This window comes from Coregonus clupeaformis, chromosome 30, assembly GCF_020615455.1.
Source record: "Coregonus clupeaformis isolate EN_2021a chromosome 30, ASM2061545v1, whole genome shotgun sequence".
In the NCBI taxonomy this organism is placed as follows: Eukaryota; Metazoa; Chordata; class Actinopteri; order Salmoniformes; family Salmonidae; genus Coregonus; species Coregonus clupeaformis.
The window spans coordinates 19,007,718-19,068,665 of NC_059221.1; the positions used below are offsets into that span (position 1 = coordinate 19,007,718).

The 60,948-nt window shown below is 42.8% G+C and overlaps 4 protein-coding genes across 7 annotated transcripts; 1 reads left to right on the top strand and 3 right to left on the bottom strand.

The window, feature by feature from the left end:
- The first annotated feature begins 3,000 nt into the window (after window positions 1-3,000).
- Window positions 3,001-7,168, top strand: LOC121546724 (transmembrane and death domain protein 1). The gene is made up of 5 exons (XM_041857963.1): window positions 3,001-3,089; window positions 3,434-3,613; window positions 3,995-4,120; window positions 5,622-5,771; window positions 6,566-7,168. The coding sequence occupies exons 1-5, from the start codon at window positions 3,020-3,022 to the stop codon at window positions 7,000-7,002; spliced, it is 963 nt and encodes a 320-aa protein (XP_041713897.1). The 5' UTR covers window positions 3,001-3,019; the 3' UTR covers window positions 7,003-7,168.
- A 28,162-nt stretch (window positions 7,169-35,330) lies between these two features.
- LOC121546723 (acidic mammalian chitinase) lies at window positions 35,331-38,835 on the bottom strand. 4 transcript variants are annotated; one of them, XM_041857960.1, is made up of 10 exons: window positions 38,755-38,835; window positions 38,076-38,187; window positions 37,691-37,940; window positions 37,562-37,618; window positions 37,299-37,464; window positions 37,098-37,222; window positions 36,744-36,864; window positions 36,365-36,556; window positions 36,137-36,256; window positions 35,331-35,842 (listed from the first exon to the last, which is right to left on the bottom strand). In XM_041857960.1, exons 2-10 carry the CDS (start codon window positions 38,089-38,091, stop codon window positions 35,567-35,569), a joined length of 1,323 nt encoding a protein of 440 aa, XP_041713894.1. In that variant the 5' UTR covers window positions 38,092-38,187; window positions 38,755-38,835; the 3' UTR covers window positions 35,331-35,566. The 4 variants fall into 4 exon arrangements, with proteins under 4 accessions (XP_041713894.1, XP_041713896.1, XP_041713895.1 ...); XM_041857962.1 differs by having other exon boundaries at window positions 36,365-36,472; window positions 38,682-38,829; XM_041857961.1 differs by having other exon boundaries at window positions 36,137-36,247; window positions 38,682-38,829.
- A 1,361-nt stretch (window positions 38,836-40,196) lies between these two features.
- Window positions 40,197-49,510, bottom strand: LOC121546722 (solute carrier family 26 member 9-like). Its single transcript, XM_041857957.1, has 21 exons — window positions 49,371-49,510; window positions 48,334-48,518; window positions 47,959-48,098; window positions 47,661-47,771; window positions 47,383-47,558; window positions 47,079-47,243; window positions 46,819-46,971; window positions 46,625-46,707; window positions 46,365-46,512; window positions 46,038-46,151; window positions 45,695-45,772; window positions 45,301-45,396; window positions 45,099-45,205; window positions 44,911-44,980; window positions 44,710-44,802; window positions 44,476-44,607; window positions 44,100-44,351; window positions 43,803-43,857; window positions 43,120-43,256; window positions 42,128-42,193; window positions 40,197-40,299 (listed from the first exon to the last, which is right to left on the bottom strand). The coding sequence occupies exons 2-21, from the start codon at window positions 48,456-48,458 to the stop codon at window positions 40,288-40,290; spliced, it is 2,313 nt and encodes a 770-aa protein (XP_041713891.1). The 5' UTR covers window positions 48,459-48,518; window positions 49,371-49,510; the 3' UTR covers window positions 40,197-40,287.
- Window positions 49,511-50,798: 1,288 nt separating this feature from the next.
- On the bottom strand, window positions 50,799-54,682 carry LOC121545736 (heme transporter hrg1-B). Its single transcript, XM_041856523.1, has 3 exons — window positions 54,195-54,682; window positions 51,446-51,613; window positions 50,799-51,170 (listed from the first exon to the last, which is right to left on the bottom strand). The coding sequence occupies exons 1-3, from the start codon at window positions 54,322-54,324 to the stop codon at window positions 51,034-51,036; spliced, it is 435 nt and encodes a 144-aa protein (XP_041712457.1). The 5' UTR covers window positions 54,325-54,682; the 3' UTR covers window positions 50,799-51,033.
- Window positions 54,683-60,948: the final 6,266 nt, after the last annotated feature.

Below are 60,948 nucleotides of genomic sequence, written 5' to 3' on the forward strand. Positions count from 1 at the left end.
GCTTGGCCTGGGCGGCACATCTCTTACCAGTAATACATTATAGAGAGTGTGTGTCCCAAATGGCACCCTATGCCTTACATAGTGCACTATATAGGGGATAGGGTGCCATTTGGGATATAACCAGAGAATTTAAGTAGAACACAACCGTTTAACGTCCTATGACCCCCTGGTGTATTGTGGGTAGCAGCATTTCTCCCTGTTGCTGTTTGTCTTTTGATTATTCTATTTCAAACCCAATCAAAATGTGTCTTTATATACTGAACTAGAGAGGAACAAGTTTAATATGTCACCTTTTGTCTTTCAAAGAGTAATGTGTTCTCTAACATCGAAGCTCAACGTCACTGCTGCAGGTTTTACCAGGCCTGGTCAGGTTAAAGCTTTTATGTTCAATAGTATTCTGGATGAAGCAAAGCAAAGCATTACAATCTGTTTTTTTTTACCCTGTGCACTTTGCTAGTGGCATTTGCTTGTTTTGGTTGCCCTTTAACCAATTCCCCTTTGGAGAGGTTTTAAAAGGTCCAATGCAGCCGTTTTTTAAAATCTCAATATCAAGTCATTTCTGGGTCACAATTAAATACCTTACTATGATTGTTTTCAATTAAAATGGTCAAAAAGAAACCAAAATTGCTTCTTAGCAAAGAGCAATTTCTCATGCAATAATTTTGCTAGGACTGTCTGGGAGTGGTCTGAGTGGGGAGGGGGGAACTGAAAACTAGCTGTTATTGGCAGAGAGGTTTGAAACTCTTTCTTATTGGTCTATTAACTAATTCATTTAACTTCAGGCGGTCTTTTGAAACAGCTCTTACACTAAAAGGGTATTATCATCATTTTCACAATTTCACAGTATTTTTCAACCTCATAGTGTGGAAATATATATAAAACACAGGAAAATCACATTTTTGACTGCACTGGGCCTTTAAAGTAAAAAACGAAACAACGAATCCAAAAAGCAAAGGGTTATGCCTGTGGCTCCTCTTATATACAGTGCATTCAGAAACTCCTTGACTTATTCCACATTTTGTTACGTTACAGCCTTATTCAAAAATGGATTAAATTGTGTTTTTTTCCTCATCAATTTACACACAATACCCCATAATTACAAAGCAAAACCAGGTATTTAGAAATGTGTGCAAATTTTTTACAATATATAAAATATCGGAAGTATCACATTTACATAAGTATTCAGACCCTTTACTCAGTACTTTGTTGAAGCACCTTTGGCAGCGATTACAGCCTCGAGTCTTCTTAGGTATGACGCTACAAGCTTGGCACACCTGTATTTGGGGAGTTTCTCCCATTCTTCTCTGCAGATCCTCTCAAGCTCTGTCAGGTTGGATGGGGAGCGTCGCTGCACAGCTATTTTCAGGTCTCTCCAGAGATGTTCGATCGGGTTCAAGTCCGGGCTCTGGCTGGGCCACTCAAGGACATTCAGAGACCTTTCCTAAAGCCACTCTGCATTGTCTTGGCTATGTGCTTAGGGTCATTATCCTGTTGGAAGGTGAACCTTTGCCCCAGTCAGAGGTCCTGAGCGCTCTGGAGCAGGTTTTCATCAAGGATCTCTGTGTACTTTGCTCCGCTCATCTTTCCCTCGATCATGACTAGTCTCCCAGTACCTGCCGCTGAAATACATCCCCACAGCATGATGCTGCCACCACCACGCTTCACCGTAGGGATGGTGCCAGGTTTCCTCCAGACGTGACGCTTGGCATTCAGACCAAAGAGTTAAATCTTGGTTTCATCAGACCAGATAATCTTTAGGTGCCTTTTGGCAAACTCCAAGCAGGCTGTTAGGTGCCTTTTACTGAGGAGTGACTTCCGTCTGGCCACTACCATAAAGGCCTGATTGGTAGAGTGCTGCAGAGATGGTTGTCCTTCTGGAAGGTTCTACAATCTCCACAGAGGAACTCTGGAGCTCTTTCAGAGTGACCATCGGGTTCTTGGTCACCTCCCTGACCAAGGCCCTTCTCCCCCGATTGTTCAGTTTGATCGGGCGGCCAGCTCTAGGAAGAGTCTTGGTGGTTCCACTGTGTTCTTGGGGACCTTCAATGCTGCAGACATTTTTTGGTACCCTTCCCCAGATCTGTGATGCGACACAATCCTGTCTCGGAACTCTACGGACAATTCCTTCGACCTCATGGCTTGGTTTTTGCTCTAACATGCACTGTCAACTGTGGGAACTTAAATAGACAGGTGTGTGCCTTTCCAAATCATGTCCAATCAATTGAATTTACCACAGGTGGACTCCAATCAAGTTGTAGAAACATCTCAAGGATGATCCATGGAAACAGGATGCACCTGAGCTCAATTTCGAGTCTCATTACAAAGGGTCTGAATTCTTATGTAAATAAGGTATTTCTGTTCTTTATTTGTAATACATTCGCAAAAATTTATAAAAACCTGTGTAGATTGATGAGGGAAAAAATTAAATCTTCCATTTTTGAATAAGGCTGTAACGTAAGAAAGTGTGGAAAAAGTCAAGGGGTCTGAATTCTTTCTGAATGCACTGTATAACCATAAATGCACCCTCCTGCTTCCATTAGCATGGAAGCATTTTCTGCAGGCCTCAAACAGTGTTTAAGCAACAAAACGACGACAGGTTTTCATGTACAATGTTATTGTACACAGAGACAGCAACGCTAGGCTGTCAAACACACAAAAACCCACAGAAGAGGAGGAGAGTCCTGGCATTGCTGAAGCAGGGAGGGATATGATTGGTAAAGTAATCTACTGCCTGTCTTCCTGTCTAATGCGGAGGTGGACACCAAACCACAACAAAACATGAATAGCCTATTGTCAGTGTTGTAAACCAAATGCCAATAACCACTGACATACTTAAAGACATCTTTCTCTCATACAGTGTTGAACAGTTCCAACATAGAACAGAGAATGTTACTCACTGTTCCGTTGTCTTATGACTCTATTTGTTCCGGAGCACTGCAGTGTTTTGAAAATTACTTCTACTGTAGCTAGGGAGCACCTCCTGCAGAGTGGACTGGACACTGGTACTGCTACAGTAGTCATGCCAGTCATGGGAGCTCCCTCACTTCTGTTTCTGCTCCTTCTGAGCCCGAGCCTGGGGGAAGACACAGGTGAGAACCTAAATGTTCCACACAGCTGATACCGTGCTAATCTGTTGGAAAACTCATCTTCACGTATAATGGATCTGGGGTTTGCAGGTTTCTCCACCTGTTGTGTGAAATGAGTTATTTGAGTTTATTGTCAAAGAAAGGAAAATGGTTCTCATCACACATACAGTACTTACTAATAACTAGATCATGTGATACCCCTTCCTGGGATGCTTTAGCACTAGTCACCTTACTCATACCTCTTCCTGTAATGACAGCCATAAGCTTTGCCACAGTGATTACAATCATAGCATAGCGTATTAATGCTAACACTGTGCCCTCCTATCCACTCCTATGCACCTCCACAGTGGCGGAGGACATGGGTGTTCACCAGCTAGGTCGTCTGGTGGAGCTGCTGACCTCCAGGGAGTGTGAGGACCTCCTCTCTGCCCTGTCCCACCCAGAGGAGAACATCTTCCAGCAGCTGGACCATCTCTCACTGGAGAACAACCAACTGGACCTCCAGAAGAGAGTCAAGAGAGACACTGGTACTGCAACGCTGACAGTACATCACGACCAATAGCTCATTCATTACACTGTGCAAACTCAGCTGGGTCTGCACCATACATTTACTGTACTTCTACACATATGTTGATGTATAGAGAGCAATGCAACAATCAATCAAAAGGGCCTAGCTAGCTGTCCTAGCTATCTGAATATACAAAATGCTCTGCTTTAACTAAACACTATATAATGGATATATTATAGTGAGGCATTCAATGTGATTGTTTATTATCCCAGTCTGTGAGGACTCAGAGGAGAGTGAGCGGTCTGTTCCCACATGTCATGTTCTGTTTGCCTCTCCCTAGTTAGCTGCAGCAGCGTGGCTGGGCCTGCTGTCTGAGGGCCATATGCTGTATGTTTATCAGACAGGAACAGCGAGGCTCAGTGCCGGACAGCTCTGACAGACTGGCTGCTGAAGCATGGAGAACAGACATACTACGACAGGCTGTCTCGCGCCCTGCAACACATCGGAAGGACAGACATTGCCATAGGTCAGACAGAGAGATACAGTGCATACATACACACACACTCACACACACACATACTCCCGCAAACACGCACACACACAGCACTGGTGACGTCTCATTGAACGTAGTCATCAAAAATATGGGATTCAGCTGCCAGGGAACAACACGATAAGTTAACTTGAACACATTTTATTTGGACATTATTTCAGTGCACAAGGCTACTACACAAGGCTTCAATAGCATTGTCTACATAATTACCTCATTACAACAAGATCCATTTTAATTGGAATTTCAAAAATGGCATATTTTGCGCAATGCCTGTCTCTGGCATGTGGTGGGGTCTAGTGTAGAAGAGACTCCACAGTTGAGTGGCGATGGATCTGAGGTGTAAATGATCTGACAGAGGACTCAGTGGAGCTCACACCACATTCACTACAAACCATCTGGTCCTTTCATCATCAGAGATGGAGAAAAAGGGGGGGTAGAGAGAGTGGGGGGAGAGAGAGATATGGGTAGAGAGACAGAGATAGAGAGGGGGGGTAGAGAGAGAAAGAGTGAGAGAGAGGGGCAGGAAGAGACAGACAGAGAGAAATGACAAAAGAGTGACAACACAAGAACATCCCTTCAGTCAATACTGTGTATGAAAGCTATTTATTTTTGGATCAGAATGAATGTGTGGAATATGTGGATACAAAACACCAATTATTCAGGACCTGATTGCAATTAGGAATAAATCCACTTTTACACAACAACTTAGTCTGTTTACTTTATTTGTTTAAGTAAAAGTGAGAGCAGTTGCTGTACTGCTTAGTTCAAGTCCATTAACTTATGGAGGGTACCCAAGACGTTATCCAGTGTCTCTCGGTCTCTCTTTCCCAATGCATAAACTGTAGATGGGTCGCTCCACGAAAAGAGTGTATTTTGCATCCCTTTGATATTTTAAGTAGAAAGTGGGTACCAATATTAAATGTTAAAAGCCTGTGCCAAAATTCCGCATGACATGTCCCTTTGTGCACCCTCCGTCTTATAGGAAGAATTTAACCCACTTAACCCCAAAATGTCTCCAAGTTTTCATTTTCTGGTGTTTTGTGGTGGAAAACTGAGAGGGTCAAGCATAACACGTCAACCATGTTACCCAAAGATAGACAGGCTAGAAATGTTTTAACAATAGTTAAAATAAATGTTGTGAAGCTTACATTCAATTGTCCCTCCCTGTTGCACACAACAAGCTTCCATTCCCCCTGTCACAAGGGGATTTATGGCTGATTTAAGATGAAATCTTCAACCCTGTTGAGGTCAACACTGGCACTTAGTAATTTTTTTATTTAACCTCTTGAGATGGAAAAACGTGTTTTTATGAAGTTCAACTCATTATGACAGAATGTTCAAGTTAGGTGAAATCAAAAGCTTTTTTTGACCAAGTTACACTTCTGAAAAGGAAGTGGTGGAACGACCCAGATAGTCCTATAGGTATAGACCATTTTGAGTAGCCATTCACAGTACCAATGTTCTGATGTTCTTCCAGAGGTGGGGAAAAATATCAACCAGGACAAAACCCTGAGTATGAAGAAGTATGTGGAGGAGTACCACCAGAGAGTCAGCTCCATAGAGTCTCCACTGGTCCAGTCAGAGACAGAGGAACATCATGTAGATACAAAGCCCCAAGCAAGACATGGTAAAGTATAGAGCCCCAGGCTAGATAATGGACACATAATTAAGCAATAAGGCCTGAGGGGGTGTGGTATATGGCCAATATACCAATTACATTGGTAACCAGTTTCTAATAGCAATAAGGCACCTCGTGGGTTTGTGGTGTATGGCCAATATATCACAGCTAAGGGCTGTTCTCCGCAATGCGGAGTGCCTGGATACAGCCCTAAGCCGTGGTATATTGGCCATATACCACAAACCTACAAGGTGCCTTATTGCTATTAGAAACTGGTTACCAACGTAATTAGAGCAGTAAAAATAAATGTTTTATCATACCCGTGGTATGATAAAACATATATACCACGGCTGTCAGCCAATCAGAATTCAGTGCTCGAACCACCCAGTTTATAATGTATTCTAAAGATAATGTGATGGTGCACGTAATCTCTACACTGTACTGTGAAGGAAAGCCATTGAAAGAAAGATTTGGTTGCACTAGCTGGGCAGTGAGCCATCGAATGTATTACTAACCATCAGCATCAACTCGTCACTTTGAGGAACTATTTTTCCCAGGACAACTGAAAATTCAAAGATGCAATTATCACCTGTCAAAAAGCCACGTTTTCTCATGGGCACGGAGACCAAGTATTAAAAAAAAGAAAACAGGTGTCTGATTCTCCTCTGATTTGGCTGGACTCTCCTTCTGTCCTTTTGTTGAGTGGTTGTTTGTCTCTGTCAGTAAAGGAATCTGTTGTTGTGCTTTTGTTGAATGTTGGCAGTAAGAGATCTGCTGTTGTGCTGTTGTTAATTGGTTGACAGTAAGGAATATACCAGTGAAGGAGCTGATATGGAGTGACCTGGAGCTTGTGGTGGAGAGAGATCCTGTCCAGCCGTACCAACGACGCCTACTGGACGGGGCGTGGCCCCTGGTCTACGGAGTCATGCTAGGCTTTGCCGGGACCTTCCTCATGGGGGTGCCCATCCTCCTCTTCCTCCTGTACATCTCCCGGGGCGACCAGAAGAAGCTACTCCGCCGCTCCTACAAAACCAGGGGTCCGTCATCATCATCACATGGTCGCTACCGTCGCTCCAGACAGAAACCCATTGCTGGGGCTGGAGATGTGGCATCAGCAGAAATGGCTCCTCAAAACCCATTACGTCACATGGAAAGGTCAAGGGATTCAAGCCAGGGGCTGTATTCCCTCTCTCCAAGTCAAGACAGTGATCCACTGGGGGTACACATAAAGAACAAATGAGAATATGTGAAAAATACTCACACTAGATTCCTAAAGATAGTCTACAACATTTTGTCCCCTCTGTGCTCTGATGGCTTCATTTCTCATCTATACACTATGCTGCATATTCAATTAACAGGCTCAATGTTCAGGTTAATGCTGTAGGGCCACAGTGTTTATTAAAGCAACTCTGACTCAACAGCAATGACATTTCATTATTTAATTACGCCATTGACAATAAGTAATGTAATCCAAGCACTGCTATCCCCTGTATCCAGCCAGCCCCTCGCCCTCCAACCTTCCCAATGCAGCTGGAAATGGGCTTTGTAATAGACCACTCCTAATTATGATACAAGACGATAGTAATAATACCCTTTCTGATAAACTAATAATAATCCATGCTGTGTTTGGTGGGGTAATAAGCATTACCATTTTGCCAGTGGCTAGATGAGATGAGTGGTGTGACTGTGACAGATGCGTTGGAACCGTTGGAACCCAGCCCTCACACCAAAGGTTGTTCCAGTGTTCCTATGACAGACACGCCACTTCCCATCTCCCTCCCGATGACTGCACTGTGCCCGTCTCTACCTCCCGGTGGTGGTGACGGCGGTGTGCCCGTCTGGCGATGAGGAGCAACTAATTACCCAGCCTGCCGCCTGCTCCCTGGAGCCTGGAGCCTGTCTGCATGCCCATACCTCCACAGGCAGTCCCATCCCACACTAATAACAATGCTGCTAGTAGACAATGAGACACAGGCTTGGCAGTGACAACGGCATGTCATCCTCAGACAGAGAGACAGAGTCCAAATGGAAAATAAGAAACTAGCCACTAGGCCAACAGAAAGAACAATTGTATGTGTAGGTGTCTAAACTGTACAGTAGCTGGGACCTAGATGTTGCAAAGCTGAGCATGACATGGACTATTTCATAGAAATGTCTCGTAAAGTAGTGATGACGTAAACTCATACTCCATGGCAGTATGCTATTATCTTGAAGCAACAATTCTAATTCATTACATGCAATGTAACATGCTTGCACCTTTCACATACAGAACATTGATGAGACAAACACTATCAAATAGCCCAGCAGGACCCTCGCAGCACTGAAGTACTTTAGTGCTCTCCATCTTTCTTTACTCTCCTTTCCCTCTTATCCCTACTTTCTAGTTCTTCTATAATTTAGCTAATTACTTCAATATACAAATGTGTCCTAATGTGCTTCAGGAAGCACGCAGCTCAGATTAATACTGCTGCTAAGCAGCAATTAGAGTCAATTAGATTATAAATCAACATCTAAACAAATTATAGCGCCGAGCTACAGTGGGAGTTGCGTGTGTGTGCAGAGAGAGGCCAAGAGGGTATGAAAGTTGAACATATTGCAGAAGTCAAAGGGAGAACGTTGAAGTCTGACAACAGTTATCACAAGTAGTTTAACTGTACGTGAGGAGACTCCATTTTAAACACGTTTTCGTATTTTGGGAATCTAAATAATAATCAAGTTCTTTTGATTAACTAAAAAGGAATTGCATTTTCCACATATTTCCAAACATTTGTACACTAACTTTACTTTCAAACAAAAAGATGGAACACTAGACCCCTAGGAGGCAAAATTCCTGACAAAAGTAGGCTACACTTCTTCTTCTCTCTATTCCCCTGAAGAATGGTAAGACCCTGGTACTGTTGACTATGACAGGCTCAGTGCCCGCTGTGGGCTCACCTGTGTTGCAGTAACCATGGGAGAGGAGAGCTGGTGTTCTCTATGCCTGAGTGACCCACACATAAAAGACAACATCCCACCTGGGGCCTGTCTCTCACAGTAAAAGACACCCAGACAGTACAGACAGTGTGTTGTTGTCACACCAGGGTACAATAGCTCTCAGGTGGTGGCGGAGCTGTGTGATATGAAAACCATGGCTGGGCCCGCTGACACATGCCAAATGGCCTGAGAGATGGAGATTTGAAGATTGTTCAATGCATTTTACCATGACATTTCAGCAAGCTCAAATGTTTCGATTGCAGTTCGGTCAATTGTACAGTATAGATTGGTATTTGGACATTTGGCTGCATTCCCTCTCTCCAAGTTCAGGCCTTGTTCCATGATGAAGTAGGCCTTACCTACATTTCTAAGTTCTCTCATTCAAAGAAGCCATAACAGAAGTCACAGTTGAAAAGAAAGGAAAATCTGACATCAAATTGACATTTACTGCTCAAGCACAGCAAAATGAGCAAGACAACGCTTTTCAGGCACATCCATCCATTCTTATGTAGATCAAATGTATTTAACAATGGTTTCTTGTGGTTATTTAACAGTCTGCAGAGCAGAGGGCTTATCAAACAGAATCCTCTATTCTCTGAGGAGAGCACATCTGTCTTCTGTCATCGGCTCTGCTCAGCAGAAGGAGTCAGAAGTGCTTGTCTGGAATAAAACTAAAGCTCGACGGGATGTGTAGCATGCGAGAGGATGCTCAGGCTGGGGCTCAGACAGAGGAGGCTGGGGTGCCCTTGATATGCTGAGTGTGGAGAGCGCCGGGTGTAGCTAGGCCTCTGGGGTGTGCTTAGTGTCATTAAAAGCTTTATCTTCCTCTCCCTTCATTTGCATCTCCAGTCATCCGCGGGCCAATGAGGTGATGCAGCACCCACTGGCCCAATCCCCCTGCTCAGCCATCAGCTGCCTGTCACTTGGCGAGTCCTTCCCCACCCCTACTACCTCCCTCCCCCTGGCTCAATACATATGGATCACAGGAAAGAAAGATCACATCTCTATGCTGTTTTAAATCGCCTCAACCTCCACTTCTGTGATTTTCTCTCTATATCGCTTACTGGTTTCCTTTGGGGGAATGAGACACTTCATCAAAGTTTCTATCCCTGATCAGACCAGCTGGTTGAGTTTACAGATAAAGCCACAGTGCCCTCCTGTGGTGATGTTTAGTCACTGCAACAGCTGAGAGAGGAGCGAAAGTTACACTGAAACTGCGTCCTTTCTGATTCTGGAGCCATCAACAAAATATCCCATATATATCCCCTCATATTTTGATTAATCCTGAACAACAGTAAAACTCCCCAGACTAGTGTGTTGTTATCAACAACAGAGAGGTGTAAACAGAGGGAGCGGAGTGTTGGGCATTGATGAACACACACCAGTCTTGGCACTGTCTGCATGGTGCTGACTGAGCTTTGGGCCAGTAACCAAAAGGTTGCTGGCTCACAGTGGCGTGTATTCATGTCTCTGTATGTGTAGGCCATCTATCCGATGCTGTCTGGTCAAAAGGAGTATGACATTGTTGCCGCCCGTAGAATCGAATGCAAGGGAAGCCAGCGAGCACTTCACCTCCCTTGATTTAAAAAAAAGTGTAAAATAATAGCCAATCAGCGTTGAGCTAAACTGAGTGAGCTCAACTGTCTGTGAATGGTCCTGGCACACACAAAAAAAAAAAATGTCAAGGGAAGCCAGTTTGGATTTGGCTTCACTCCTATCATATTGAGAGCATACGTCATTGACATAAATAACTTTAATTGTTGCATCTCGTTGTGTTATCTTCGGTGGCTAGCTAGCTAGCTAAAACTGTCCCTTTCCTAAATTAGCCATGGATAGAGATAGGGATTTGGACTTGTGGTTTTACTTAATTCTCCGTACTGGCCAATGACTATAATGGTGATTCTGATCCAACCATAAATGTATACATTGTGCCCTTCAACATGTAGCTAGATGTAGAAGGCTAATGTTCTTAGGCCCTGTATGAAAATGTATGCACTCACTAACTGAAAGTCGCTCTGGATAAGAGTGTCTGCTAAATGAAAAATAAAATAATAATAATATATTTTTTTTTATATCACGGTCGCAAGGCATGTGAACTAAAAGGTTATAGAACAAACAATGCAATTATCACAACACATAGGTTGTAATATGGCATTTTCTTCTGGCTTGGCTTCCCCAGTGATTTTACCCATGCACCTCTACTGGTGGTTCAAATACCCAAGCCGACAAGGTAAAAAATCTGTTGATGTGCCCTTGAGCAAGGCACGTAAACCTAGGGGCGCCGTACTACTATGGCTGACCCTGTAAAACACATTTCCCTGCACCTATCTGGTGTATGTGACAATAAAACAGAAAAAATATATACACAAATCTGAGTACACAGGGGATGCAGGGGACAATTACCAATCTAGCCCCATATACAAGCTGAAACTCAAGAGGAATGTAGGACTGAGGCACTCAGTCTCTCACATGTCAGTCCAGACATACTGAAGATGAAGAACCAGGCCATGATTTATGATAGAGATCAGACTGATGTTATAGATCTATAGACTCCTAATATGTTATCATTAAACAGAAACAGAACAAGCTTCAATTAATGCCAGAGTATAAGTTCAGTGAAGCAGTCAAATATAATGCTTTCGGAGAGTATTCAGACCCCTTGACTTTTTCCACATTTTGATACGTAACAGCCTTATTCTAAAATGGATTAAATAAAATACAATCCTCATCAATCTACACACAATACCCTATAATTACAAACAAAAACAGGTTTATAGAAATTTTTGCAAATGTATTAAATAAAAAACAGAAATACCTAATTTACATAAGTATTCAGACCCTTTGCTATGAGACTCGAAATTGAGCTCCGGTGCATCCTGTTTCCATTGATCATCCTTGAGATGTTTCTACAACTTGATTGGAGTCCACCTGTGGTAAATTCAATTGATTGGATATCATCACATTTCTACCAGCATGTTAAATGTGCAACCAGAGGAAAGAAAACTCTAGGCCACCTTTACTCCACACAGAGACGCATACAAAGTTCCACCTCGCCCTCCATTTGGCAAATCTGACCATAATTCTATCCTCCTGATTCCTGCTTATAAGCAAAAACTAAAGCTGCCGCTTTCAAGGAGCGGGACTCTAACCCGGACGCTTATAAGAAATCCCGCTATGCCCTCCGACGAACCATCAAACAGGCAAAGAGTCAATACAGGACTAAGATTGAATCGTATTACACCGGCTCCAACGATCGTCGGATGTGGCAGGGCTTGCAAACTATTACAGACTACAAAGGAAAGCACAGCCACGAGCTGCCCAGCTAAATCACTTCTATGCTCGCTTCGAGGCAAGCAACACTGAAGCATGCATTAGAGCATCAGCTGTTCCGGATGACTATGTGATCACGCTCTCCGTAGCCGATGTGAGTAAGACTTTTAAGCAGGTCAACATTCACAAGGCCGCAGGGCCAGACGGATTACCAGGACGTGTACTCCAAGCATGCGCTGACCAACTGGCAAGTGTCTTCACTGACATTTTCAACCTGTCACTGACTGAGTCTGTAATACCAACAGGTTTCAAGCAGACCACCGTAGTCCCTGTGCCCAAAAACACTAAGATAACTTGCCTAAATGACTACCGACCCGTAGCACACGTCTGTAGCCATGAAGTGCTTTGAAAGGCTGGTCATGGCTCACATCAACACCATTATCCCAGAAACCCTAGACCCACTCCAATTTGCATACCGCCCCAACAGATCCACAGATGATGCAATCTCCATTGCACTCCACACTGCCCTTTCCCACCTGGACAAGAGGAACACCTACGTGAGAATGCTATTCATTGACTACAGCTCAGCATTCAACACCATAGTGCCCTCAAAGCTCATCACTAAGCTAAGGACCCTGGGTCAAAACACCTCCCTCTGCAACTGAATCCTGGACTTCCTGACGGGCCGCCCCCAGGTGGTAAGGGTAGGTAACAACACATCCGCCACGCTGATCCTCAACACTGGGGCCCCTCAGGGGTGCGTGCTCAGTCCACTCCTGTACTCCCTGTTCACCCATGACTGCATGGCCAGGCACGACTCCAACACCATCATTAAGTTTGCCGACGACACAACAGTGGTAGGCCTGATCACCAACAACGATGAGACAGCCTATAGGGAGGAGGTCAGAGACCTGACCATGTGGTGCCAGGATAACAACCTCTCCCTCAACGTGATCAAAACAAAGGAGATGATTGTGGACTACTGGGGAAAAAAAGAGGACTGAGCACACCCCCATTCTCATCGACGGGGCTGTAGTGGGACAGGTTGAGAGCTTCAAGTTCCTTGGTGTCCACATCACCAACAAACTATCATGGTCCAAACACACCAAGAAAGTCGTGAAGAGGGCACGACAAAGCCTATTCCCCCTCAGGAGACTGAAAACATTTGGCATGGGTCCTCAGATCCTCAAAAAGTTATACAGCTGCCCCATCGAGAGCATCCTGACTGGTTGCATCACCGCCTGGTATGCCAACTGCTCGGCCTCCGACCGCAAGGCACTACAGAGGGTAGTGCGTACGGCCCAGTACATCACTGGGGCCAAGCTTCCTGCCATCCAGGACCTCTATACCAGGCGGTGTCAGAGGAAGGCCAAACAAATTGTCAAAGACTCCAGTCACCCTAGTCATAGACTGTTCTCTCTGCTACCGCACGGCAAGCGGTACCGGAGCGCCAAGTCTAGGTCCAAAAGGCTTCTTAACAGCTTCTACCCCCAAGCCATAAGACTCATGAACAGCTAATCATGGCTACCTGGACTATTTGCATTCGGGACAAGTCTCAATGTCCTTGAGTGGCCCAGCCTGAGCCCGGACTTGAACCCGATCGAACATCTCTGGAGAGACCTGAAAATAGCTGTGCAGCGACGCTCCCCATCCAACCTGACAGAGCTTCTTAGGATCTGCAGAGAAGAATGGGAGAAACTCCCAACATACAGGTGTGCAAAGCTTGTAGCGTCATACCCAAGAAGACTCGAGGCTGTAAGCTGCTACCAAAGCTGCTTCAACAACGTACTGAGTAAAAGGTCTGAATACTTATGTAAATGTATATTTCAGTTATTTATTTTTTATACATTTGCAAAAAAATCAAAAAATGTGTTTTTGCTTTGCCATTATGGGGTATTGTGTGTAGATTGATGACGAAAAAAAACATTTGAATCCATTTTAGAATAAGGCTGTAACAAAATGTGGAAAAGGTGACCAGCATGACACACCAACACATCTTCTCTCCCTATTACTATTCACCCTACAGAAATAATTGTCATGCATGATTTAAAACATGAATGAAGTAATTGTGCACAAGTTATTGGATTATCGCTGTGCATTAAACATACATAGCCAATGATGACATGCTGTCGCAACACATTATGTGGTTTCCTGTTTTACTGTAGGTTCTAATGAGGTCCCTTGACGTTCCACCACACAGCACAGCTTTACATTGTCGAATCTCATTCCCCTGCTGTTCAATACTGAACAACCCAATAAGGAGCCACAATCTGGATCTGTTTTAATCAGGCTGAGCTTTATCTAATGAGCAGACTGGAGAACCCACCTGCCAGTCACTGTAATGAGTTGATAAAAATAAAAAAAAAGTATGTTTTATTGTCACATACACCATATAGGTGCAGTGAAATACACTGTTTTATTGGGTCAGCCATAGTAGTACGGTGGACCTGGAGCAAATTAGGGTTAACTGCCTTGCTCAAGGACACAACACATTTTTTAGTTTTTCTGCTCCGGTATTTGAACCAGCGACCTTTTGGTTACTGGCCCAACGCTAGGCTACCTGCTGCCCAAGACGTTGCAATGATCACTCACATCAGATATCAATCCCTCACATATCTGCCCATACTCTATTATCAGCCATTTATCTTTTGAATGTCAATGTTTCATTATGTCATCATGGTTCTCAGTAAACATGTAATAAAGTATTTAAAGCGATTTAGATTTAATCCAAACATAAATCCAGATTATTATTTATACTTTCATGATTTTCCTACCTCTGGTTTTAGCAAGGTTTCATATCTAAAGGATTATGATTCATATATATTGAAAAATGAGAGAAATTTCAGATCATATTTAGATTTATCTGAGAACCAGAAGCATGTGATAAATGTAATTTAAACAACAGGTGTAGACAACAGGTGTAGACTAACAGTGAAATGCTTACTTACGGGCCCTTCCCAACAATGCAGAGAGAACAAGAGAAATATAATAGAAAAATCCTCAACTTCAAACTATCCTCTTTATATCCAAATATTTTTGCAGAAAGGTCAATGTAATGTGGAAAAATAACCTTCTACACATAGGAAAGGTTGTAGCAAGGCAGTTATGGTTATGCAAGAGCTCTATCTATGTACATTTACAGAATATTGCCATTTTATATAGCCATTTATGCATTTATAACATGATAAGTAAAACTGTTAAAGGGTGTGCCACATTTTCTATTTTGAGGATCAAGGAAGAATTGCATCATAATATTCTTTATCCAGAATCGTATTCAGTCTTATTGATTTGTGTTATGCTTGTTGTTGATAGGGATGAATTAAATCATTTTGTTAACAGTAAAAGTATTTATATCACAATGTGTCCAATCCCAAGATAACCAGCTAGTGTCCATAATTCAAATCTCATTACAGAGATTGCATCTTAAATAAAACACTGTTCCAAGCTAGAATGTGATACTACAGTGGGGAGAACAAGTATTTGATACACTGCCGATTTTGCAGGTTTTCCTACTTACAAAGCATGTAGAGGTCTGTAATTTGTATCATAGGTACACTTCAACTGTGAGAGACGGAACCTAAAACAAAAATCCAGAAAATCACATTGTATGATTTTTAAGTAATTAATTTGCATTTTATTGCATGACATAAGTATTTGATACATCAGAAAAGCAGAAGTTAATATTTGGTACAGAAACCTTTGTTTAAATTACAGAGATCATACGTTTCCTGTAGGTCTTGATCAGGTTTGCACACACTGCAGCAGGGATTTTGGCCCACTCCTCCATACAGACCTTCTCCCGATCCTTCAGGTTTCGGGCTGTCGCTGGGCAATACGGACTTTCAGCTCCCTCCAAAGATTTTCTATTGGGTTCAGGTCTGGAGACTGGCTAGGCCACTCCAGGACCTTGAGATGCTTCTTACGGAGCCACTCCTTAGTTGCCCTGGCTGTGTGTTTCGGGTCGTTGTCATGCTGGAAGACCCAGCCACGACCCATCTTCAATGCTCTTACTGAGGGAAGGAGGTTGTTGGCCAAGATCTCGCGATACATGGCCCCATCCATCCTCCCGTCAATACGGTGCAGTCGTCCTGTCCCCTTTGCAGAAAAACACCCCCAAAGCATAATGTTTCCACCTCCATCTTTGACAGTGGGGATGGTGTTCTTGGGGTCATAGGCAGCATTCCTCCTCCTCCAAACACGGCGAGTTGAGTTGATGCCAAAGAGCTCGATTTTGGTCTCATCTGACCACAACACTTTCACCCAGTTCTCCTCTGAATCATTCAGATGTTCATTGGTAAACCTCAGACGGCCCTGTATACGTGCTTTCTTGAGCAGGGGGACCTTGCGGGCGCTGCAGAATTTCAGTCCTTCACGGCGTAGTGTGTTACCAATTGTTTTCTTGGTGACTATGGTCCCAGCTGCCTTGAGATCATTGACAATCAATCAATCAATCAATTTTATTTTATATAGCCCTTCGTACATCAGCTAATATCTCGAAGTGCTGTACAGAAACCCAGCCTAAAACCCCAAACAGCTAGTAATGCAGGTGTAGAAGCACGGTGGCTAGGAAAAACTCCCTAGAAAGGCCAAAACCTAGGAAGAAACCTAGAGAGGAACCAGGCTATGAGGGGTGGCCAGTCCTCTTCTGGCTGTGCCGGGTGGAGATTATAACAGAACCATACCAAGATGTTCAAAAATGTTCATAAGTGACAAGCATGGTCAAATAATAATCAGGAATAAATCTCAGTTGGCTTTTCATAGCGATCATTAAGAGTTGAAAACAGCAGGTCTGGGAAAGGTAGGGGTTCCATAACCGCGAGGCAGAACAGTTGAAACTGGAATAGCAGCAAGGCCAGGCGGACTGGGGACAGCAAGGAGTCACCACGGCGGTAGTCCCGACGTATGGTCCTAGGGCTCAGGTCTCTCAGTTGGCTTTTCATAGCCGATCATTAAGAGTTGAAAACAGCAGGTCTGGGACAGGTAGGGGTTTCGTAACACGCAGGCAGAACAGTTGAAACTGGAATAGCAGCAAGGCCAGGCGGACTGGGGACAGCAAGGTGTCAGCATGCCCGGTAGTCCTGACGTATGGTCCTAGGGCTCAGGTTCTCAGAGAGAAGAGAGAACGAGAGAATTAGAGAGAGAGCATACTTAAATTCACACAGGACACTGGATAAGACAGGAGAAGTACTCCAGGTATAACCAACTAACCCCCAGCCCCCCGACACATAAACTACTGCAGCATAAATACTGGAGGCTGAGACAGGAGCGGTCCGGAGACACTGTGGCCCCATCCGAAGAAACCCCGGACAGGGCCAAACAGGAAGGATATAACCCCACCTACTCTGCCAAAGCACAGCCCCGCACCACTAGAGGGGGATATCCTCAACCACCAACTTACAATCCTGAGACAAGGCCGAGTATAGCCCACAGAGGTCTCCACCACAGCACAAACCAAGGGGGGGCGCCAACCCAGACAGGAAGATCACGTCAGTAACTCAACCCACTCAAGTGACGCACCCCTCCTAGGGGCGGCGTGAAAGAGCACCAGCAAGCCAGTGACTCAGCCCCTGTAACAGGGTTAGAGGCAGAGAACCCCAGTGGGGAGAGGGGAACCGGCCCGGCAGAGACAGCAAGGGCTGTTCGTTGCTCCAGAGCCTTTCCGTTCACCTTCACACTCCTGGGCCAGACTACACTCAATCATATGACCTACTGAAGAGATAAGTCTTCAGTAAAGACTTAAAGGTTGAGACCGAGTCTGCGTCTCTCACATGGGTAGGCAGACTGTTCCATAAAAATGGAGATCTATAGGAGAAAAGCCCTGTTGCTTAGAAATTCTAGGGACAATTAGGAGGCCTGCGTCTTGTGACCGTAGCGTACGTATTGGTATGTACGGCAGGACCAACTCGGAAAGATAGGTAGGAGCAAGCCCATGTAACGCGTTTATAGGTTAACAGTAAAACCTTGAAATCAGCCCTTGCCTTAACAGGAAGCCAGTGTAGGGAAGCTAGCACTGGAGTAATATGATCAAATTTCTTGGTTCTAGTCAGGATTCTAGCAGCCGTATTTAGCACTAACTGAAGTTTATTTAGTGCTTTATCCGGGTAGCCGGAAAGTAGAGCATTGCAGTAGTCTAACCTAGAAGTAACAAATGCATGGATTAATTTTTCTGCATCATTTTTGGACAGAAAATTTCTGATTTTGCAATGTTACGTAGATGGAAAAAAGCTGTCCTTGAAACAGTCTTGATATGTTCGTCAAAAGAGAGATCAGGGTCAAGGTAACGCCGAGGTCCTTCACAGTTTTATTTGAGACGACTTTACAACCATCAAGATGAATTGTCAGATTTAACAGAAGATCTCTTTGTTTCTTGGGACCTAGAACAAGCATCTCTGTTTTGTCCGAGTTTAAAAGTAGAAAGTTTTCAGCCATCCACTTCCTTATGTCTGAAACACAGGCTTCTAGCGAGGGCAATTTTGGGGCTTCACCATGTTTCATTGAAATGTACAGCTGTGTGTCATCCGCATAGCAGTGAAAGTTAACATTATATTTTCGAATAACATCCCCAAGAGGTAAAATATATAGTGAAAACAATAGTGGTCCTAAAACGGAACCTTGAGGAACACCGAAATGTACAGTTGATTTGTCGGAGGACAGACCATTCACAGAGACAAACTGATATCTTTCCGACAGGTAAGATCTAAACCAGGCCAGAACTTGTCCGTGTAGACCAATTTGGGTTTCCAGTCTCTCCAAAAGAATGTGGTGATCGATGGTGTCAAAGGCAGCACTAAGGTCTAGTAGCACGAGGACAGATGCAGAGCCTCGGTCTGACGCCATTAAAAGGTCATTTACCACCTTCACAAGTGCAGTCTCAGTGCTATGATGGGGTCTAAAACCAGACTGAAGCATTTCGTATACATTGTTTGTCTTCAGAAAGGCAGTGAGTTGCTGCGCAACAGCTTTTTCTAAAATTTTTGAGAGGAATGGAAGATTCGATATAGGCCGATAGTTTTTTATATTTTCCGGGTCAAGGTTTGGCTTTTTCAAGAGAGGCTTTATCACTGCCACTTTTAGTGAGTTTGGTCCACATCCGGTGGATAGAGAGCTGTTTATTATGTTCAACATAGGAGGCCAAGCACAGGAAGCAGCTCCTTCAGCAGTTTAGTAGGAATAGGATCCAGTATGCAGCTTGAAGGTTTAGAGGCCATGATTATTTTCATCATTGTGTCAAGAGATATAGTACTAAAACACTTAAGTGTCTCTCCCGATCCCAGGCCCTCGCAGATCGTGCAGATCCAGGACAGCTAAGCCCTGGAGGAATACGCAGATTCAAAGAGGAGTCCGTAATTTGCTTTCTAATGGTCATGATCTTTTCCTCAAAGAAGTTCATGAATTTATTACTGCTGAAGTGAAAGCCATCCTCTCTTGGGGAATGCTGCTTTTTAGTTAGCTTTGCAACAGTATCAAAAATAAATTTTGGATTGTTCTTATTTTCCTCGATTAAGTTGGAAAAGTAGGATGATCGAGCAGCAGTGAGGGCTCTTCGGTACTGCAGGTACTGTCTTTCCAAGCTAGTCGGAAGACTTCCAGTTTGGTGTGGCGCCATTTCGTTCCAATTTCCTGGAAGCTTGCTTCAAAGCTCGGGTATTTTCTGTATACCAGGGAGCTAGTTTCTTATGACAAATGTTTTTCGTTTTTAGGGGTGCAACTGCATCTAGGGTATTGCGCAAGGTTAAATTGAGTTCCTCAGTTAAGTGGTTAACTGATTTTTGTCCTCTGACGTCCTTGGGTAGGCAGAAGGAGTCTGGAAGGGCATCAAGGAATTTTTGTGTTGTCTGAGAATTTATAGCACGACTTTTGATGCTCCTTGGTTGGGGTCTGAGCAGATTATTTGTTGCGATTGCAAACGTAATAAAATGGTGGTCCGATAGTCCAGGATTTTGTGGAAAAACATTAAGATCTACAACATTTATTCCATGGGACAAAACTAGGTCCAGAGTATGACTGTGGCAGTGAGTAGGTCCAGAGACATGTTGAACAAAACCCACTGAGTCGATGATGGCTCCGAAAGACTTTTGGAGTGGGTCTGTGGACTTCTCCATGTGAATATTAAAATCACCAAAAATTAGAATATGATCTGCTATGACTACAAGGTCTGATAGGAATTCAGGAAACACAGAGAGGAACGCTGTATATGGCCCAGGAGGCCTGTAAACAGTAGCTATAAAAAGTGATTGAGTAGGCTGCATAGATTTCATGACTAGAAGCTCAAAAGACGAAAACGCCATTTTTTTTTTTGTAAATTGAAATTTGCTATCGTAAATGTTAGCAACACCTCCGCCTTTGTGGGATGCACAGGGAATATGGTCACTAGTGTAACCAGGAGGTGAGGCCTCATTTAACACAGCAAATTCATCAGGCTTAAACCATGTTTCAGTCAGGCCAATCACATCAAGATTATGATCAGTGATTAGTTCATTGACTATGACTGCCTTTGAAGTGAGGGATCTAACATTAAGTAACCCTATTTTGAGATGTGAGGTATCACGATCTCTTTCAATAATGGCAGGAATGGAGGAGGTCTTTATCCTAATAAGATTGCTAAGGCGAACACCGCCATGTTTAGTTTTGCCCAACCTAGGTCGGAGGCACAGACACAGTCTCAATGGGTATGGCTGAGCTGACTACACTGACTGTGCTATTGGCAGACTCCACTAAGCTGGCAGGTTGGCTAACAGCCTGCTGCCTGGCCTGCACCCTATTTCACTGTGGGGCTAGAGGAGTTAGAGCCCTATCTATGTTGGTAGATAAGATGAGAGCACCCCCTCCAGCTAGGATGGAGTCCGTCACTCCTCAGCAGGTCAGGCTTGGTCCTGTTTGTGGGTGAGTCCCAGAAAGAGGGCCAATTATCTACAAATTCTATCTTTTGGGAGGGGCAGAAAACAGTTTTCAACCAGCGATTGAGTGCTGAGACTCTGCTGTAGAGCTCGTCACTCCCCCTAACTGGGAGGGGGCCAGAGACAATTACTCGATGCCGACACATCTTTCTAGCTGATTTACACGCTGAAGCTATGTTGCACTTGGTGACCTCTGACTGTTTCATCCTAACATCGTTGGTGCCGACGTGGATAACAATATCTCTATACTCGCCAGTTTTAGCTTTAGCCAGCACCATCTTTAGATTAGCCTTAACGTCGGTAGCCCTGCCCCCTGGTAAACAGTGTATGATCGCTGGGTGATTCGTTTTAAGTCTAATACTGCGGGTAATGGAGTCGCCAATGACTAGGGTTTTCAATTTGTCAGAGCTAATGGTGGGAGCCTTCGGCGTCTCAGACCCCGTAACGGGAGGAGTAGAGACAAGAGAAGACTCAGACTCAGACTCCGACTCGCTACATAATGGGGAAAACCGGTTGAAATTTTCTGTCGGCTGAATGAGCGACACCGGTTGAGCATTCCAACAGTATTTCCCTCCAGAAGCCATGAGAAAGTTGTCCGGCTCGGGGACTGTGCGGGGGATTTATACTAACGTTACTATCTGTACTTACTGGTGGCACAGACGCTGTTTCTTCCTTTCCTACACTGAAATTACCCTTGCCTAACGATTGCGTCTGAAGCTGGGCTTGTAGCACAGCTATTCTCGCCGTAAGGCGATCGTTCTCCTGTATATTATGAGTACAGCGACTGCAATTAGAAGACATCATGTTAATGTTACTACTTAGCTTCGGCTGTTGAAGATGTTGACGAACCATGTCCAGATAAAGCGTCCGGAGTGAAAAAGTTGAATGAGGGAAAAAAGTTGCGATGGAAAAACTAAAAATATAAACGGTAATTAAAAACAAAACAAAACAAAAAAAACATAAAGTTGTCAGCTAGCAAAATAAAGTAAAGTTGGCAGCAAAAACGCACAGCAACAAAACGCACAGCAACACGTCTGATGGATATACTGAGATCATGTGACAGGAAGCCAGGAAGCATCAGAACTCCCGTGTAGTTCTGGGCTGATTCCTCACCCTTCTCATGATCATTGCAACTCCACGAGGGGAGATCTTGCATGGAGCCCCAAGCCGAGGGAGATTGATAGTTCTTTTGTGTTTTTTCCATTTGCGAATAATCGCACCAACTCTTGTCACCTTCTCACCAAGCTGCTTGGCGATTGTCTTGTAGCCCATTCCAGCCTTGTGTAGGTCTACAATCTTGTCCCTGACATCCTTGGAGAGCTCTTTGGTCTTGGCCATGGTGGAGAGTTTGGAATCTGATTGATTGATTGCTTCTGTGGACAGGTGTCTTTTATACATCTAACAAACTGAGATTAGGAGCACTCCCTTTAAGAGTGTGCTCCTAATCTCAGCTCGTTACCTGTATAAAAGACACCTGCGAGCCAGAAATCTTTCTGATTGAGAGGGGGTCAAATACTTATTTCCCTCATTAAAATGCAAATCAATTTATAACATTTTTGACATGCGTTTTTCTGGATTTTTGTTGTTGTTATTCTGTCTCTCACTGTTCAAATAAACCTACCATTAAAATTAGACTGATCATTTCTTTGTCAATGGGCAAACGTACAAAATCAGCAGGGGATCAAATACTTTTTTCCCTCACTGTAAGTCAATAAAACAAATCATCAAAGGTGACCAATGCTTTACATTTGAACATAATGAATCAGCAACAATATAAGTCGCGAATCAGAGTTACAGTAAACAAGTTTGATTTGACAGGCTCTAACATTGAAATACTCTCAGAGAACAACAGACTAGGCACTGGGCCCTTCTTCACTTGTTTTGGAGGCCAAATGGAAAACAGTATTTTACATTGCGCTGTGGGCCAGTGGTGTGATCGTATAATTGGACGTTAAATAATTAACTGTCCTCTTACAAGAAGCAGCCAATGTAATTTTAGACCTTAATTAATCACCCGGGAAACGCTCCATTCTTGGAACCATTTAATTGCCAACAGACTAGTGGAGAGGGACAATAGACATTCATTAATATTAGATATCAGTGGTCAGATGTGCCCCCAGCCAAGACTCTAAACAAACCCTGTCCAAAATGCGAGGCATGCGACAGCGTTTTGCTGAAATGGCACGATTAGGATTTATGATGCCCTTAGCTGTAAAGCTTGCTTGTTAACAAAGCTCCATAATGTAGATCTCCCTCTCACACATAGGCCTGCTATCCCAGACCCACGCATATGCATAAGATGAATCATGGTCTGTTGGTCAATGTCAAACTACCATTACTTCAATTTCGCAAGTCTTTTAAAATGCTACGTCATTCTTAGGCGGCGTAGAGAAGTTGGGATAACTTTCTGGTTCTATTTCAAGGCAGGCTGATACCCAGATTGCCCATATCCTATTTGGGCAGCAGTGGCCTCTAATGCGATTTCTCCTCCCTCCCAGCTTGTTATTGAAGTGCTGCAAATGTCAATCTCAATTCTAATGCAAAGGTCAAACCCAACATTTTGCTGGGGACGGCAGCTCCAAAAAAACTCTGCCTAACAGTCTACGGAAACAGTCTCTCAAGTACCAACAATAATATTTTTGTCAACAATTCCAGAGCCATTACAATACAATGTAAATATATGGCATTCCACATATACAATTAGTCTAATAGCCCTAAAGCATCTTGAACGGTTTGTGTAAACAGAATTTGTGGTTCACTCTATCTGCCTCCATTTTGTGAGGAAAATCTTTGTTAATCAAACTACCCTGTCCCTGGTCAATGAATGTGCAGTCCTTATTTATCACACTAATCTACTGGCTACTACCGATCTAATGCAGTGTCTGAATGTGGTCCAGAGGCATACATCCCTCATGGAGTCATATACACTCAGGGAGCACAATGTTTGGAAGAGACATTCATGGTGGGACAGCTGTATGAGGGGTAGATTTGTTATGAAAGTACACTATAGAGTTGCTATATTACAGCAGTGTGCAGATCACTTTTGGTTACCTATGAGTAGTGTAATGACCTGCACTCATGGGCTGAGGATAATAATAATAATATAATATGCCATTTAGCAGACGCTTTTATCCAAAGCGACTTACAGTCATGTGCGCATACATTTTTGTGTATGGGTGGTCCCGGGGATCGAACCCACTACCTTGGCGTTACAAGCGCCATGCTCTACCAGCTGAGCTACAGAGGACCACTAGGCAAAGGTTTGAACACCCCCTCTCCTGGGGGCCAGTATTATGACAGGTCCTTGCAGAAACTTTCTTTTCCGTGCCATGCAGTATCGGGAGAGGGAATTTCCTTGTAAGACAAAGGAAGTCTTCCCGCCAAGACTCCAACATCCAAAAGTGGATAATGAAACAATATTCCTACTTAAAACTACAACTCCATTACCAAAGGAAGACCAAGCAGTTTACGGTATAAGCCGGATGTTGCAAATGGTTGAATTTCTACCAGACCAGGAAGCGTGAAGCTGAAGCTACACGTTACAAAATGGTTAGACCAGAAAGACCAGAAAACATGAGACGTTAGTTCACACGTTTGAAATGGAGAAACTCTGAAACTCTCAACCTCTACACGAGGTGAAGAAGAAGACAATGCACTAGACCTTATCATCTGTCTGCAGCTGGCGTATACAGTTGAAATCGGAGGTTTACATACACCTTAGCCAAATACATTTAAACTCAGTTTTTCACAATTCCTGACATTTAATCCTAGTAAAAATTCCCTGTCTTAGGTCAGTTAGGATCACCACTTTATTTTAAGAATGTGAAATGTCAGAATAATAGTACAGAGAATGATTTCTTTCAGCTTTTATTTCTTTCATCACATTCCCAGTGGGTCAGAAGTTTACATACACTCAATTAGTATTTGGTAGCATTGCCTTTAAATTGTTTAACTTGGGTCAAACGTTTCGGGTAGCCTTCCACAAGCTTCCCACAATAAGTTGGGTGATTTCTGGCCCATTCCTCCTGACAGAGCTGGTGTAACTGAGTCAGGTTTGTAGGCCTCCTTGCTCGCACACGCTTTTTCAGTTCTGCCCACAAATTTTCTATAGGATTGAGGTCAGGGCTTTGTGATGGCCACTCCAATACCTTGACTTTGTTGTCCTTAAGCCATTTTGCCACAACTTTGGAAGTATGCTTGGGGTGTCGTAGAAATATTTGACTCAAAAGTAGTCAACTCAAAATATCTCTCAAGAGACTGGAGCTTGTGAATCCAAAAATTAGACTTTTATTATTTGCATAACAAAGCAGAGCTTGCTCCATGGAGCAACTGCTTGCCCTGAACCGGAGCTGTCCTTTTATACAGACACAAATGCATAGTCAACATACATAGTTACTCCTCTCTATGTGAATGAATAACATCTTTTCATTATCACATGTTGGCTACTCACAGGGGCTACTTGCGCTTCTCTAAATGGGGCCTCTGTATCTTATTAGTGGCGTGACTCAAAAAAGTATGTACATACGTACATTAAAGAACAATCACACTCTGTATTGACTATATTCACTATCCAGACATATACAGTGGGGAGAACAAGTATTTGATACACTGCCGATTTTGCAGGTTCTCCTACTTACAAAGCATGTAGAGGTCTGTTATTTTTATCATAGGTACACTTCAACTGTGAGAGATGGAATCTAAAACAAAAATCCAGAAAATCACATTGTATGATTTTTAAGTAATTCATTTGCATTTTATTGCATGACATAAGTATTTGATCACCTACCAACCAGTAAGAATTCCAGCTCTCACAGACCTGTTAGTTTTTCTTTAAGAAACCCTCCTGTTCTCCACTCATTACCTGTATTAACTGCACCTGTTTGAACTCGTTACCTGTATAAAAGACACCTGTCCACACACTCAATCAAACAGACTCCAACCTCTCCACAATGGCCAAGACCAGAGAGCTGTGTAAGGACATCAGGGATAAAATTGTAGACCTGCACAAGGCTGGGATGGGCTACAGGACAATAGGCAAGCAGCTTGGTGAGAAGGCAAGAACTGTTGGAAGCAATTATTAAAAAATAGAAGAAGTTCAAGATGACGGTCAATCACCCTCGGTCTGGGGCTCCATGCAAGATTTCACCTCATGGGGCATCAATGATCATGAGGAAGGTGAGGGATCAGCCCAGAACTACACGGCAGGACCTGGTCAATGACCTGAAGAGAGCTGGGGCCACAGTCTCAAAGAAAACCATTAGTAACACACTACGCCGTCATGGATTAAAATCCTGCAGCGTACGCAAGGTCCCCCTGCTCAAGCCAGCACATGTCCAGACCCGTCTGAAGTTTGCCAATTACCATCTGTATGATCCAGAGGAGGAATGGGAGAAGGTCATGTGGTCTGATGAGACAAAAATAGAGCTTTTTGGTCTAAACTCCACTCGCCGTGTTTGGAGGAAGAAGAAGGATGAGTACAACCCCAAGAACACCATCCCAACCTTGAAGCATGGAGGTGGAAACATCATTCTTTGGGGATGCTTTTCTGCAAAGGGGACAGGACGACTGCACCGTTTTGAGGGGAGGATGGATGGGGCCATGTATCGCGAGATCTTGGCCAACAACCTCCTTCCCTCAGTAAGAGCATTGAAGATGGGTCGTGGCTGGGTCTTCCAGCATGACAACGACCCGAAACACACAGCCAGGGCAACTAAGGAGTGGCTCCGTAAGAAGCATCTCAAGGTCCTGGAGTGGCCTAGCCAGTGTCCAGACCTGAACCCAATAGAAAATCTTTGGAGGGAGCTGAAAGTCCGTATTGCCCAGCGACAGCCCCGAAACCTGAAGGATCTGGAGAAGGTCTGTATGGAGGAGTGGGCCAAAATCCTTGCTGCAGTGTGTGCAAACCTGGTCAAGACCTACAGGAAACGTATGATCTCTGTATTTGCAAACAAAGGTTTCTGTACCAAATATTAAGTTCTGCTTTTCTGATGTATCAAATACTTATGTCATGCAATAAAATGCAAATGAATTACTTAAAAATCATACAATGTGATTTTCTGGATTTTTGTTTTAGATTCCGTCTCTCACAGTTGAAGTGTACCTATGATAAAAATGTCAGACCTCTACATGCTTTGTAAGTAGGAAAACCTGCAAAATCGGCAGTGTATCAAATACTTGTTCTCCCCACTGTATCTGAAGTACAAAGTATCAATCATGTTCATTCTGTTTTACCTTTATCATTTCATAACACATTATAAAACATATCAATTAATACTTAAACATGGTTTAAACATGTCATCCATAACCCATTCTCAACCACATACATTTAAGCATTTATCATTTACCATCCTCCCTGGCCCTTGAGATTATGTGCATGTGGCTATGTGTCAGGTCATAAGCACAAACAAATGATAACACTAGTTCCATTGTTACTCCAATCTCCACACAGCCACCACGAGGAGTTGTATCTCCATCACATGTCATTGACATACCCAGACCAGCTGCAGGGAGTTATGAAAAACACATAAATGTCTCTGCTCTGTATTAACCCTTCAACTGGTTCTCAATCCATAAACATTTTAAGGCATATAGGTGTTTAATTCTACAACATATGTACTTGAAAATCATCTATATACAGTGGGGGAAAAAAGTATTTAGTCAGCCACCAATTGTGCAAGTTCTCCCACTTAAAAAGATGAGAGAGGCCTGTAATTTTCATCATAGGTACACGTCAACTATGACAGACAAAATGAGAAAAAAAAATCCAGAAAATCACATTGGAGGATTTTTAATGAATTTATTTGCAAATTATGGTGGAAAATAAGTATTTGGTCAATAACAAAAGTTTCTCAATACTTTGTTATATACCCTTTGTTGGCAATGACACAGGTCAAACGTTTTCTGTAAGTCTTCACAAGGTTTTCACACACTGTTGCTGGTATTTTGGCCCATTCCTCCATGCAGATCTCCTCTAGAGCAGTGATGTTTTGGGGCTGTCGCTGGGCAACACAGACTTTCCACTCCCTCCAAAGATTTTCTATGGGGTTGAGATCTGGAGACTGGCTAGGCCACTCCAGGACCTTGAAATGCTTCTTACGAAGCCACTCCTTCGTTGCCCGGGCGGTGTGTTTGGGATCATTGTCATGCTGAAAGACCCAGCCACGTTTCATCTTCAATGCCCTTGCTGATGGAAGGTTTTCACTCAAAATCTCACGATACATGGCCCCATTCATTCTTTCCTTTACACGGATCAGTCGTCCTGGTCCCTTTGCAGAAAAACAGCCCCAAAGCATGATGTTTCCACCCCCATGCTTCACAGTAGGTATGGTGTTCTTTGGATGCAACTCAGCATTCTTTGTCCTCCAAACACGACGAGTTGAGTTTTTACGAAAAAGTTCTATTTTGGTTTCATCTGACCATATGACATTCTCCCAATCCTCTTCTGGATCATCCAAATGCACTCTAGCAAACTTCAGACGGGCCTGGACATGTACTGGCTTAAGCAGGGGGACACGTCTGGCACTGCAGGATTTGAGTCCCTGGCGGTGTAGTGTGTTACTGATGGTAGGCTTTGTTACTTTGGTCCCAGCTCTCTGCAGGTCATTCACTAGGTCCCCCCGTGTGGTTCTGGGATTTTTGCTCACCGTTCTTGTGATCATTTTGACCCCACGGGGTGAGATCTTGCGTGGAGCTTGTATGTCTTCCATTTCCTAATAATTGCTCCCACAGTTGATTTCTTCAAACCAAGCTGCTTACCTATTGCAGATTCAGTCTTCCCAGCCTGGTGCAGGTCTACAATTGTGTTTCTGGTGTCCTTTGACAGCTCTTTGGTCTTGGCCATAGTGGAGTTTGGAGTGTGACTGTTTGAGGTTGTGGACAGGTGTCTTTTATACTGATAAGTTCAAACAGGTACCATTAATACAGGTAACGAGTGGAGGACAGAGGAGCCTCTTAAAGAAGAAGTTACAGGTCTGTGAGAGCCAGAAATCTTGCTTGTTTGTAGGTGACCAAATACTTATTTTCCACCATAATTTGCAAATAAATTCATAAAACATCCTACAATGTGATTTTCTGGAAAAAATGCTAAATTTGTCTGTCATAGTTGACGTGTACCTATGATGAAAATTACAGGCCTCTCTCATCTTTTTAAGTGGGAGAACTTGCACAATTGGTGCCTGACTAAATACTTTTTTCCCCACTGTATGTCTGCCAGACATGCAGAGATGCGATTTGCCACCTGGTTATCAGAAGGGGGAAAGGAGAAGATTAGTTGTGTGTCATCTGCGTAGCAATGATAGGAGAGGCCATGTGAGGATATGACAGAGCCAAGTGACTTGGTGTATAGTGAGAATAGGAGAGGGCCTAGAACTGAGCCCTGGGGGACACCAGTGGTGAGAGCATGTGGTGCGGAGACAGATTCTCACCACGCCACTTGGTAGGAGCGCCGGTCAGGTAGGACGCAATCCAAGAGTGAGCCGCGCCGGAGATGCCCAACTCGGAGAGGGTGGAGAGGAGGATCTGATGGTTCACAGTATCAAAGGCAGCAGACAGGTCTAGAAGGACAAGAGCAGAGGAGAGAGAGTTAGCTTTAGCAGTGCGGAGAGCCTCCATGACACAGAGAAGAGCAGTCTCAGTTGAATGACCAGTCTTGAAACCTGACTGGTTTGGATCAAGAAGGTCATTCTGAGAGAGATAGCAAGAGAGTTGGCTAGAGACGGCACGCACAAGAGTTTGAGAGAAAAGAAAGAAGGGATACTGGTCTGTAGTTGTTGACATCAGAGGGATCGAGTGTTGGTTTTTTGAGAAGGGGTGCAACTCTCGCTCTCTTGAAGATGAAAGGGACATAGCCAGCGGTCAAGGATGAGTTGATGAGCGAAGTGAGGTAAGGGAGAAGGTCACCGGAGATGGTCTGGAGAAGAGAGGAGGGGATAGGGTCAAGCGGGCAGGTTGTTGGGCGGCCGGCCGTCACAAGTCGCAAGATTTCATCTGGAGAGAGAGGGGAAAAAGAGGTCAAAGCATAGGGTAGGACAGTGTGAGCAGGACCAGCAGTGTCATTTGACTTAACAAACGAGGATCGGATGTCGTCAACCTTCTTTTCAAAATGGTTGACGAAGTCATCCACAGAGAGGGAGGGGGGTTCAGCAGGGAGGAGAAGGTGGCAAAGAGCTTCCTAGGGTTAGAGGCAGATGCTTGGAATTTAGAGTGGTAGAAAGTGGCTTTAGCAGCAGAAACAGATGAAGAAAATGTAGAGAGGAGGGAGTGAAAAGATGCCAGGTCCGCAGGGAGTCTAGTTTTCCTCCATTTCCGCTCGGCTGCCCGGAGCCCTGTTCTGTGAGCTCGCAATGAGTCGTCAAACCATGGAGCAGGAGTGGAGGACCGAGCCGGCCGGGAGGATAGGGGACATAGAGAGTCAAAGGATGCAGAAAGGGAGGAGAGGAGGGTTGAGGAGGCAGAATCAGGAGATTGGAGGGAGAAGGATTGAGCAGAGGGAAGAGATGATAGGATGGAAGAGGAGAGAGTAGCGGGAGAGAGAGAGCGAAGGTTGCGACGGCGCATTACCATCTGAGTAGGGGCAGAGTGAGTAGTGTTGGAGGAGAGCGAGAGAGAAAATGATACAAAGTAGTGGTCGGAGACATGGAGGGGAGTTGCAGTGAGATTAGTAGAAGAACAGCATCTAGTAAAGATGAGGTCAAGCGTATTGCCTGCCTTGTGAGTAGGAGGGGACGGTGAGAGGGTGAGGTCAAAAGAGGAGAGGAGCGGGAAGAAGGAGGCAGAGAGAAATGAGTCAAAGGTAGACGTAGGGAGGTTGAAGTCACCGAGAACTGTGAGGGGTGAGCCATCCTCAGGAAAGGAACTTATCAAGGCGTCAAGCTCATTGATGAACTCTCCAAGGGAACCTGGAGGGCGATAAATGACAAGGATGTTAAGCTTCAATGGGCTAGTGACTGTGACAGCATGGAATTCAAATGAGGAGATAGACAGATGGGTCAGGGGAAAAAGAGAGAATGTCCACTTGGGAGAGATGAGGATTCCTGTGCCACCACCCCGCTGACCAGATGCTCTCGGGGTATGCGAGAACACATGGTCAGACGAGGAGAGAGCAGTAGGAGTAGCAGTGTTTTCAGTGGTAATCCATGTTTCCGTCAGCGCCAAGAAGTCGAGGGACTGGAGGGCAGCATAGGCTGAGATGAACTCTGCCTTGTTGGCCGCAGAACGGCAGTTCCAGAGGCTGCCGGAGACCTGGAACTCCACGTGGGTCGTGTGTACAGGGACCACCAGGTTAGAGTGGCAGCAGCCACGCGGTGTGAGGCGTTTGTATAGCCTGTGCGGAGAGGAGAGAACAGGGATAGACAGAGGCATAGTTGACAGGCTACAGAAAATGGCTACAATAATGCAAAGGAGATCGGAATGAAATGAACTAAACATCTGGGAAAGCGAGAGAGCGGGGCCTCCCTCACTTACGTTTCACTGAAACACCCAAATATAACTCTCCCAACTTCCACCTCAGAAACTATAATTGTTGTAAACTACAGCGGTTCAATGTTTTCTAGGAATAGACTAACATCGTTTATTCAGCTAGCTAACTTGGTACAGTATTCTTTCGTGAAAACCGTCCAGGGCACCTAGTCATATGATGCCACAGCCAACTAGCATGCCGGACTCCAACAACACGGTTTAGCACCAATACTCGGCCACAACAAACCACCAGTGTATCAACACGCCAAGCAGATCATTCGTGTCCGTGTCTAATGTTGTTGGATAGTCCCGACAGCTTGAGCGAGTCCGTCGTCAACTTATTCAGCCAGTTAGTTAGCTAGAATAGTTAGCATACTAGCTAGCCATTGCTTTCTGCCAACGAAGAAACCCATCCTCCCACGGCACAAACACACAGAGAGAGCCAAGCTAACGTTAACTAGTCACCCAATTCCCTTGAACGACTCTGGCTACCAGTATGTAAAAACAAAACACAAATGTAGGTTATAACTTACCCCTAGCAGCTACTGTTAGCTAGCCAAGTGCAAAGCTAGCCACTGAATTGACTCAGCCAGTTCACGTCTGTTCGCTAGGTCGTTCCAGCTATTGTTTAGTAGCTATCCAGGTAGCAACATTTCGAGCACAGTAGCTACTTACTACCTAACGTTAACGCTTCAGACAATGAGGTTAGAAAAACAGCTGAATGGTAGGCATTATTTTATGTAGTTATTGTATGCAGCTAGCTGGCGTAATTACAGGTACTCTCAGGCGTGAAACAACTATCCACAGTTGCTAATAGTTACCAGTAGCTACCCGCTAGCTAGTCCAGGTAGTGGGTTAGCTAGCTTCGTGCTTCACCGGGCTCAGCCGAATACAATACCTACAATAATTACATACAACAACCCACGATAACTACCTACAATCTAAATACATAGTTTAAGCTTTACTCGACAAAGCTTAAACTATGTATATAAGCCATATAAGCCAAGCTTACCTCCCGCCAGAGAGAGACACAACCTCACCCGACGAGGATTCGGGTGAGGTTGTGATTCACAATAAGACCTCTCTAACCACAAAGCATCCACCTGCTATTCTCAGGACATCCCACCAGCTCTCACATGTACTGTAGCCTACCAGTGATGCCTGCTGGGTACAGGCCTGTCAGGTATTACCACAGAGGGGTTACAAAGGGAAAAGGCAGTGTGATAGAGAGAAAGCCATTAAAAAGTGGAGTGTCTTGGAGTGGCTCTCCCACAGCTCCTGATTAAAGCTGATGGCCGTAGGAGCTCTGTAATTACCTACGGTGCCAATTTGCTTCAGAGAGGAGGGAGGGAGGCTGCAGGACCAGGTGTAAAACAGAATATTTTAGGATTATTTCCTAATAGCTTCAAAAATATATTCATGCATCACTGGCATACCAACAGCCACTGACTGCCACTGGGACAGCAGGATTAGTGCACCTGCTACCAACATGATGCAAGGATTCAGTTGACCCGCACTAAATATTTGCATCTTTTCGTCACTCTAAAAGTATACCAGTGTCATACAGTGGTTACAGAAATTAAGGTATACCGCAGGCTTACCACTTCATACATCTTAAATCTAAATTAAAACTACATTCTACAGATTTTAAAATAAAATTGTAAAGATCGTGGCACAATAAGTCAAATGGAATTAAATTAGTTTAAAATGTCATTGGCTGTGACATCTAGTTGGATGCATATTGTGACAATGAATCAGAGGGAGGTCAGAGTAGACTAGCTGGGATAATGTGATTGGGGAATTATGTGTATCCCACAGCATGCACACACACACACACACAAACACAGGATGCCCTCCGGCATCATCCAGCTCTGCATAATTTAGACCATAATTTAAACTCAATCATGTCGCTCCACATCCAGCCCAAGTGCTAGGCCACTGGAGGTCTGGCCCTAAAGTGGGTTGGTGGCACAGTTGTCCCCTTGGACATGCACTTAATATGAGTGGGGATGCATCTATACTAATATATGAATACATAATGTAATCATATATTACTTACTGATTTCACATAAGACTGTTTTTGGCCATAGCAGCAAGCAAAATGGCTTAAAACTACTATCAAACTTAGAACATTTCTCTCAACAGTGCATTACACAAGCCAAGGGGTATTTTTTCCCAGTTTACAAGAGCATACACAAAAAGCAATGCGTTTGTGTTCTCCTCTCCTTATATTCAGTAATGACATCAGCAAATTATCCAGTTATGTTGATTTATACTCCAGAGCAAGCCTACACATTTAGGGATATACAGTGCATTCGGGAAGTATTCAGACCCCTTGACTTTTTCCACATTTTGTTACGTTACAGCCTTATTCTAAAATGGATTAAAACATTTGGTTTTTTTGTCATCAATCTACACACAATACCCCATAATGACAAAGCAAAAACAGGTTTTAGCAAATGTATTTTTAAAAAAACGGAAATATCACATTTACATAAGTATTCAAACCCTTTCCTCAGTATTTGACTGAAGCACCTTTGGCAGCGATGACAGCCTTGACTTGGGTATGACGCTGCAAGTTTGGCACACCTGTATGTTGGGAGTTTCTCCCATTCTTCTCTGCAGATCCTCTCAAGCTCGGTCAGGTTGGATGGGGAGCGTCGCTGCACAGCTATTTTCAGGTCTCTCCAGAGATGTTCGATCGGGTTCAAGTCCGGACCCTGGCTGGGCCACTCAAGGACATTCAGAGACTTGTCCTGAAGCCACTCCTGGAGCGCTGTCAAGAGTGACCATGGGGTTCTTGGTCACCTCCCTGACCAAGACCCTTCTCCCCGTTTAGTCAGGTTGGCCGGGCGACCAGCTCTAGGAAGCGTCTTGGCGGTTCCAAACTTCTTCCATTTATTAATGATGGAGGCCACTGTGTTCTTGGGGACATTCAATGCTGCAGAAATGTTTTGGTACCCTTCCCCAGATCTGTGCCTCGACACAATCCTTTCTCGGAGTTCTACGGACAATTCCTTCAACCTCATGGCTTTGTTTTTGCTCTGACTTGCAATGTCAACTGTGGGACCTTATATAGACAGGTGTGTGCCTTTCCAAATCATGTCCAATCAATTGAATTTACCACAGGTGAGCTCCAATCAAGTTGTAGAAACATCTCAAGGATGATCAATGTAAACAGGATGCACGTGAGCTCAATTTCGAGTCTCATAGCAAAGGGTCTGAATACTTATATAAATAAGGTATCCGGTTTTTTTTTTGTAATACATTTGCAAATATGTCTAAAAACCAGTTTTCGCTTTGTCATTATAGGGTATTGTGTGTAGATTGATGAGAACACATAAAAAAAATAAAAAAAATAGAATAAGGCTGTAATGTAACAAAGTGTGGAAAAGGGGAACGGGTCTGAATACTTTCTAAATGTATTATTGCACTATTAAACAGATGAGTCCAGGGAAACAAAAGCCATGTGAAACTGCTGATGCCAAGTTCCTCCCCTTGCTCTCCAGCCTGCATTGCCCTTCTATAGAGTCAGCTAGGTCTCCATGGGGACAAGGCAGAGCGGAGTGCTCTCTCCTCTCCACAGCTGCGTCCTTCAATGGCCACTCAGACTGGGTGTTAATTACAGAAAGACCACTGTCTCACCATGCAGCAGATGGGCTTAGTCAGCAACTTCACTAGACACTTTTTGGAGGCTAAATCTCCTTTGTGAGTTCCCCGGCCCATACGGTCTGATTTGTGTTCGCCTTACACTGTAGTATACTGCCCCCTGGCATCGGAGTACAGTACTGCTAAGGAAGATATTACACTTTTTCTCAACTATGGGGAGGCTACAGTGAAGAGTCAACTGCAAACAATCTGAAAACTATCTGTCATTTAATGGCATATCGAAACTTTATAGTCAGCCATGGAAATGGAGTCATTCATTTTTTCAATATTTTATTTGTAAAGCAATAAAATTGGTCATAAAAACAAACTATTAATGCATAGTATTCCACCAGAGGCCAGAGTACAAGTTATGAAGCTAAATCTAAAGCCACATCTCTGCCATACCATGCTTGAAATCACTAAACAGAGCCAAAAAACAGTCCAACCCAATCTACCATATAAAAAATAATTATAATAATCTAATATCTTCATGCAGGGATGGGATGTATGAGTCTTGCCAGTGTGTAGTGAGTTAGGTTACAGTCACACTCCACTGTGTGATTAAGTGTTGTGGCGGTCAAGGTGACGGTGACAATGGACATGGTAACCTGGGTGATGGCTGTCATGGGAAAGGAAACCCCCATGACGATGTGGATGGCGATGGTGATAATGGTGGCGTCGTTTATGATGTCGTGGCCCCTTATCCCTGAGAAGAGATGCTTTGAGCAGCCTGGTGAACGGGAAGCTACCTTTGCCACACAGCGTCCCTGTGAAGTCGTCAAGATCCAGAGACCACACCATGGCTCCACCCAGCTCCTGACGCTGCAGCGCTCTCATCTGCAGAGGAGCAGGGGAAGGAAGGAGTTTTACACATAGCTATGATAGTTATTGGATCAAAATTAGTCAGCTGGCTAAACCTGGCATAATAACAAAAGTGTTGATTAATGTGCATTGTCCCTGTCAAATAAAGTAACAATGTAATAGAACTGTATCGGCTTGCTTGACATATAAAGATGATATATTTACATTTTATTTATATTTACATGTCATTTAGCAGACGCTCTTATCCAGAGCGACTTACTTTTTTTTTTTCATATGTTGCACAGATGCTGTATTGACCTAAACATTTACCTTCTCCCTCAGGATATGTATATATTCAAAGTTAAGCCAGTGATCATATTCATGTGCCTGGATCAGCTTCTCCCTCTTATCAAACTTCACCACCGCCCCAATTCTGAGGAACTGACACACCTATAGAGTGGGCAATAGAAACAGAACCTGGCAGAAATGTCAGCAAAGTTGGAACAAACCATAACATTTAATCAATGACAAGCCTATTGCACCAGGTATGCTATTTACCTCATAGTAAGCCATAACACGTACAGCGGTATCAGTCTCAGTATATTCCGCTGCATCCTCTTGTAGCTCTGTATCTTCCTTGTCATAATTTATCTCGTTCCCCAGGATCTGGGTTACAGGTGAGTAAGCAGGGAACCCCAGAGTCAGCTTCTGGGAAACCACTCCCTGAGAGAGCCAGTACTGCACTTGGTTCTGGGAAAACAGTACTGCATAAAGGTTAAATAGAAGGGACTAACAAACATAACATGTTCTTTGGAAATCATGAGTAGTAAAACCAGCAGACACAAACTTGATGTCCACTTAATTTCAACCAGCTCTGCCTATCAGGAATACAATTAAGTCCTTTATTTGTACTGAATAGTAGAAGTAGCGAGTGTACTTCTCTCTGAGATGTGTCCATAGCTGGATGCTTCAGGCTGAACAATGGACTGATGTGACCTGACATTCCCTCCAGTGGCCCATGGAGGTCAGCGGTCACCAAGGAGATGAAGTCAACATACCTACAGGGACAAAAGTCAGGATTACTTTCTTAGGACCATTTTTCATTACATGGAATACCAGTAAAATAATATGTGGTATGGTCTATCAACAAGTACTTCAATGAATGAAAATGTTACAAGATCATGCCGTTTGTAATGTCCCTTTGACTGTATCAGACATCAATCTAAAACTGTGCGAGGTGAGTGTCTCTCCACCATAGTCCCATACCACAGGGTGCTGTGTGTGGACTCACTGGGGAAAGGACTGTGCATCGTAGGCCTCTCTGGCATAGTCCACCAGGCCCGACACTGCTGTGGTGAGGAGCAGAGTCTCAATCCCTGAGACACGAGCCTCCTCCTGAATTCCTCCACGCAGCTCCTACGCACGCACACACTTCTCACTTTGACAACATCAAATTAAAATGCAAACATGAAGATGTCATCATAGGTCTTACCTTGAGCAGATGAGTAAATAGATGTTTTCCCCCCTGTGCTCCATTAGAAGCAGAGGGAGGTTGCCACACCACATCCAGTCCATCAAAGCCCTCCTGCCTCAGGTGTTTCAGAGCAGACTGGACAAACGTCTTCCTCGTGGTGTTGTCAGAGGACATCTTTAGGAGCCTATGGTGGAGGGATAGTTGGACGTTACTGCTTGGGTGAAAACCTTTCAATTCCAAAAGCACCTAATTATTACTGTAAGTGCGAGTGGGGTACTGACCTGGTGTCAGTAAAGTTCCATCCCCCAACAGAAAGCAGAGTTTTCAGATCTGGGTTCCTGGTGGAGGGCAGAGAAGAGATGGAATTATACAACCTGATGGTTGTGGTAGAAACACTGATCCTGACACACCTCTCTTTGAGCATGTTGATGGAGCTGCAGAGGGTCCTGTCCTCCTGTGTGAAGGGTGTGATGTGATAGTCCTGGTCCAGGTTCATGTAGGCCATGATGATATGGGTGCAGAGGAACGGGTCAGCCATGTCCAGGCTGAAAGCAGGCATGTCAGGATGGTGCTGGGTCCTGCTGTTCACATAGCACACCAGTCGGTACTCTTCCCGAGTACAAATGGCTTTAGTGACCACCAGGCCGAACCAAACAAAAACTAAATGAAAGAGAGCAATATTTCAGCAATGTGCAACTACTATCCTCTCTACAGTACAATATCTAATGTGAAGGCAAGGCTACCATTTATACCAAGGAGATTATATTTGAATAGTAGGCCTACAATGTTCCTTACCTGCTGCCACATTCATGTTGGGCCGACGACGTCCAGGGGGGAAACGTTTGTCTGACAGGGCAAGAAAGTAGGGTGGATCTAGGAAGATGATCGCTCAGGTTGTTTTGAAAAGCTGTGCCAAGAAAGACCACATTCTGTTTTTGTTACACTGATTTATATTTTACAGCTTCTAAAACCGAGCAGGAAAACACCACAACTGTACAATAAGATGGGTGTCATTTGATTATACATTGTATGCTTTAGCAACACGTTTAGTAATTGAATATTATTAATTCAATAAAAAAAATAAGTTCTAAACATTTGATTCTCTTTCAGTGTTGTGTTACATCATATTCCACTAGTGGGAGATATTAGTCCATGTTGACAACCATCCGTTATGATCATACAATTTAGAAAACTTGATATAAACATGTTGCAAAAATATTTTTAACTATAACGGAATTTGTTAGATAAAAAAAATATATATATATATATATTAAGTTCATGTTGAGCACTCTATATTGGAGTAGTTTGTTCAAATCTAGAGAAAAACGGACATTCCACAGGTGACCTAATTAGCCTAGATACCGACAGTATTGCTGTTTATTTGCGCGCGACTTTACACACCTGTCCTCCCTTGTATGGATAACACCGGTGAAGGTCTCACTTCAAATTAGGAAAATCATTACTACATATTCACCTCAAGAAGAAAAAAAATAGGCTGTGATAGTCCTAATAACCACAACATGGGCCTATTGACCGACGACTTCTTCAAAACGTCGCACCTTCTTCTGTGGATTTTATATGGCGGTTGGCAACCAACTTTAAGGTGCATTACCGCCACCAACTGGACTGGAGTGTGGACCAGAAACGGTTAAGGTCTGTGGGCTAAAAGTGCGCTCTCACAGCCCGCAATCTGCGCCCTACTGGCTAAAGCGCACGTGCCATTACCAGAGTGGGTACACTCGCTATATAACGCAACATGTTTTGTGAGAAAACCATCAGTAGAATTGAAAATGGGATGGAAACCTATTTTATTTTGTATTCGGTAGCCTACATGGGAATTTAACTGCAAAAGGTATGTTTATGTGCACTATGTCATCACGCAAATACTTTTATCTGTCGCCAATTGGATGGAAACCTAGCTATTGAGGTGAGGACATGGCCAATTTGGCCATCATATAATCACCTTTCCCAATAGTATACAAATACGCCTGTATATTTAGAGAACTAAAAAAATTAAGAAAGGATTACACGTTAAACGAATTTGATTGGATAAAATGCTAGTGTCATGAAAGGTGCAACGGTTAGGTGTGATCATTGTCTGGAGGAGATGGAGACAGTTGATCATGTTCTATTTCAGTGCCAGAAATATGGGAGGGAAAGGGATTGTTAATAATTTGAGAAGTAATAGGGTTGAAGAGCCAGGATTAAGTGAACTGCTGTGGAAATCTTCAAGGGATGTAGTATTTAAGTATTTAAGTATGTATTTCGTTTCCTTAGGGAGACGAGAATATTGGGTAGGATTTACATGATGAGATTATTATTGGCGAAAGAGCAAGATTATTATGTCACCAGAATAAGACCCTCAATATTTATTGGAAAGGAGCATCAAGCTCATCACATTGCACTTTCCCCACCCAGTGAAGTTCATCATAATGTATTTCATCTGTAGCCTAATAAACTGCATGCTTTCCCGACAAGTCATAGTGGGAGGACCACACAACATGTCATCGTGTGACTCCAAGTTTACTTTCATATGATGGTTATTATATAAATATTTGCGCATAAAAGCGTTTCCACCGACATTTCTAGCATAATTCATTTTACCGACACAAAAAATATGCCAACTTGTCTAGGGTATTTTATTTTGTCGATATGTTCTGTTTCCATTGTGCCTGTCATGACATGTTTTTATCTGACATGCACTTTACTCGCATAAAAAGGTTGGACTGAAACCTGAATAGTGAGACCAGTTGTTCAGTCACTACAGATATTTTACAGTATAGCCTATCACATGTTTATTATCATGATTTAGAGATCATCTAAGAACTATTTGTACAATACACAATAATTGAGATACAGAAATTGACTGTTTAGGCAACAACACTTTTTATTTGAAGAGTTTATTATCAACCTAAATGAATTTCAGTAACCGCTGACATATTACATTTTCCACGATCTTCATTTATTTAATACATTCTTCATACATTCAGTAGTAAAAATCCCATGTTCAAAACAGTTCCTGTGGAGAGAAAAGGATGATTAACAATTACTGTGGGTTGATACAGTTGAAGTCAGAAGTTTATATACACCATAGCCAAATATATTTAAACTCAGTTTTTCACAATCCCTGACATTTAATCCTTGTATAAATTCCCTGTCTTAGGTCAGTTTGGATCACCTCTTTATTTTAAGAATGTGAAATGTCAGAATAATAGTAGAGATAATGATTTATTTAAGCTTTTTAGTTCTTTCATTTTACATTTACATTTAAGTCATTTAGCAGACGCTCTTATCCAGAGCGACTTACAGTTAGTGAGTGCATACATGATTAGATTTTTTTATACTGGCCCCCATGGGAATCAAACCCACAACCCTGGCGTTGCGAACGCCATGCTCTACCAACTGAGCGACAACCCTGCCGGCCATTCCCTCCCCTACCCTGGACGATGCTGGGCCAATTGTGCGCCGCCCCATGGGTCTCCCGGTCGCGGCCGGCTACGACAGAGCCTGGATTCGAACCAGGATCTCTAGTGGCACAGCCTTAGACCACTGCGCCACTCGGGAGGCTTTCATCACATTCCCAGTGGGTCAGAAGTTTACATACACTCAATTAGTATTTGGTAGCATTGCCTTTAAATTGTTTAACTTGGGTCAAACGTTTTGGGTAGCCTTCCACAAGCTTCCCACAATAAGTTGGGTGAATTTTGGCCCATTCCTCCTGACAGAGCTGGTGTAACTGAGTCAGGTTTGAAGGGCTCCTTGCTCGCACACGCTTTTTCAGTTCTGCTCACACATTTTCTATAGGATTGAGGTCAGTGCTTTGTGATGGCCACTCCAATACCTTGACTTTGTTGTCCTTAAGCCATTTTGCCACAACTTTGGAAGGATGCTTGGGGTCATTGTCCATTTGGAAGACCCATTTGCGACCAAGCTTTAACTTCCTGACTGATGTCTTAAGATGTTGCTTCAATATATCCACATAATTTTCCTTCCTCAGGATGCCATCTATTTTGTGAAGTCCACCAGTCCCTCCTGCAGCAAAGCACCCCCACAGCATGATGCTGCCACCCCCGTGCTTCACGGTTGGGATGGTGTTCATCGGCTTGCAAGCAATCCCCTTTTTCCTCCAGATATAACGATGGTCATTACGGCCAAACAGTTCTATTTTTGTTTCATCAGACCAGAGGACACTTTTCCAAAAAGTACGATCTTTGTTCCCATGTGCAGTTGCAAACCGTAGTCTGTCTTTTTTAAGGCGGTTTTGGAGTAGTGGCTTCTTCCTTGCTGAGCGGCCTTTCAGGTTATGTCGATATAGGACTCGATTTACTGTGGATATAGATACTTTTGTACCTGTTTCCTCCAGCATCTTCACAAGGTCCTTTGCTGTTGTTCTGGGATTGATTTGCACTTTTGGCACTGAGTTTGAAGGTAGGCCTTGAAATACATCCACAGAAGCTTCTAAAGCAATTACATCATTTTCTGGAATTTTCCAAGCTGTTTAAAAAGCACAGTCAACTTAGTGTATGTAAACTTCTGACCCACTGGAATTGTGATACAGTGAATTATAAGTGAAATAATCTGTCTGTAAACAATTGTTGGAAAAATTACTTGTGTCATGCACAAAGTAGATGTCCTAACCGACTTGCCAAAACTATAGTTTGTTAACAAGACATTTGTGGAGTGGTTGAAAAACAAGTTTTAATGACTCCAACCTAAGTGTATGTAAACTTCCGACTTCAACTGTAGGTAACCTAACGATTAGTAAACGGGAACCATCTGTTTTACAAGTTGCTTCATCAAGATAGATTATCTACAACAATGATAAATTGTTTATTTAGTCAGTGTACCTGCTCCAGATCCCTCTCCTCATCCTCCTGAATATTGAGGAGCAGCTCCTGCCTCTCTTTCTCTGTCTGCAACCCCACAGAGAGACACACTTCAGTCAGGGAGCCTCTCCTTAACACCTAGCTAACTCAGGACTACACCCACATACGTTTATCATCTACACATTCATTTTATAATTGTATTGCTCTTTTGAACTCAACTTCTGGTTTATAACATCATCTGAACAAGTGATTACCATGGTCATTCTGGTTCCAGGAGGCTATAGAGGTAATGGGAGTGAAAATAAAGGAGAAACAGACAGACAACTTGTCTTTCTCATGACCTCTGGCGACAATAGGTTTCAAAGGGAAGTTGAAAAGTTAATATTATAGGTAGTGGTGCCAAGTTTCCCTGGACTTGTGTTGTGTGATTAGCCTGTTTACCCTAACTGCCCCAGATAAGGTGGTGGAGGGTGAAAAGAAAGGAAGCAAGTGAATGTGCAGTGTGAGTACCAGGAACACAGCTAAGAAAATTCCCACCCTAACTCATCACACTGCTCCAAATTTCCCCTTCTCCCCATCAGACTTCAGAACAGTATCTACCTATCTCTTCCTTATTTTTGTTATAATAATATAATAATAATATGCCATTTAGCAGACGCTTTTATCCAAAGTGACTTACAGTCATGCGTGCATACATTTTTTGTGTATGGGTGGTCCCGGGGATCGAACCCACTACCTTGGCGTTACAAGCGCCGTGCTCTACCAGCTGAGCTACAGAGGTTCTGTGAAGTGTTTGAGCTAGATTTTTTCCCATTGATTGGATAACTCAGAAGGAAGTGTTCCATCTTTGTCTTTGCCCAAATCGCAGACAAGACGTAGTTCATGTGTACTGGGTGTAGATGATTTACATAGAAGAATCCCCTGCCTCTTGATTTACTTTGTCATTACTCAATGAGGATCTGTGAAGTGATTCATGGTCATAATGATAAGGTGTAGGAGTAGGTGGGACCTGCCTTTTCAGAGCCTCCATTGTTTATCGACCTCTGTTGGGCACAGAGGATGGCGTCATGGACAGAGAGGAAGAGGTGACCTTGGGCGATACTGCCCTCCTCAAACACCCCTCCCTCCTCCAGCTCCTCGTACACCTGTGCTGTAAACACACACCAGAAATCAACAAAGTAATACAAGGAGCGAAACTAGGGAGTTCAGGGATTTTGCATGCCCTCTATGATACTAGGGTTTTTCTGTGAAAGACATTTAGGGACAGACATGGGCTTTTGTGGTAAGGGACTGAATTTTCCATCCAACGTGATGGAACTCAAATGACCTTAAACAACTTTTGGATCAAGAAACCCAAGGCATTGCATATATGATTCAGCAGAAGAACAGAGGCCACTTTGTAAATGAATGGTAAATTGAATGCCAACCTGCACTATTCCCTTTGATGAATCACCTCTTTATCTCAATAGGAAAAAGCGAAAAGGAGAAGGAAATTGAATATTCTAGATCCTATTATGGTCATGCTGAGATGGAATTTTAACCATTAACTATATTCTATTTAATCTTCTATGTGTCCTTAGTTTGCAGACAGTAACTCAGCTTTTTGCTCCTGCAAGTAAGATTCTGTTCCCATGACTACTATTGAAAGTCACCTGGCTGTTCGATAGGTAGCTACGTCATGAAAACTAGATCTTACCTTGAACATTGGCCAAGTAAAGCTTGATCCCCAGCAACTCATAGCTTGAGTTCATCTGTGAATGACAAACACATAACAGCACACATCAAGCCTCAACAAACTCTATGAGAGCTGCAGTGCATATCACTGTAAAAGTTCAAATGCATCCTGCACTTTCAGACTTACAGTAGTATCACTCATCATCTCACTATTCATATACTGCAGCTAGCATAATTGTAAACAAATGGCCAAGGCTTCAGCTAATGGGGATCCAAATAAAAGAAAAACAAAGAAAAACCAAATGGCTAGCTGTCTGACCTTGGTGAGTACTTTGATTCCCATGAGGTCTATGAAGCAGACCCCTGCCAGGTCCAGGATGAGGGTGTGGAAGGGCCTGGGTTGAGAGTCCAGGGTGACAGGGTAGGAACTGGGCTGTTCTGGGTCAGGAGGCTGCTCGCCCAGCTCAATGTCACTACAGTGGAAGTTGACATAGCTGGTGGGTGATGGTGGCGGGTAAGGATTGCCGTCGCAAATGCCAAAGTCATTCTGAAGCTCTAGCTGTGATATGGTCTAGACATGGGGGAGGACATAACCACAAAATAGTCAACTTAAGGTAGCTAGTTTAAACTGACTTTGGCCATTTTAATGCATGAATGCCCTTTGACCTGACGCCACTTGACCTCTGACCTCTCACCTCAGACTTCATGGTTACCAGAGAGCAGGGCTTCTTCTTCTTGGTCTTCTTGTTTTGCCCTTCTAACTCCTTCTGCTGCTTCTTCAGAAACTTCTTCCTGGCCAGGAGAAGTTTACCTGGGTCCAATCCAGTCTACACACATACACAAACACACCAGATGGGAAATGATTCTAAACATAATTGACTTTGCATGGCTGAGAGAGGGATATGGCCATCCTATAGTCATTAAAGTACCTTTTTGATGACTTTTCGTCTGAATATCTCTGCATTTGCAAAATAGAGAGGGGAGCAGTAGTTCACTATTTTCACCCCCTCTACTGATTTCACCTATAGAAATAGAAAAATGTATGCATTCCATTGGATAGATTCACATTCATAAAACCTTGCTATGAAAGAAGACAAACAAAGTAAATGGTGGATACGATGTTTTACTACCTTGCTGTAGACCTTGGGATTTTTGTAGAGATCTGTGTCCATGATCTGAGCCATCTCTGAACCATTTCGACTGTGAAGAACAAAATATAACATGTATAATATATATTTTTAACAATTCAAAAACAGATGACTATAGCAAATATGCCAGTCTGTGACTTTTACTACGCAATCAGTGTTGTTTTACTTACAACTGGGTCTGGAAAATAACCACGAGGATGGAGAAGCTAACTCCAATAGCAACTCCATAAGGCAAACTCAGGAAGAACGTGGCTAAAAATGACACAACCCACACACACTGGACAAGATACAGGGTAATTAGAGCAGTATATTTGACAGTATTTGAGTATCGTCATCAGTGCTGACACTTAATCTGTGGGTCATTTGACTCACACAGTCCAGTTTGCTCTTCTTCCAGAGGTAATATGGGTCAGAGAGTTGCAGCAGGGTGTTCTTCAGGTTGACAGCTATCAGGGCTCCCAACACAGACTACAGGAATAAATGGTGATTAACACTCAATACCTTCAACATGTTATTTGTAGATCATGAACATGTATGATAAAAGATGAAACAAAGACGTCTTTTGATTTTCAACCTTCAGTGTTACTGTACGTCAGTGATTCTCAACCAGGGGGTCTAGGACCACTGGGGGGGGGCCTCAGAGAGCTTTCAGGGGGTCCCTGATTTGAAAGCGCTTCAGTGGGCCCCGGAATGGAAAAGGTTGAGAACACCTGCTGTACGTCACTGTTTTTATCTTTTTTGAAAGCATTGAAATTAAGGTCCTCACCTTTGGTAGTGGTTTGAGGAAAGCCCCCAAGGCCAACATGGTGACCATGACCACCAGCATCACACACAGACTGGCAAACTGTGAAGGGGAAAGAAGAGGAGAGATTGTTTATTGAGACAAGATGACAATATTACATACTAACTGTTGTGTACTGAACAGAGCTCTGATGAAACTTGGTACATTATGTTAGTCAGTCAATCAACCAGAAAGTAAATTAACAAGTGAATGATTATTAAGTGAATTGTTAAGCATAAAAGTAAGAGGTATGTTCAATGAATACTGTGTTGTCTTGTGCCGTGCAAAGTTTCTACATGGCCCTGCTTCAACGCTCCCTGTGTCTGACCTGTGATTTTCCCCCAGCATTGTCTACTGCCAGGGTGACAGACAGAGCACAGCAGATCACATGGATCTTGAAGAAAGATCCCAGGAAATTACTGCAGCCCAGAGCCAACATCTCCTGCACAGAAACACACACTCCTATCAGTGTTTATAGTACACTATGATGAGTAATAGAGACTATATCAGAAAGCTTAGACATAGGGATTTGATGGCATTACATAAAAAATGGAACAACATGGGGTTTCCATCTCATATGTAAAAAAAGAAAAGAAAAAAAAGACAATAATGTAGATTTTCTTCCTTTCCCCTCATGCTTGTCCCCTATTCGTACCTGATTGGGATCCACATCGTAGCCATGCTTTGCTGCCAGTGTCCTGCCCATAGCCAGGTTGATCACATAGCCCACGATAGCCAGGGAGAAGGCTGTGCTCAGCATGTCATCCCACTGAATCACTGTTGGGAGGATCGGAGCAGGAAATCTAAAAGAAGAGGTTGGGATCACAGAACCTACTGTGTAAGGATAGACTGTAAAACAGCCATAATAGCAAACCATAACAGTAAACCTTTCTGGTAATGTTCTGTGTCCCTTACCCTAGGGGAATTTCCCCCACTATGTTCATGTGATACTTCTCAGGCAGGTCCAGGGGACCTGATATAGCTGTGGCCACCACCACCTGTGCAAAGGGAAGTTCTGGTTTAATCATTTATATTAGTCTTACAACTCCATAGCATAGCAAAGCATAGCATAGCATAAGAGGAACAGACTAGTCTCCTCCATTACTCACAACAATGATCTCCATGGGGATGGGGAAAGGCAGCTTGTGGCGGTAGCGTGCACTCAGCTCCTTCACTGTTATGAGAACCACACTACTGACCAGAGCAAAGACCAGCGAGGCTATGTTGGTGTCAGGCAGGCCATAAAAAATATCTTTAAGAGTCTGGGACAAAAAGGGACATAATTTTGCCAACCTTTAGAAACTTTAGAGAGGGGGATCATGGTTAGTGTAAGTAGTAATGTAGTTCTGCATGCAGATAAGAGACTTACATATATGGTGGCAAGTGGTCCACTGTAGGGAGGTACTTTAATACCAAAGATGTACTTCAGTACAGAGATGAGGATCTGTAGTCCTGCAGCCGTCATGAAGCCCCTGACGAACGACTCAGACAGGTAGATGGCCACGAAACCAAACTGCATTAGGCCCAGGCCCATCTGCTCAGATAGAATTTGTGTACCAGGTCATTTACATTTATTAAGACAGTATTATTTTCACGATACCACACTAAGGTAACATATTGTATTAACACTGTACAATGATGAACTAAGCCTCTACGTGGCCTTCAGGCCGTACCTGGATGATGGCAGTAAGGCAGGCCAGCGTTCCAGAGATGCCCAGGCGAACCTCATTCATCCTGTCCTCATCCACTACTGTAGCATTGAGGGTGGCATTGAAGTGGCTGAAGTCAGACTCAGGGGCCAGACTCAGACACACCATTCCCACCATGATACTGAGCACGGCAAAAGTACCTGGACATAGAGATCACTCAATCACATCACAGTTTAAGGATCTAAAGTCTTTCATCTAAAGTCTTCAAATATCTTTGTAGATTTACAGTACATGTACAGTACCTGGGACCATTTGGTGAGCAGTGCCCATGAAGAAGTAGGGGATGAGGGGAAAGAAGGAGGAGTAGAGGCCATTGACAGGCGGTAGGTTAGCCAGCAGAGCAAACGCCATGCCTGCACAGAACATGACTCATGAATTGAATAAATCAACCATAATCAAGGGAAATATTAACTCTGATAATAAATTGTAATGTTAAAAACATCACTATGAAACTATTCTGCTTCCAACTCTCATCTGAGATTATATTTAGCAGGACAACAGCTCAAATGATGAAACAACAGAGGGAGGAGACTGACAAACCCTGAGGAACCTGAATGGTGCCTGCGCTGACCCCGCTAATGACATCACACAGCAGGTTCTCCTTCACCTTGTACTTGGGCAGCCAGCTCAGGATAGGCAGGTGTCTGAACAGCAAGGACTTGAGTCGAGACCCAGAGCACCTAATAATGTGCATCAGCATGCAAGTCTGGTTAGAACAGTCACCCTATGGCCTCATCGCTGTCTCCTCTTTATTTGGTATAGTACTAGCCCAGATCTCTCAAGGGGAACATCCTGGATTAAAATTTAAATGTCTTAATGAAAGTACTAAAGTTTTGTCAGATGAACTTCATTGACTCATGAAATGAGATAAACACTTGTGGGCTTTTGATAGTTAGCAGAATGTAAATACTGTACCTGAAGCATTTCTTCACTTTCTCTCCTATGGGGAAGGTCCGTTTCTTCTTGTCAAACTCCCCATCAAAGTCTGGGAGGGAGTAGGCTGGCCTGTTGATCACATAGCGTGGGCGCTCTTGTTGCATGGCTTCAGCCAATCAGAGGATAGTTAGACAGCCCAAGAATTGATGCTAGTATCCATGCAGCTGCATTGAGGTGTGAATGAGAGATTCAATTGCATTGATAAAATTACATTATAACATTGGTCAAAGGTTAGTCTGGTCCAGATCTGTTTGGGCTCTTGCCAACGCCATGGCTGTTATTGTCAAGCTAAACATGACTTTGGTGTGACAATTCCATAAGGAGTTGGCAAGATAGTTAGAAGAAACAGACTGGTACCCTTCCCTGGCTACTCAAATGACACTCACACAGCAGAAACTCGTTTCAGGTGGCTTAGTTGTTGGCATCCATATACAAGGGAGGTCTATGAATATCAAGCAACTATAATACATAGGAGGTGGTGGTTAGAAATGTGTACGGTTGAATTAAGCACCCTTATTTCCTGAGTATAAACCTCTCCTGTTCTGCTGGGTTCCTAATCTAACCTTGAGAGAAGTAGGCAGGTCCAGTGCCATTGTGTCGGAACAGAGCTAGATAACCAATCTTACAAACTAGAGGCACGTGGTCAGTCACACAACAGCCCCTCTCACACTACAAAGACCATGGTAATACTGAAATAATACTGTACTGAAACATTGGTTGAATAAATACATTTTACAGACCATAAAGATTAGATTTTTCAGTAATGCAAGTGAAAAGAATAGAGATAAAGAACTTATATTTTGAGATCAGAAAGATCTTATGTCATGCATGTGTGCCAGAGTCAGAATACAAATGTTATATCAGAGAGCCTCCAGTAAGACAATAGACCACCAAGTGTCTTACATTTGACATGAGGTGACCTGCAACATACTAAGCATATTTCAAAATCAAACATAAGGCAGAGTAAAGTGACCAACAAATCGTAAACAAAGCAAGTATGCTGCACTGTACCGTACCGTCGGAGTGAACCATCTGATGTCACTGGTTTGAGTTCACACCCCAGAAAGGTTCATCATTTGTTTTATACTGCCGCTGTGCTGACACCTTCTCCATGGGAGGAGCCATACATGGCAAACCATGTCCTAGCTTAATTTAGAGGGAAAGTCATAGGCATCATGTTTAGTTGAAATAGTTAATTGTGGAAGTACAATATGATTATGGAAATTATTATTTAAATCAAGGATCTGTCTAAATAATAATATCATACAATCACAGTTCAACATTTATTAACAGACAATGTACAACCAAAATACATCTTGTGAATACAAAAACTCTTATCATGCAAATCGAAACAATTGTTTATTTAAAATATTGATCTCCCTCTCACCAACAGCCTCTCTCTCTCGCTCATACAAAAACACACCGTTCACACATTTGCAGACATTTCTATACAAATAGCGAAGGAGAACAGGTTTTAAATCAAGACCAACTTGTATAAGGTTGACATTCTGTTTAAATACATTCAATATTTAATATGATAAAAACAAAGCAAAAAAAAGTGCTGATCAAAATGAATATAAGGAAGAAAACATATGAAGATAGAAACAGAGAAAAAGAGTTCCATACACCAGTGTATTAGTTTGCGTCATATCTATCCTCACGCTCTATGGCATTTTTTCTTTAAAAACAGATGGCAGCATTGGAAGTGCAAATCCAATGGAATTAATAACATAATTTAAAGTGCATTATTATGTATTACATCAAACATGTATGTGTGTTGTTTCCTAAAAGAGAATAACAAATATTCAAAAACATATGACAAGCCATCACCCAGACAGAGATAGCAATGACTGGCCAAATAAGCCTGCTCCCCCTAGTGGCGGAAGGAGAAACAGCAGATAGATCACGTAACACAATGACAACCTTTTTCCATGGGTGTATTTGATACTTCCTCATTAGACATGACATTGGATCAATACATTTCAACCTGAAACTTAAAATACAATTATTAAAAACGGTGGCTTTTTAGAAAGCTTCGACCCAAATCCTCAGAGACAAACCCCCACAGCCTACATGACCCAGTCTTGATCCCTAAGCCGCTCTACAAATAGCCTTGTGCAAATCCTTGCTTAGAAACATAAGCCACTGCTGCCTGCCATTACAGATAAGCAGTAGTTCCCCATCAGAAGGAGTTTTTCCAAGTGAATATAGGGCTACTCACTGGGGACCGAGTGGCGCAGCGGTCTTAGGCAGTGCTGGAGGTGTCACTACAGACCCGGGTTCGATCCCGGGCTGTATCACAATCGGCCGTGATTGGGAGTCCCATAGGGCGGCGCACAATTGGCCCAGCGTCGTCCGGGATAGGAGAGGGTTTGGCCGGGGTAGGCCATCATTGTAAATAAGAATTTGTTCTTAACTTGCCTGGTTAAATAAAGGTTTTTAAAAAAAGAGCTGTTACTGTATGTATAGTAGTGGGGGTTGACAACAATTTAGTGCTTGTCCGGAGTGTGTAACTATGTCGACCAAAAGTTCAAAGAACTCTTATGCAGCCATCCCAGCTTCTCCGAGCTCTCTTTCGTTGAAACCTATTTTTGAACAACTCTTCTGCAACTGGCTGGTTCCCCAAACCCTGCTCTGCAAAACTCCTACCCAGTGTATGGCGGGTAAAATGGAGGGTGATCAGAAGTCACTGAGGATACTGATGTCTGCAAACTCCTGGCGGTACCTGTGGGAGTACAGGGCCAGGAGGAAGGCCCATTTGAGAGTGAGGAAGCTCCAGACACAGGACAGGTACAGGCTCGTTGGGTCAGTGGGCGCTGCAGGACGGGAGAGAATATACAATTTGTCAAACGTTTTCAGAATATCTCTACAATGTTAATAAGCTGTTATTTATATATGGGGGATTGGAAGTGATGCAGACAATTACATTGATGGAAGTTACAATCTATCTGCAATATTAAAGCTGATCTACCCCCAAAAAATTAAAATAATGTAAGAAATAAAATACGTATTTACTAGTTGATATATAGTTTATAAATCTGTAATCAATAGTTATATATCAGATAAGAGAATATGAGACAGAAAGACTCACATTGCTTCTGTGTGATGGCAAGGGTGAGGAAAGTAGCGAAGGCCACCACAGCCAGTATGGAGAAGAGACCCCCAACGAAGATGAAGAACTTGAGTCCCTTCAGCCATGTGCGCCAGTAGTCCTGCAGGTACATAATGTGGGTGACAAGGGCCCAGAGCGCCAGCACTCCTGTTGGGTGACAGAAACATGTGGAATACTTGATCATACTCTCCAGAAAGGCAGGCATACTGTGAAACATCATGACTGAACTAGGACATAGTGACAGTGTGCTTAGTTAGGGAGCGTCACAGAAAAAGCCATTGGTGAACCAGATGTGAGGGGTCCTTGCGCTAATTAAAGGTTGTGATGCTAAATGTGATGCAAACAGTCAGCCTATTCAATTCACACCTCTAAGCATTAATTCAAAAGTTGTAAGTAATGGTCTCAGTTCATCAAGGTATTAGGCTAGATCAGGGATGGGCAACTTTGATGGGGATGGGGGCCACAAAAAATCTGAACTCATCATGAGGGGCCGATCTACACCCCAAATTGCGAGCAAAACATTTGTGACCCCCTCGACAGCGGAGATTACAAAAATTACATTTTAGAGTTAATTTCGTACAATTCTACACATTTTGCCATGGGGTGTAGAGAAAATGTTGCCGTTTTAAAGAGTTTGCTTGCTATTCTATACATTTTGCCATGGGGCGGAGATGTACATGAGCTGTTTTACAGCTAATTTCCTGCAATTCTACACATTTTGCCATACGCTGAAGAGAAATGTTTGCAGTTTTTAATATTATATCTGAGTTAGACTGACTAACAAAATCAATGGGACTTACATAAGAAGAAAACTGCTGATGCACAACCAAATTTAGAAATCGCACCTTGTGTATTCTACTATTCTAACTCGAAACAGTAAGTTGAGACCCCGACTGAGTTCCTAATAAAAAATTAAATATATTTTTGTTAAAATTGATCCAAGGGCCTTCAAAAAAGTGCTATTTGTCCATCCCTGTGCTAGAGCTTTAAGCCTTTTTTTTGCTACAGTAACAACAAAGTATTACACAAAAACAACATTTCACAGAAACCATGAGAAATATCAAACAGGCTCTGAGTGATTTGCATGCACTGACATACTAGTGGAGGACATTGACAATGTTATTCAACATTGTGGTGAAATGCCCATTAAATGATGAAAAATGTATGCACTCACTAACTGTAAGTCACTCTGGATAAGAGCGTCTGCTAAATGACTAAAATGTAAATGTAAATTGTATCTAGGCCTAGGCCTACAAGTCTCTGGGTGGTCCTCTGTAGCTCAGCTGGTAAAGCACGGCGCTTGTAATGCCAGGGTAGTGGGTTCAATCCCCGGGACCACCCATACACAAAAATGTATGCATGCATGACTGTAAATCGCTTTGGATAAAAGCGTCTGCTAAATGGCATATAAATATTATTATAAGTCTGTCATGTGTGTGTTGTGAACAACATTAGCAACAACAGTGGAGATGTCGGCTCGACTTCAAATTAAAAGTCCCCAATTGAAACATGCAAACTGATAAAAACTGTGGGATCATGCCACAATTGGACTAGATAATGCTAAACAATGTTGGCATGTCGTTATATAAATTAAACAAATTAAAATAATTAGTTAATTTGACACGAAACAGTAAAGTCAGTTGAAATCGTACAGTGGATGTATTAGACTTCAGAATTGCATTGGGGGCATACTTATATGCACTGTACAGCCTTACTTATCTTGGGTCCATGAAATGGGGTATCAGCCTACTCAGTGACACCCACAGATCACAATTCTGAAGAGTTTACACAAATATTAGCGGTGTATCTTATTGTGTAACTTTCGTCATCTGTGGGTTTTACAGAGTAGGCTGATACCTCATTTCATGGACCCATGATCCATAAGTAGCCCAAGGCTGTACAGAGCAGCTAACTAAGTATGCCCCCAATGCAATTCTGAAATCTAATATATCCACAGTGCAATTTCAACAGATGTATTTTTTCAAATTTAGTAATTTTTGTCTTTTGTTGAATTTCTATAACAACATTGTTTAGCATTATCTAGTCAAATTGTGGCTCATTCCACTATTCTTATCCGTTTGTATCAGTTTCAATCAATTACTTATATATATATACACACTAGATGACTGTGTTGAAGCCACTGTTCCTCCATCTTGGCACTGCCCCACTGTTGTAAAATATATTTTGGAAGCTATAGAAATGCATTTATTAATGCCTACATTCATTTTTGCAATGTTTATTTTATTAGAGACACCTTAACGCATACTTTTACATTATATTATGTGTTACACATAAAAATAAATATAAAAACATTTTCCTTCAAGTATAATTTTTAGAGATTACTAATGTTACTATCTCCACTACAACAACAAAAATACTTAAAATACATGCAATTTTGTCCTTGAAACATTTAATTGAAATACTGCAGAATTTCATTCATTCCTGCATTTAATTGAAATACTGCAGAATTTCATTCATTCCTGCAGAGGACTTTTCCTAAGGCCCTTCCTATTCGGGATCCTTGGGACGTCCCTACCCCATTGAAGTTTACATATAAAATGGCTATGTTAGGGTTTAGGGTAGGGACGTCCCAAGGATTCCAGATAGAAATATGGTTTCAATGGGAAACTTTTATTTTGGAGGCAAACCCCCGATTCCACGATTGTTACTCAAGCTAATGTTGTTAACGACACACTGGTATGTCCGTCATGCTATGTTGATACTGTACCTGACAATCCGCCCATTGCCGCCGTCCACTGTTGTTTGTATGCTATGTTCCAGACCAAAAAAGCTGAAAATCCAACCAGCATACCAAAGGTAGCATATCCTATACTGATGTATGTTCTACTGTTCCCCATTAGCACAGATAAAACTATATCTTTAGGTTGAAAAGTAAACAAATAAATAGACTATATAGACGGTCAATAAAAAGGCATAAAACGTAGCCTGACAGATTTAGACAAACACAGCTCACATAGTACAGTAATTACGCAACAGCAGTCCTGGCTGGCTGGCTGCTGTATCCTGAATTCACACGAACTGGCTATAAAACAACTGATTTCAACTACATCGAATGAACCATCGCGAATTGATACAATCGAATTGGTTATCGAGCGAATACAACACTCGCTACAAGTATGTAAATTACACTCCACCGACAACACAGGAGCCTACAGTGGCAACAAAATAACAATTTATCCCATCTGCCCAGGAAGCTTCATCTTCTTCGTTGGGGTTTTACAGCGGACTATCTCCAAAAAGTTGAATTGCTGCCACCTACTGTGCGGGATAAACATAAAAAGATGCCAAAAGACAAAATTATGTGGATAAGAACATTCTCAGTGGTGGGAAAAGTACCCAATTGTTATACTTGAGTAAAAGTAAAGATACCTAATTACAAAATGTCTCAATTAAAGAGTTGGTTTTAAATGTACTTAAGTATCAAAAGTTAATGTAATTGCTAAAAGGCAGAACACGCCCCCATTCACATTGACAGGGCTGTAGTTGAGCGGGTCGAGAGTTTCAAGTTCCTTGGTGTCCACATCACCAACAAACTAACATGGTCCAAACACACCAAGACAGTCGTGAAGAGGGGAACGACAGCTCCTTTTCCCCCTCAGGAGACTGAAAAGATTTGGCATGGGTCCTCAGATCCTCAAAAAGTTATACAGCTGCACCATCGAGAGCATCCTTACCGGTTGCATCACCTCCTGGTATGTCAACTGCTCGGCATCCTACCGTAAGGCGCTACAGAGGGTAGTGCGTACGGCCCAGTACATCACTGGGGCCAAGCTTCCTGCCATCCAGGACCTATATACCAGGCGGAGTCAGAGGAAGGCCAAACAAATTGTCAAAGACTCCAGTCACCCAAGTCATAGACTGTTTTCTCTGCTACCCGCACGGCAAGCAGTACCGGAGCGCCAAGATTAGGTCCAAAAGGCTCCTTAACAGCTTCTACCCCCAAGCCATAATACTGCTAAACAATTAATAAAATGGCCACCCGGACTATTTACATTGACCCCCCATACCTACATGTACAAATTACCTTGACTAACCTGTACCTCTGCTCATTGACTCGGTACCGGTACCCCCTGTATATAGCCTCGTTATTGTTAATTTATTGTGTTACTTTTTATTTAATTTTTTACTTTAGTTTATTTAGTAAATATTTTCTTAACTCCTTTTCTTGAACTGCATTGTTGGTTAAGGGCTTGTAAGTAAGCATTTCACGGTAAGGTCTACACCTGTTGTATTCGGCACATATGACAAATACAATTTGATTTGATTTGAAAGTATCAAAAGTAAATTCTATAAATAATTTCAAATTCCTTACATTCAGCAAACCAGACAGCACGATTTTCTTGTTTTCATTTTTTTTATGGATAGCCAGGGGCACGTTCTAACACTCAGACATCATCTACAAACAAAGCCTTTGTGTTTGTGAGTCCGCCAGATCAGAGGCAGTAGGGGTGACCACATGTTCTCTTGGTAAGTGCGTGAATTTGACAATTTTCCTGTCCTGCTAAGCATTCAAAATGTAACGAGTACTTTTGGGGTATCATGGAAAATGATTGGGAGTAAAAAGTACATATTTTCTTTAGGAATGTAATGAAGTAAAAGTAAAAGTTGTCCAAAAAAAATGTCATTCATATTTTTCAGAGGGTGCTGCACCCCTACTTCCCATGGCTATGCTCAGACACACAATTAATCAGAACAAGTCCACTCCTGGTCACTCTGATTGAACTTTTCCAAACATATGATTCACCCTCTTCGGGACCCCAAACGGATCTCTCAGATAAACATTCTTATCAAAAAAATCACAACCCAACAAGAAACAAATCCTTGTCTGATAAACACTTATCATCTCTTCAATTATCGACACTTTTTTTATTTTTCATTCCATTCTTCGACACTGCTGTTGTCCATTCATCTTCTCCAACTCCACTCGACACACTTCTTGTTTCAAACTCGGCATCCACTTCCGCCATGAATCCACCTTGGGCCCCAGGAATCTTCTTCTTCTTCTATGGTATTATGGCAGTCCGCAAACATTAGTCCGAGATGCATGCCTGTTAGGGTTGGGGTGAGGTGTGACCCAGGTGCGGTGCAGGATATACAGTAGGCAGTAGGCAGAGATGGTGAAACAAGGATCTTTACTGGTGGTCCCGAAGCTAAAAATACAAAACAACGGACATATCACGATAAAAGAAAGGCGGAGCAAATAAGTCTCCAAAAACCGTCTGACAGCCAAAATACTAAATACTACCTAAGACTGAAACAAATAACGAAACAGGGAGAACACTTCTCAAGTACCTGTACATAGATCTCCGATCAGACACTGAGTAGTACTGCTGGACATAGGGAAACTAGCAGAGAAAACTGAGCAAGGGAACACAGGGACGTGAGGGCAAAAATACACAGGTGAACCGATAGACACAGGTGACACCAATAGGATGATGATTAGTCCCGACTGTGAGTGAGGAGGTGCCTAAGGTTATCGGAGGATGACACCTAGTGGGTCGCTCCGGAACTGCAACCCCCTCCTGTAACACATGCCGGCACCTACTGTACGGGTGGTAAACTATAGAAACAAATAACTATTGTAGGAAAGGGGGTAAAAAACGACATCATACAAAATATAAAAATAGACAAATAATTTTTTTTTTTAATCTCACTCCCACTCCACAATTGCAGCATTTAACCTCTCCACTAGCATTGAATACTCTTCCCGTCTGCATACACTTGACACAGGACCAAATCTTTTGCATTGATGGCACTTAAGGGGTTTGTGCACGAAGGCTCTTACAGGGTATCTCACATAGCCCAACTTGACATGAAAAGGGAGAGACCCTTCATCAAAGAACAACAGTATGGATTAAGTGAATTTCTTCACTCCATCTACCATACGGGTCAGTCGACGTGCACCAACCACTCCACCTACATCCTCAGGTACTACATCTGCATGCACTTTATGCACTACCCCAGAGATGAAGATCCATACATTAAACATTCCACTAATATATCTTCTTGAGGCACAATGCACACCTCTTCTGCTCCTCGGACACACAAAAAACCTAAATAAGCCCACTTCTTGTGACTTCCATTGACGCCACTTCACCCAGCGCTTCCATGACATTTATTGACACTTTAAACGGATCTCCCAGGTTACATTGGTCCAAAACCCTCACTCCAACTAAAAATGAGTCTAGGGGTTTCCTAGTTTCCACCACAACTTTACTTCTCTTCTTTTTCGCCACTGTAAACCACTTCTTCTCACTCTCTGTGCTCTAATCTGCACCCGACTTGCCAGCAGTTTCAAACAAAACATCAGTTTCTGCCATCTTCCCACCGCCCGACTCCTTCCGGACCCTGGCCCAGGAATGATCAAGATTGTGTGTTATGTTCTAGAGCCAATGCTGCAGTGTCTTTCTTTCTTCAGCCAAGAGTCAAATTCATTTTACTGAGCTTTCTAAAACAGGCTGTCTTGTATGCATGGTTATTGATAAGCATCCATCATGTCCCAAAGTTTTTTTGGTCTCTCAAATACAAGCGATATTTAGCTAACCATAGTGGAAGATCTTTGCTCTGGGCAAACATCCACATAGCAGGCCCAAACAGTGCCTCCTGTGGCCTAGAGATAAACTGTTAATACTGGGCTAAATGCAGGCCTATAATAAAAAAACACAAGGATATTGTGACTTGCTACTGAAGCAGTATGATATTGTATGTAGTTATAGTATAATTGTAGTTTTCATTATGCTGGATGATTCAGATGAGTACTGCCGGGGCTTGTTGGGGGAGGGCAGGAGCCACACAGGTAGGCTAGCACAAGTAGATCAGGCCGCGGGAACGAGAGTAGCCTGAAAGCTAAAACTTTTAATAACTTGAATAAATAAAAGAATAGGTTAAATAATAAAAACGTGTGCATAACCAAGCTATGTAACTAGGATTCTTTAAAAATGAATCTAGTAACAAACTTCAAATCAAGTCACAAACAGCGAACAAACAAACAGTTGTCTCTCTACCGGAAATCACGTCACTGATGTAAGTTCTACAGGTAGGGTTTCCCCTTCTGAATCAAAGTGTGGAAGTATCCTTCCTCACTCCTCTCTAACATATAGGGTCAAAAATTACAAAAAGTCTCTTTACAATTCAGAATGTTGAATAAACGTAATTTGAATTTACTCTACCTCTTGCCCGCTCATTTCGTCATTATGTGGGTTGAAACATGAGACCAAATATCCACAGGAAAGTGTTTATTAACCCGACTTTCAGAGCGCTGGTCTGTATATGGTTCTGGGTCTTTCCACCAGTTAGGTGTCTTTTGAGTAGTGCAACTTTAATATATTCTGTCATAAAGAGCACAGCTTCAACTTAATAAAAAACATGTTTTGGCATCTCAAGAGGTTAAATAAAAAAAGGAATATAGTAAGTGCCTATTAAGTGCCAAATAAAGTAACAGGATTGACCATAAGAGGGTTCAGTACTTCATCTTAAATCAGCCATAAATCCCCTTGTGACAGAGGGAATGGAAGCTTGTTGTGTGCAACAGGGAGGGGCAATTGCATGCAAGCTTCACAAAAAGATGAGATTGTTAAAACATTTCTAGCATGCCTTGGCCCTATCTATGGGTAACAGGGTTGACGTGTTATACTCGACCCACTCAGTTTTCCACCACAAAACACCAGAAAATGGCCAAAAAATACACTATGATTTGAAAATGTGATGTTAACAAAAAAAAGGGACTAGTTTCACCACATTAAAACGAGACTTCAGTTCACGTAAAAGGGTTGACCTTAAAATGAGGGCAGACATACAGTATGTGAATCATTAAATCACATGAAAGAAATATATGGGTGGTGTATGGGTGGTCCTCTGTAGCTCAGCTGGTAGAGCACGGCGCTTGTAACGCCAAGGTAGTGGGTTCGATCCCCGGGACCACCCATACACAAAAAAAAAATGTATGCACGCATGACTGTAAGTCGCTTTGGATAAAAGCGTCTGCTAAATGGCATATTATATTATATTACATATTATTATATTATTATTATATTATATTATATAAATAGTAATCTTCAGAAATGACTTTGTCAAAGCAAAAAAAAATAAAGAAATGTTGGCATTAAGTGGGTTCAAATCTTCCTAGAAGTCAAAGAGGATTCACTTTAGCAAGTCTTTATTCATATAAAAAATCTGATTTATTGAATTTTTCATGTGGTCTATATTAAAGATGCACTATCCTCTGTAGCTCAGCTGGTAGAGCACGGCGCTTGTAACGCTAAAGTAGTGGGTTCGATCCCCGGGACCACCCATACACACACAAAAAATGTATGCACGCATGACTGTAAGTCGCTTTGGATAAAAGCGTCTGCTAAATGGCATATTATTATTATGCAGAAATCATTCTGCCATTTCCTGGTTGCTAAAATTCTAATAGCTCGCCTAATTTCTGTTTATGTGACAAAACAAGCAAGTATAGTGTAAGAAATCATTGCACCATCTAAACCGCCGTAAAATATATTTTCCATAATCAAAAATATTGTTTTCAGCTGTTTGAAGCTGGTTTACAAAACCAAAAGTAAAAGAAGCAAAAACGAAACATAAGAACAGGAAGCATAGAAATAGCACACATAGAACAGATCTACCACTTCTTAGACTTGCTTTCAATGAGAATGACAGATCTAAAACACACATTTCTATGTGAATTTGGTTTGGTCACCCAGTTACATGATGCAGCTTTAAAGAGCACTTCATTTAATATAACAGGCTTTTAAAATTAAATACTTGTTATATCAGGGGCGGCAGGTAGTTTAGTGGTTAAGAGCGTTGTGCCAGTAACCGAAAGGCCGCTGGTTCTAATCCCCGAGCCGACTAGGTGAAAAATCTGTCGATGTGCCCTTGAGCAAGGCACTTAACCCTAATTGCTCCTGTAAATCGCTCTGGATAAGTGTCTGCTAAATGACTAAAATGTAAATATCAAAGGGACGCAAAAGGATCTCATTTCCTGGAATAACCCTTCTGTCTTTGTATTTTCAATCTAGTGATGCACGTGACATAAACACTTGCACAATATGTAAACAATAGCTGAGCATAACTAAACCACAGATGAGCTATTATACTGTATAAGCGATCACACCTCACCAGAGGTGGGTAGTAACGAGTTACATTTACTCCGTTACATTTACTTGAGTAAAAATTATACTTCTAGGAGTAGTTTTAAATCACTATACTTTTTACTTTTACTTGAGTAGATTTGTGAAGAAGAAACTGTACTCTTACTCCGCTACATTAGGCTACAATGAGGTCGTTACTTTTCTTTTTACCTCTTTGGTATTCTACGCGTCATTGTCTTTATCCCCCAGCATATGCCTTATTTTAATGTTTTATTTTGACAGAGAGAGAGAGACTTCCGCTAAGGCTCTACCACGTGACTGTGTTTCACCAATCAAACGTAGTTGTGCAGTCTCGTCACTTTACCATAC

Coding starts and splice junctions, on each gene's coding strand:
- LOC121546724 (XM_041857963.1), top strand. CDS start 3,020: ATGCCAGTCATGGGAGCTCCCTCACTTCTGTTTCTGCTCCTTCTGAGC. Junction 3,090..3,433: donor GAGCCTGGGGGAAGACACAG/GTGAGAACCTAA, acceptor GCACCTCCACAG/TGGCGGAGGACATGGGTGTT. Junction 3,614..3,994: donor GAGAGTCAAGAGAGACACTG/GTACTGCAACGC, acceptor TATGTTTATCAG/ACAGGAACAGCGAGGCTCAG.
- LOC121546723 (XM_041857960.1), bottom strand. Junction 37,619..37,690: donor ATCAACATGCTCAAAGAGAG/GTGTGTCAGGAT, acceptor GCCCTCCACCAG/GAACCCAGATCTGAAAACTC. Junction 36,257..36,364: donor GTGTTATGGCTTACTATGAG/GTAAATAGCATA, acceptor CCCACTCTATAG/GTGTGTCAGTTCCTCAGAAT.
- LOC121546722 (XM_041857957.1), bottom strand. CDS start 48,458: ATGCAACAAGAGCGCCCACGCTATGTGATCAACAGGCCAGCCTACTCC. Junction 44,803..44,910: donor ATCCCAAGGTCTACAGCAAG/GTAGTAAAACAT, acceptor CTATTTCTATAG/GTGAAATCAGTAGAGGGGGT. Junction 43,257..43,802: donor TTACTTGGCCAATGTTCAAG/GTAAGATCTAGT, acceptor GTGTGTTTACAG/CACAGGTGTACGAGGAGCTG.
- LOC121545736 (XM_041856523.1), bottom strand. CDS start 54,324: ATGGGGAACAGTAGAACATACATCAGTATAGGATATGCTACCTTTGGT. Junction 51,614..54,194: donor GGCAATGGGCGGATTGTCAG/GTACAGTATCAA, acceptor GTCACCCAACAG/GAGTGCTGGCGCTCTGGGCC. Junction 51,171..51,445: donor TGCCATCACACAGAAGCAAT/GTGAGTCTTTCT, acceptor CCCGTCCTGCAG/CGCCCACTGACCCAACGAGC.